This window comes from Carassius carassius, chromosome 26 (genome assembly GCF_963082965.1).
Source record: "Carassius carassius chromosome 26, fCarCar2.1, whole genome shotgun sequence".
NCBI classification, from domain to species: domain Eukaryota; kingdom Metazoa; phylum Chordata; class Actinopteri; order Cypriniformes; family Cyprinidae; genus Carassius; species Carassius carassius.
In genome coordinates this window covers 7,124,834-7,187,019 of record NC_081780.1, presented here as the reverse complement: position 1 = coordinate 7,187,019, position 62,186 = coordinate 7,124,834, and the positions used below count along the sequence as shown (strand labels likewise).

At 40.3% G+C, this 62,186-nt stretch overlaps 2 protein-coding genes and 1 long non-coding RNA gene across 3 annotated transcripts; 2 read left to right on the top strand and 1 right to left on the bottom strand.

Annotated features, from left to right (window-relative positions):
- Positions 1-2,948: 2,948 nt before the first annotated feature.
- LOC132105385 (EF-hand calcium-binding domain-containing protein 4B-like) lies at positions 2,949-4,338 on the bottom strand. The gene is made up of 5 exons (XM_059510470.1): positions 4,248-4,338; positions 3,765-4,141; positions 3,399-3,510; positions 3,101-3,288; positions 2,949-2,993 (listed from the first exon to the last, which is right to left on the bottom strand). The coding sequence occupies exons 2-5, from the start codon at positions 4,044-4,046 to the stop codon at positions 2,949-2,951; spliced, it is 627 nt and encodes a 208-aa protein (XP_059366453.1). The 5' UTR covers positions 4,047-4,141; positions 4,248-4,338.
- A 12,083-nt stretch (positions 4,339-16,421) lies between these two features.
- Positions 16,422-53,614, top strand: LOC132105384 (scavenger receptor cysteine-rich type 1 protein M130-like). The gene is made up of 6 exons (XM_059510468.1): positions 16,422-16,587; positions 16,790-17,104; positions 47,760-47,764; positions 52,906-53,171; positions 53,362-53,366; positions 53,559-53,614. The coding sequence occupies exons 1-6, from the start codon at positions 16,518-16,520 to the stop codon at positions 53,612-53,614; spliced, it is 717 nt and encodes a 238-aa protein (XP_059366451.1). The 5' UTR covers positions 16,422-16,517.
- LOC132105664 (uncharacterized) lies at positions 21,489-23,916 on the top strand. Its single transcript, XR_009423974.1, has 3 exons — positions 21,489-21,741; positions 22,154-22,274; positions 23,543-23,916. It is a non-coding gene; the product is annotated as an uncharacterized LOC132105664 (long non-coding RNA).
- Positions 53,615-62,186: the final 8,572 nt, after the last annotated feature.

Sequence of the window (62,186 nt, the reverse complement as noted above, 5' to 3'; positions counted from 1 at the left end):
AACATATGATTTATGATACCCCCGAGCCAAGACAATATCTGATTGGTCAAGACAACATTTGAGGTGTGTAAACAACAGTTTAAATACTTAGGACACTATAAAATCTTGCTTTAGCTTTTTGCTTTTTAGCTTTTGCTATCAGTCATGCCAGCGTTTAGTATGCTTTTAGTTTGCTTTTAGCTTTTAGCTTGTAGCTTTGCTTCCTAGCTTTTGCTTCTAGCCATGCTTTTAGTAATCACTTTTCTTTGAGCGCGGTTCCAGCGTGCTTCGGCCTGCACGCCTGCTGCTACTTAGCCACGATGAGAAGAAACACCACCTAGTCTCGTCAAACTTTACTTCTGTTCTTTATCGTTTGAGAGTTTAGTGTTCTGAGTTAAGTTTTGTAACGCCGTGTCTCAGAGTCTGACCCGTTCAACCGACAACTTCAACCAGCCCACACAACTCCGCGTCTTCAGCCAACGCCCAACCATGGGCTTCCCAAGACATCACTTTAGCGACTACTGAACTTCCAGCCAATCAGCGACATCGGGAAACCCCCTTTCAATGACAACTTTACACAGGAGACGCAAGTAGTACCTCCAGACATTTGTACTGGTGTCTCTAATATAATTTTGACCTCATTGAGGAACTCAATGCGAGGGTTAATTAAGTGATTGATGGCTGTTCATGTCTTTGCAATTTCACGTATTGCTGTAAACTTGGGATTCCACATTTTCATTCTCTTAAACTCATTCTTCCCTAACTTTCTATCTTCCTGCAACTTGTATGAATGTGTGAGTGCGTACATTTATGTGTTAGATTAGTTTATCTGTCTTAGATTTATCTAATAAATCCTTATTCATATTGAAAAGAGAAGTATCTTGTGTTTTGTGCTTACAAGTTAATGTCTTAAACTGCCGATCTTGTTACTGTGCTAATTTATAGTGTTTTCACTATACTTTGGATATTAATATCCAGTGCAGATTTGATGTTAAACGGCTCGTTCAGTGAATCGCAGAGCGTCTCAGTGATCAGCCGTGAAACAGTGATTCTGTTCAAATTCCCTTTAAAATCTTAAATGATTCCCTTTGAGCTAAATTGACCTGTTTCCCTTACAACACAAATGAGTCGTTTACATAATATTACACCCTAAATTCAGTATTTACATACAAAAACACTGGCTTAGACATTTACATCCAGTTAGTTAATAATTAAAGGATATTCTTATATAACACTTAAGTCCTGATAATTAACGTTAGCTCAAACGTGAGTGCGTCACACTCGAGAGCAAATTTATATTCCATAATATTTTATTCCTGTATTTGCCAACACATTACCTGGCGATGACTTGAAAACCCCACATAAATTGCTGTAATCATTAATTAAATCATGTATTTACGTTGATTTTATTTGGCTTATAAAATGCTACTACTATGAATCAGCGCGAGAGCGCCCTTCTGCTTCGAGTATGAATGAAACATTCACTGCACGAGAGTTTAGAGCTTTACTGTTTACGTTGATTTGGATAGGAATAAAACGTCATGCATAGACTGTCTTGTCTCTTTGCATTTAACTCCGTGTAATCCGTATGGCCGTAAGCAGTCAATGTACAACAAAGGTTTGTGAATTTCACAAACGGTTTTATTCAGGACTGTAGTTTTGTGCTGTTGTTAAAACAGCCAACCACACACCACGCTCTTCCCGGCATCACTGGACAGCATATGTACTAAAAAACTAAATAAAAATAACTTTTCGTACAGCTAACATCTGCTACAGCCACCTACGGGACCAACTGGCTACTTCTGCTGCTTCCTTTGCAGCAAGGCACGCAGTAATGGCGGCGCTGCTTTACTTCCGTGTTTCGCCGGATTTGTGTATTACCAGGTATTACCAGGCTAGTTTTCCTTATTCATGTTGTATTGTTTTCTGTGAAAACTTACACCGCTATCTGCATTAAAGGGACAGTTCACCAAATTTTTTTACATTTTATGACTTATAAGTCTGCGATCCGCCATAAAGCAAGAAGAAAAAGAAGTCTCACGTGACTGGCCGCCTGCTGCTGAGAACATGCACAGAAGAGTTCTAACAGTTCAGGCATTGCAGTGCATCAGAAATATAAAATTATTTAAATACTGTTCAGTTTCTTGCACAGACCGATCTCTTTGTGTCTTTACAAATCACTGTATCGTCACAAGCAGCAGGGTTTCATTTGGTTTTACGTATGTTTTTTTATTGTATGTTTTAGCTGTGATTCCCATCCACTTACATTATAAGACTGATAGACTACAACAGTTTGAGCCAAAAATCTTGGTTTGTGTTATACTGAAGAAACAGAGACACCTACATCTTGGATGCCCTGGGGGTAAGTAGATAAACATAAAATTTTCACTTTTGGGTAAACTAACCCTTTGACAAATAATGTGACCATGACAAAAGTCCTTTTTTAATGGCAAAAACCTGGGTCGCTGTCGTGGAACACTTAACTGTTTCCCTTTGCTAAGGGAAGTGTTTAAGGGATTATCTGCAAAACCCTTAAGTGCTTTATGCAATGGGCACTGAACAGAAATTGCTGATTCTTTGCATATCTTTAACCAAAACATATTGCAAATCACATCATTCTGACCTAGATTTAATCAAAATATGCTTTATTCCCCCCAGAAAAGTATGTAAAATAATGTTAACTCTTAATCTTAGTGGTCATTGGATATGGATAGAACACACAGCATTCTATAGAGAATTACATTAAACCCCTTAGCAGAAATTATCCACAAGTAACATTGTGTAAATTAAGAAAACAAAGCAGATTATTGGTTCTTAAACATGGGTGACTTTAGATGGTACTGTTCTCTCTATTTATTCTCAGTCACCTTCTGAGTGCGCTCTCCATCTCCTTCCTCTCTTGTCGTGCCTCTTTGATTTGATACGTGACACAGGCCAAGAACTCTTCAAAGTTGGACAAGAGGTAAGGCTCATCTTTCCTGAGCTGAGCCCACAGGTCGCGAACCTAATTTGGGCTGAAATAGAGAGGAAACTTTTACTTGTAACAATATAAAGCGTAAATGTAAAGCATTTTTTTTTTTTTGCAATGCAATGTGCAGAGCAAACTGTAAAACAACAGTACTAACTCTTCAAATACATTGCCAGCACCCAAGCTCTCCATCAACATGCTGAAATGTCTCTCTTCGTCATTCTTGTTCTCTGACATCTGTTCATTCCCGGAACTCTGATCAAGAGCTTCTGGAACTATTTGAGACGATGTAGACATTAGTTCCTCTGACATAGAGACTCTCCGTCCATGAAGAAAGTCACCTGGGGAACAGTTACAGAAACTGTTTCATTTGCTGTGCTATAAATATTGCACCAAATAACACATCATTTTTGAAGAGCTCCTTTTGTCTGGAAGGAGATGATAGACTTACTAAATCCAGAAGAAAACTCTTCTAGCGTCAGGTATCCGTTATTGTCAAGATCTAGTGAGTCAAAGACATTCTCCAGTTCCTCAGTAGTGAGGGGCAATTTTTTGTGGAGCCTCTAATAAATAGATTCAAAAATGACATCAACAATTTTCTGCTACTAGATATTATACCAGCCTATTATAGAAGGGTAAAAAATGCAAGATATGCACCCTAAATATTTTGAACCAAAACTTTGATGGCCATAGAATGGCAAAAAAATATAAAAACATAATTTGAATAGACAGAGCTGTTTGGTTATACTAAAGCCACAACAGATAAAATAAAAAATAAAAAAACAAGTGGTGTCCCTTTTAAGGACCCCTTCTTTACCGTCATATCCGTACGTGTGATGAAGCCCATTTCCTCACTGTCACAGATCTGGAAAAAGTCCTCTATTTTGTCCAACATAGCAATGTGTCCCCCTCCTGCCTCCTTATTCAAACTTTTGCTTGACTTTTCCTGATTCTCATCCTGCTTTGAGCCACTGCTTATGACCTGTGTAGATCTATCCTGTCCAGTCTCTGACATGATTCCGGTATAACTTGCCTCGACTGTCTTTAAGAGGTCAGGATGCAGTGCAGTCAAGAGACGTGACTCAAACGGGCTGGACATCAAAGACAGATCCAGTGCAAAGATTTTCCTGATTAACTGAGGAGATGTTATGCATGCATTGTTGTCTTGAACTGAATCTCTGCTGTGGGTCCCAGCTGGAAGTGCAAGAAAAAGTCATGTCAACAATCCTCTTTAGGAGGAAGACTCCTCTTTAGGAGTCTTTAGGAATGTTAAGACTTTGAGAAGTGAAATGCAGATTACTGTTGTATATGTGCTTGTGTGCATGCAGCAGAACAGATTAACAAGCCTTGATTTTAAACTTCAGCTTCACTTTGGCTTTGAGTGAGAACTGTAAAAAATTAAACATTTAATGTTTAATTTAACACTCAAATACTTTATCACTTTAATAAAATTATAAAAGTTGCTAAATATAAAATGATGTACGGCAATGTATGGAAGGTGATATGATAAGAAAAAACTCTGTAATCTTGACATGCGTATACAGTTAGTTATATTTAGTTCAATTTAATCAAGTTCATTTAGATCATGAAAACTGATCAGTGCACCTCTACAAAGCCACTGCTGATGTCATCAGTGTGCAGACCTGACACTTTTTTGCTTTGATGTTCAACAGAAGTTGAACTTGCTAAGGTTTGGACATATGAGGCTATCAAGTATTTTATATTTATATTAAAGCATACACCAATCAATACACAATAAAATGCTTAATAGCTACATAAAGCTTCAAACTAAAATTACATGCATACAAAGTTTTTATAGAGAGCAATAAGTAAAATTACAGTTCTTACCTGATCAATAAAACAAGTATTTTTTACTCTTCCATGTATATGCCTACAATAATGTTAGTAGTAGGCTAATCAGGCACGTGCACAGGTAGGGCTCAACCTGTGCAGAGCACATGCCCTTTTTGCCCTTACACTCCGAAGTGCCCTTTTTTTGGTGTTTTTTTTTTTTTTTACATATTTTTTTTTATAATAGGCTACTATTTAAAAACCATTAATTCGAAATACTACCAAATAAAGCAAAAAAAAAAAGTCCGGCTCTTCAATCTTCCCCCGCCCATCGAGTGCTTGAAGTGCGTCAGAAACAGAGCGCGCGCGATCAGTTGTTGGTAATTTGTTGTGTAGCGTGCCCGACGCCGCATCCAATGTAGACAGCACTGCTGCTTTTGTTAACACACAGCTCGTAGAAACGGGCCTGGCAGCTCGCGCCAGTTCTAGACACGGTGAAAGTTTCCTGATTGTGACGGAAGGCCGAAATTACATGACACATTATAAATGAGCATAGTCTGCGATAGATACAGTGCCAAAAAGAAGAGAAGAGGATAAAGACAGAGGTAAGGAGATGTAGTGAAAGAACAATTTATTGCATAGGAGTAAGATACTATGATTTCATGGCAGTTATTTTTACCTTAAACTTAATGTTAGCAGTTGTTCTGAGTTCTGAGTCCCCAGACTGTGATTTTGTACAATCATGTCAGTTTTAAGATGCATTTTTTATTATCACTTTTTTATCAATGTATTACTCTACAGTTGTGCAGTTTTGGGGGGATACAGTACAGGCCAAAAGTTTGGAAACATTACTATTTTTAATGTTTTTGAAAGAAGTTTCTTCTGCTCATCAAGCCTGCATTTATTTGATCAAAAATACAGAAAAAAATGTAATATTGTGATATATTATTACAATTTAAAATAATTTGTTTTCAATTTATTATACTTTAAATTATCATTTATTTCTGTGATGCAAAGCTGAATTTTCAGTAGGGCTGCAACTAACGATTATTTTGATAATCGATTAATCTGTCGATTATTTTTACGATTAATCGGTTTATGTACTTATATTTTAGTTTTTTCCATTTCCCCCCCAAAGTAAATTATTAATAAAGGGTCTTTATAATTCAGCATAGATTTTTAAGAGATTTTAATAATTTTGCATTGTCATATCCTCATCACAAATATACCTGGAGTTGTTTTATTATGTGTTAGTAATCCTTTGTCGAACTCTTCTGCAATCAGAACACTGACCCATACTCTAGCAAATTTCACAAGGAGATTTCAAATAATGTTTTCACCATGGCAGTCCTTAGAGCTCCTAAAGTAGTTTAACATCCCGAACAAAGCTTATTAAGGAATCTTTCAGAACATATTTTCACGAAGAATAAGGATAAAACAGAATAAGATTGCAGTGTGTTGTATTTTATTATTTACTGGGAAACAGCTTTATAGCTTATGCTGTGAAATTGTAAACAATCCTTCGAATAAAGTGCCAATGGCATGAAACCTGAATGGAACTCACAATTTAAAGTAAAATCCATCAGAAGGTTGTCCAGAAAAAACGGACACACAAAAAACCTGCTGTGTGAAAAAGAGCAGTGAATACTTAGAAAAAAAAGTGCATTTCAAATATCTTTAAACATTTACCTCTCTCATTCAGTCATAATTAGGCTGCACGACTGAATTATGAACTGGTAAACGACAAACTGATCACAGAACATGTTTGTAAAGCTTTAAATGTTAACTGTTAAAAAGCAATGTTATCAGCTTTTACGACTAAACATTTGCAAACAACATTGTACTGGAGAATCTGCACAAATAAAAGGCTTAGGGGCCGTTCACATATCGCGCCTAAAAACGCGTGGAAAACGCTAGGCGCACCGCTTTCTCCTTCTTTCCAAAACGCTCGGGCAGAAGCGCCCCTGAGGCGTCTGCCTTTGCTAAGCAACCATGACGCGCTCTCTCCTAGAAGACGCGGAAATTTCAGCAAAGGATAAATGGATTTGCAGTTCAAAAAATCGATTGCAGTAGCTCTGCTACTAAATTTATTTCAAAATGGGAATCCATATACAACTATGATCAGCTGTTCCTTTCATCTTGACTGAGCTTTTAACGTTGTTACGGGAAAGTATGAAGCTGATTATTTAGTTCTTGTCACATGACCCGCGGTGCGCTTGCTGCATTCTGAAAAGTTGAAATGTTTTTAACTCGATGCGGTGCGCACGCGCCTGGAAAAACGGGTGCGTCGCGACCGCGTCGCTTCCATTCTGAGCGCGCATACTGCGCGCCTGCATTGGAAATAACGAACATGAGCGCGCAAAAGACGCGATATGTGAACGGTCCCTTAAACAGTTCAGTAGTGCAGAGTTTACAGGTTAATCTTCTTTTTTGAAGGCTCAAAATAAAGTACTCCCACATCCTGCTGAATGCTGCAGACGCAGTTCGGGAAGCACGTGACATAAAACGAGGCCAGCTATTGGCTATTCGCTACTTCTCCTGTTGTACTGGCTGAGTAAATCCTCCGGTGGCTCATTACTGCCACACTTTGGTCACCGCAGATTTGAAATATGCACGAAATAAGCCGCTTACGGCAAATAAATTATTTAGCAACGAATCGATGACTAAATTAGTTGACAACTATTTTAATAATCGATTTTAATCGATTAAATCGATTCGTTGTTTCAGCTCTAATTTTCAGTATCATTACTCCATTCTTCAGTGTCACATGTGACATCCGGTCTATCACATGATCCTTTAGAAATCATTCTAATATGATGATTTATTATGAGTGTTGGAAACAGTTCTGCTGTAATGTGTGTATATATATATATATATATATATATATATATATATATATATATATATATATATATATATATATATATATGCTAAATCATGAACACAATGACAGGGTGAAATGGGCTGTGATGCATGGGGTGCCAGGTAAAATCTTGCCTAGGGCAGCAAATTGGTCAGGGCCGGCCCTGGCCGCACAGTACACAACAGCTGAGCTGAACAAAGTTTTGTGAAGGGTAAATAAATATCTTGTTGTTTGAATAAGTATTACTAAACACTATGTCTATAAAGGCTCATATTTTATTTATTTGATGTCTGACTGACTCACTGACTGAGACATGTGGGAAGTCGCCTGAGAAAGAGGGCTAGCATTTGCCATCTAGTCATAGCCAATACATAGCCAACACTTAAATAGCCTGTGCATACAGTAGCATTTCATATTTTATAAAATGCGATTTTGGCCAAATGCATTTTACCACAGGAAAAACTGAGCGCTCCATCCCCTTACGAAAGGAAAATATATTTACCAATATATTTCTTAAAATATATTGTGATATATTGTAATATATTTTTTTCCCTTTTTATTTTCTAATATGTTATATATTTGAATACATTTAATAATATATTGATGATACATATATTATATAATAGCCTATATTGCAAAATATACAAATGATTGCCGCTTTCAATATATTGCAATATATTGGAAAAAATAAATATATTTAAGAATATATGCCTAATATATTACATGATATTTTCCAATATACTGCAATATATTTTTGTTTCATAAAGGTCTATATAGCTACAAAAACTAGTTTGTAACCTGTAGATGAAAATGTAATGTGATGCCGGCAGCGGCAGGCGCCGTCGCCGTTTTAATGACGGACAAAAAAAAAAAAAAATCACATTTGCACACATTCGCTGGTCAAAAACTATATATTGATAAGTAATAAAACAACATATAATTTGTTTTTACCATCGGAAAATCATAACAGTTGCGCCCCCACGCTGTTTCGTACTGGAACTTACACAAAGCGACGAGTGATCCTCGTCACCTAGATAACATATTTCTAAGAAATTTCCTCTTTGATTTATGATTGCTGATACACTTAATTTATTAACAATTAGGCTAATCATGTTATGGTATACTCTCCCCTCGTCCTCACATGTATAAAATGTAGTAAAACATGGTTTTTGGTCAGCACTGCCTGAAGATGATCTGGTTAAATTTTCGTGCAAATCGGACAAACGTACAAAACCTACAAAAATAGGTTTTTCAAAAAATTCAAAATGGCGGCCATGTTTTTATGACGGAAAATGACGTCATAGGGTGTAATCGAATCGTCATGAGCTCAGGAATCAGAGGGAAAAAGAATTGTTGATTGGCCTTACAGTTCAAAAGTTATTAGCAAAAATAAAAGTGAAACTTTGGACAGTTGGTGGCGCTAGAGGGAATGACTTAGACACACCAAAATTGGTGTATTTAAAGTGTAACTAAACCCCTGCTCAGAGCCTGACTCCACCCACTGACAATATTTAAAAAATGCTGAAAAGTGGACAGATCACAGCGGAGATAGAGGGGGATGAACCGAGGGCGGGGCTGAGCGAGTGCGGCGTGAACCTGAGACCCGCAGTGACGGATTGATTGACAGCTGCTGTCAGAGACGCTAAAATGGAGAGTGACTGTAATGACGCAAGTAGCTTTGCAACAGAGCGATCATTTGAAGTAGAGGACTTTTCTCCCCCACTTTCACCTGAAGTGGAGGATGTCGAGGTGTCTGTTCATATCAGTTCGAGCCGCTGGCTCAAACTGCAGTCTTAACTCCCGCACCGCGTCGCTTTTCAGCGCGAGCTGTGTGGAGAAGCCCATTTCCACCTCCATTGCGTTGGAGAAGCAATCCCGTGTAAAATGCAGTTTGCACACTCGAGCTCTAGGCGGGAACTTGCGGTCTTCCAGGCCAAATGCATGCAACCACTGGCGCTTAAGTCTGCTGGAAAACTATGCAGTGCTGTCGCAACTAGCAACACACTTCCGTACCATCCTGACCACTGTACTAAATACAGATAAATCTACGCTAACTTGAAGATCTAAATAACTATATAATTGCTATGCTAAATAGATGCTATAATAGTATATCCTGGTCGTTAACAATACTCGCAATTCCAGCTCCTGACTCATTAACAGTGATTTTGATGGTTTTATACTGCCAAGGGCGTGGTAGCTCATACCAAGGGGCGTGGTGAGCTGGAAACTGCTTACGTCACCTGCCACCGCTTATAATTCCTTACATTTATATAGCACTTTTCTAGGCACTCAAATCGCTCTACTCAGGAACGTGCACACATAGACATGAAAGGGGGCTTGAGCACCTGCCCTTTTTATTCCTGGAGAGAAAGTGCCCTTTTTTCTGGGATGCTTTTTTTTTATTTTTGAAAAATAATATATATTTCTGTTTGCACACAGCTTCCCTGTCAAACAAATATATTTATTTAAATATAGTATCTAAATATCAGGTCAGGAGTTCTGGAGCGCTCCCTCTCCCCCGATTGTTAAACCCGTTTGTATTGCTTCCGCTAAAGAAAATAGTCCGCTCCGTCTCTACGGTTAGAATCCTGTGAGTCCATAGCAACGCTCTGTTTTTCATGGCAACGGTCTGTTATACTCCGCACAGCGGTCTGTTGGTTATAACAGACCGCATTCTACATTGGAATTCAACCAAGCCATGTAATAAAATAAGTTAATAAAATAAGCATATATCACCACCAGGTGATATGCTTTAGTTATTTTGTTTATCCTATTAACCTGCATTTCCCTGTCAATTAGATGCAAATGTGCGCAATTTAACTAGTTGACGCCTAATTTGCATACAGAACGTCCCCAGTTATTGACTTACATCAAGAGTCTTTCCCCCTGAAATTTAGAAATCTAAATTGGTGAATTTAGAAGAAATCTACAGATGCAAACAGATGGAGGATACACTCTAAAAAATGTAAATCTGAGTAACTGCATCTGGTACTTTAATAAATAAAACTGAGTAGAAATAAGTTAACATTAAACTTTAAAAATAAAAATATTTATAAATTAACTATTTAAGTAATTTAACTTTTTTTATTTCCTCGAAACCTTTATAAAATAGTATTCCATACCACCACAAATACATACATGACATTGGCTTTTATTGAATTTTTACTCAATTATTTTGGTAAGTTTAATTTTAAAGTGTTATGTATTCTGATAACACCAAAATAATTAAAATTATTTATAATATATATTATTTATTATATATATATACTTTTTTGTTAAAAAAAAAAAAAAAAAAAACCTAATTATGAGAAGTGCCCTTTATTTCACTTGAACCCCTGCCCCTCAAAATGTCTGTGCACGTCCCTGGCTCTACTGTACATAGTCAGGGGGTATCTCCTTATCCACCACCAGTGTGCAGCATCCAACTGGAAATGCCACATCTTTCACTCAGGTTCCTCTCTGGATCTTCATGATGGTCTGGTGCGGTTGTCTGGAGAGAGACAGTGTGAGGGGGAGCTGGAAGTTTTCATCCATCAGGTCTGGAGGAGAGTTCTGCTGGACTCCTGGAGTCTCACTGAATCCTCTGTGGTCCGCAGACAGCTGGGCTGTGGCTCTGTGTTGAACTTCTATGGCATCTCTTCATCCAGTCCTGAACACAGTCATGAGTGTGTGACGGGCTTCCAGTGCTCTGGGAGTGAAGCTCATCTGGGGAACTGCAACTCTCCACAAACTCTCAACTGCAGCTCCACACAACAGCTGTACATCACCTGCCTTGGTGAGAACAACAACATTTGGGAAGATTCTTCAGTTGTTTGTGATCAATAATGTTGTTTTTCTGTCTCTGAATATCAGGTCGTGGGTCCATCAGGCTGGTGGGTTCTGGGGGAGACTGTGCAGGGAGGCTGGAGGTTTTTCACAGCGGCTCATGGGGGACAGTGTGTGATGACTCCTGGGATATTAAAGATGCCCATGTGGTGTGCAGACAGCTGCAGTGTGGAGTGGCCCTCAGTAACCAGCAGGTACCAGCCTGGTTATGTCCTGGTTCTGGACACATATGGCTGGATGAGGTGGAGTGTGAGGGGAATGAGACGTCCCTGTGGAGCTGCTCTTCTTCAGGCTGGGGAAAACATGCTGATGATTTTTTTTTTTTCATTAAAAGTAATATAACATATTATTTTCACATGCTCATAATGCCCCCTTTTCCCCCCAATTTTGGTATTTTAAAAATTATATATATATATATATATATATATATATATTTATTTATTTATTATTATTATTATTATTATTATTATTATTATTATTATTTCTATCTGGAATGTGACATGATCATGATTTCTATCAGAATGTGACATGACCTCTTAACTGAGGGCTGTGAAGGGAATGTGGAGGTCTTCTACAATGGATCCTTGGGTAATGTGTGTTACAGCAAGATGGACAGAGATACAGTGAGTCTGATCTGTCAAGAGCTGAACTGTGGAAGATCTGGTAATTTGTCTGATTCTACATCAAGACTGAAATAAGCTTCTAACTGGCTGGATAAAGTAAAATGTCGACCACATGATTCCACTTTATGGCAGCGTCCATCTTCACTATGGGGACAGAACTATTGTGATGAAGATGAAGTTGCCAAAATTACTTTCTCAGGTGAGATAGTTACTCTTGTATCTGCTCCGTCTATTCTTCTTCTTCTTCTTTTTCTTCTTCTCCCAAATGAATCGCATTTTAGAGGGCTTGAACATGCTCTAAAGGCCTTTGCGATGTTAAATTGCGAAGATCTTGAGTTTTCGTTGAAGGGCGTGTCCTGGCGAATTTCGATGATTCGCCATGAAAAATGAAGTTGCTATAACTCAGACATACAATGTCCAATCTGCCCCAAACTTCACATATTTGATAAAACTCCGGACCTGAACAGATTGACATGCCCATATTCAGTTATAGTCATAGCACATATTGGCAACAGGAAGTGACATATTTTACACTGCGACGAACTACTCCTAGAAATTTTATGACATCAGTGTCTTTTTTGTGGTCAGTCTAATCTAAAGGCCTGTGCGATGTTAAGTTGTGAAGATCTTGAGTTTTTGTTAAGGCATGTCCATGGCGCCGTGACGAAGTTCGATGTCTGGCCATGGGAATAAAAGATGTTATAACTCAGGCATAAAATGTCCGATCTTCCCCAATCTTCACATGTTTGATAAGAGTCCTGGCCTGAACACATCTGAAGGCCAATATTCCAGTTTGGACACACCTTCTCATTCAAAGAGTTTTCTTTATTTTCATGACTATGAAAATTGTAGAGTCACACTGAAGGCATCAAGGGCTATTTGACCAAGAAGGAGAGTGATGGGGTGCTGCGCCAGATGACCTGGCCTCCACAGTCACCGGACCTGAACCCAATCGAGATGGTTTAGGGGTGAGCTGGACCGCAGACAGAAGGCAAAAAGGCCAACAAGTGCTAAGCATCTCTCGGGGAACTCCTTCAAGACTTTTGGAAGACCATTTCAGGTGACTACCTCTTGGAGCTCATCAAGAGAATGCCAAGAGTGTGCAAAGCAGTAATCAAAGCAAAAGGTGGCTACTTTGAAGAACCTAGAATATGACATTTTCAGTTGTTTCACACTTTTTTGTTATGTATATAATTCCATATATAATTCCACATGTGTTAATTCATAGTTTTGATGCCTTCATTGTGAATCTACAATTTTCATAGTCATGAAAATAAAGAAAACTCTTTGAATGAGAAGGTGTGTCCAAACTTTTGGTCTGTTCTGTATATGGAATATACTTTGATATATTCCACTTATATTTATGACTTTAAATGCATATTTCTCACTGTTCACGTTTTTACTAAAGCCACTCGCTGCCGGTGAGCCCGGGTGCGAGGGCCCGTTCATCGCTGCTTGCAGCTTTAATTTAATTTTGTTCTCGGTATTTCCTTAAATGCCACTTTTATGTGGTACATGTAAGTAAACAATTTTTTTCTGCAAAACTAAACAGAGCAGGTGAGAAGAGTCTTGATTATATAATGTTTTATTTCAGTGGAGGAGAATGATGAGTCTCATCTGACATGTTCAGCATCTCCTCACCAGAGACAAGTTCAAGTAAGTTTCCTGATAATACACTAGCTGATGTTTCTTTAAGTTTGTATCTGACTCATATATATTATTATCTGTGCATAACATTATTTGCATTTCATAAATTTGCAATTAAAATTCTATCTTCAGTTTTAAAGTTTATTTTTGTTGTAAATTATGTGCTGAAGCTGGTCAGTGCTGGTTGATGTGTGTGTTTTAGATCATGTTCCTCTCAGACTGAGTGGAGGTAAGGGCCGGTGCTCTGGGAGGCTGGAGGTGTATCATAACGCTGTGTGGGGCTCAGTCTGTGATGATCAGTGGGACATCAGCGATGCTCAGGTGGTCTGCAGGCAGCTGGGTTGTGAAGCAGCACCGAGGGCTGATTGGAATTCAGTCTTTGGTGCTGGTGAAAGTGTTGTGTGGATGAACAGAGTCGAGTGCAGAGGGAATGAGTTTCATCTGTGGGACTGTCCTCTCTCCCTGAAAAACACTGACTGCTTGTTACGTTCGTGACCCAGTAAAACACAGGGAGAGAGAGATCCAAGAGCAGGTATGTTTATTAGGGTAATCTAAAACGTAATCCAAACAAGCTGAGGTAAAAACCAGAAATAAACCAAATAAACAAACACGGAAGGGACAGGAAATGAACAGGAACTCTGAAGGCAAGGAACTCGGGAGACGAGAAGACTGGGTATGGCAGGAAGCGTAAAGACACGTAAGGCAAGGACTCCATACAGACAATAGGAAAAGACTGGTAAATATAGGGAGGCTAATGACTATTAAATGAAGGCACCTGGTGCAATTAACAGGAGTGCAATTACTGTGATGAAGGGACAAGGCTAGTGAGAATTGTAGTGCCTACTGTGAGGTGCCTAAGGGTAAGTGAGCCCACTAGTGGACACCCAGGGAAACAAAGATCAGGCAGCGTGACACTGCTCCCACAAGAAGCTAGTTACACTCATCTGTGTAGGTCTGGCAACATTTTGGGATCTCAATTCAAATAATATTTGTGTATAAATTAATCATTTGCATTATTGTTAATGTGTTTTTGTCTGCTTTGCCAGATTTGTCAGTGTCCACTACTCCTGCCACAACATCAGCTTCTCCTCCAGTTTCTCCTGCAGTGCGCTCAACATCAGTCTCTCCTCCACAAACTCTCTCCGTCCCCCCAGTGCTTGTGATTGTTCTGGGAGTTGTGTTCTTACTGCTCTCAGTGCCACTGCTTATACTGATTCAGCAGAACAGAGTGATGAGGAGAGGTAGGAGAGATCCAGAGACTGTCATATGTAAAGTTTATTGAGATATAATTTTGTATTATTTTATTTAGACAACAATAATGTATGATGACAAACTTCCTGATTTATAGATTTATTTTATTTCTTTAATTTTTACATGGTGTCTATTTTTTCATGTTTTATTTCCACCCTCATGCTCTCATTTAAAGTGTTCTAAATCTGAAATATAAATAACGTAATTTTTTTTATGAGAGATGTTTAGCGATTGTTGCTAGCTGACTGTTGCTGGCCCAAATTTGACTTTTAATTAAATCTTGTAATGATGCCTAATTGTATTTTGGCATTTTTAAACGCATAATGCATTTGTAAAATGTTTCATTTTGAAACCCTCTTAAATTCTTTGTGTGTTTGTAAGTATATTGAACAGAAACAATATTATAGGTGTATTTTAGGTGTAGATGACACATCTGAGAACTGATGATGCCACGCTTAAAGAACAAATCACTGATACTAGCAGGTGTTTTCATAGATTTATTATCCTTCTAAACGGAGTGTATTACAATTGTATTCCATTACTTCTATTCACTGCTACAAGACAAATCACTTATGTACAGTAAGTGTGGCAAGCATTGTATTTGGACTTTTTTCTCAGTATAGGTTTAAAATGCATTTAGTCTCAAGTAGACTGAACTTTGACTAAACATTCAAAAGTCACATTGTAAAGTATTCTGGACAAGAACCACTAAGAGACAGTCTGACTGACATGTAAACCAAACACAGTTAGTTTTGTTTTCTGTGTAATGTTTAGTGGAGAGATTTCTTTGAAATTTTATTTAGGTTATGTGATGTCATATTAAATTATTAAAACCAGATTTTTTTTTCTCATGCAAAAATACACAGAGATTAAATTATTTTTGCTTTGTTACAATACAAGGTGGTTAAGCAGAAATGTACAGATGCACACTGACTCTCTCTGCTGGTCACAAGGTGAAGAACTTGATCATCATTGAATGCAATTATGATTTTTGCGGGCCACCTAAATAAAATAATTATGGAATTAAATAAATTTTACATTGATTACAGGAATTATTTTGACAGATGTTAAGGTTTCACTAAATTTTCATCATGGTCTATTAAGCCTTATACAAAGGTAAGCCTTTATTTACTCAAAATAAAGCCATTTTATAATTTTACACAGTAGAGTTTATGATATATGTATACACTAATTTGGGACATTTTCAGTTTGTTTTCATTGCTTTTATCTCGTCTTAGCAGGTGTTTGACTTTGATGCTGTAAATAAACTGGAGAGTTTCCTGTCTCCTGTAAATCAGAAGTGTGTGTGTGTGTGCCTTCCCTCACTGAGGTCTTGATGTGTGTGGAGGAGGAGTTCATCAGCACTGACAGTTTTGGTATATATGGAGAAAATCAAAAACGTATCCTCTGATTTGTCACTGCAGTTGTTTGATGATTTCCTCTTTTGTGTCTAATAAGGTAATAGTGAGTGTGATTGGAGGGTGTTGGGCCTCTTTTTCTCGTATTAAGAGGATGCCTGTACTTCTGTATCACCAGAGCGGAGAAGTTTGTTCTGGGTGTTGAGTTAATCATGCTGAGGATGATGGGAAGATGCCTGATGTTCATTTTACTGTCTGCAGTTGTAATACTCATCACAGCTGGTAAGTACACAAATTAGAAACAACAACACAGAGAGGGATGAAGAAATTTTACTTTTTGGAATTGGTTAGAATATTGTGGGATTTTTTTTAATTATTTGCTTGAAGATGATGGATTACAATGTAGCGTTTCAGATAACGATATTATAATTTATTAATTCACAATATGCCTCTCTTTCTCTCTCTCATTTGTTTCAAATATTAGACCGTGTGAATGTGAGGTTGGTTGGTGGTCACAGTCACTGTGCTGGTACAGTGGAGGTTCTTCACAGAGGTCAGTGGGGAACAGTGTGTGATATTTTCTGGGATATGGCTGATACTGCAGTGGTGTGTAGAGAGCTGGACTGTGGAGAACCTGTAGATGCTCTGGGTAATGCACACTTTGGACAAGGATCAGGACCAATCTGGATGTTTTCTGTCAGATGTGTTGGTTCAGAATCCACACTGAAGGACTGTGGATCAGCAGGATGGGACCAAAGTAACTGTAATCATGATAAAGATGCTGGAGTCATCTGCTCAGGTAACATTTGCACAATTGTGGCTAAATCCAAGTTTTGCTGTTCATGTTGTACCTAAATTATGAACGGGCAAAGTACTCAGTGCCTGAGTTTACAACATTTTACACTAATGCGCACAATGTGGACAAAGATAAGAAACATATGGTAAAAAAAACTTCCAGTTCCCAGAAAACAAAATTACATCACAAATTTTAAATGTGTGATAGATTGTGTATATGTGAACACACAAGTATGTTCATTTTTTGTATTTTTTTTTTTTGCATTTCATAATTTCATCTTTAAAACATTAATATCCTATTTTTGTGTAAACACATTTATGCCACATTTGTGCATCATTAACAGTTATGCACATATTCAAGGTATATGGTACACTGTAAAAAAAAAAAAAACTGTTATTTTACGGAATTTTACTGTTTTATTTTACAGTTTTTTTTCACGTAATTTTGAAATAGTTTAAAATTGTAAAATTACAGAAATAGACTGGAAATTAACATATCCTATGTAAAATCACATGAAAAACATGTCAATGTGCATAACGCCCCAAAAATATTTTTGAAGATTTATTTCACATAACACACCTAAAACAGTGCGCTATATGTGTTTATGTGCAGTGTGTGTGTGTGTGTATATGTATGTATGTGTGTATATATATATATATATATATATATATATATATATATATATATATATATATATATATATATATATATATATATATATATATATATGTATGTGTGTGTATGTATATATATATATATATATATATATATATATATATATATGTGTGTGTATGTATATATATATGTATATGTGTGTGTGGCATTAATAATTGGCATTAATAATATAATGCCATATTTTTTAATAGATTAAAAATATAAATAACAACTGTACAAAAGTTCACGTTCATTATTATTATTATTTTTATTATTATTATTGATATAAAATGTATATGTAGCCTACTTTGCATGTTTGCATAAAAGAGCAGGTGAATCAGTTTTTGAACCGGTTTGTTGAAACATCCTTCCCGAAAGAATCAATTCAACTGATATCTTCATCTTCTTCCGCTTGTCAAAATAGTTCTGCTCAGTTTGCTGTTTTATTACGCATTTATTCTCATAGTACCGTTTTATAATGTGATATAATACTATAATAATATGCTGATATTTAAATGACAAAAAAGAACATTTCAAATATTCGAACTGAAGGAATTCCCGCCCTAGCGCAAGGATACATTCTCCTCCAAGCACGCAGTGGGGCTGCTGCGCGCGCAGAACGAATCACTCGACCTTCAGTTTCACGGTCAATCTTCGATTTGAGGCAAAAATAAGGAGGTAAAGTTCATGTTTTTTCTAATTCTGGTCATTACTATATGTTATTTCTACTACATTTGAGTTCCAGCATTTAGAATTTTTACCTTTTTGAATCGTTAAACCAGTGTTTCAAACTTCGGCGCTGACCATGGAGGTGGAGGACCAGGGGTGCCACTTAAAAATAAAATGAATAATCAATTTATCAATTTAATAATTCAAACATAAAAATGTATATAAATAAATCACTTTTAAATGGACAAATTAATAGACATTTTTAAAGTTGTTTATTTTATTCATGTTTTAAAATGTATTTTAATAATACCATAAAACAATAAATTAAAAAAAACATTTTAAATGTATGAATAAATAGACACATTTAAACTGTTTATTTAATTCATGTTTTTAAACGTGGATTAATTAAACAATAAAAAGTACATTAATAAATAATTTAAATGCACAAGTTAAATTGCTTTTTTTTTTTAAAGCATTTGGCAAACCTTTTCTCTCTCTATTTGCCAGATGCTTTTCTTTGCCGTTTTGCCAAATGCTTTTCTTTATCCATTTGTCAATCGAGTTTAAAAATGCCATTGGACAGTACACTATGGAAGGCATTTTCTGCCAAATTTAAATAAATAAATGAAATGATTAAAATTAAAACCAGATTAACCATTTCATTACAGAAAACTTGGTAACATACCTGTCAAATTGAAAAATAAAATGCAATTGGTGATTTCACATTTCATTTTCAATACAGTCTCGAGGCAAGACTGCCAATATTAAAATGAAAAGCCAAACGTGAAAAAGAAACTACACATACAGTTTTTACAAAGCTTATTATTTAACGCTCACGCAATAATAGTGACACAATTCAAATTTAAATGTAAATTTTACTTGTCATTTTAATTCCTCATTTATTTCTCTGTTTTCATTTTCGTTTTCATTTTCAAAGACAACCTACATGCAAATTATATGTTAATGAGTGGGTGTGGCTTATTCTAGTAACGGCGCTAGAGACAGTCGTCGAAGTCTCGTGTGCATGAGTTGAATGGTGGTTGAAACAATGTGTGAAACGACATTAAAATGTGAATATATTGTAATCGAGACATGGCGAATCTGTTAGTGAGCCTTTGCGGGAAGCTGCTGCAGCATTAGAACGTGGAAGACACAACCAGCCTGACCAGCATGCGTCAAACCCTCGACCCACTGCAGTTCCTCGGCCTGAGCCTCCACGGGACTCCCCGGAAAATCTGCTGTCTGCTGAGTTTGTGACGGCTGCAAAATGTCCAAGTGTATCCAAGATAGATTCAACTCGTAGCAAAATGAAATCATTATCATCCGAAATGTTTGCTAGCTGCTTTAATTCTGCTGCTATACTGGCCATAATCTCCATTATAGCTCCTCCACGTAACAACGTATTTGAGCCACACCCACTCATTAACATATAATTTGCATGCAGGTTGTCTTTGAAAATGAAAACGAAAATGAAAACAGTGAAATAAAAGAGGAATTAAAATGACAAGTAAAATTTACATTTCAATTTGAATTGTGTCACTATTATTGCGTGAGCGTTAATAAAGAGCTTTGTAAAAACTGTATGTGTAGTTTCTTTTTCACGTTTGGCTTTTCATTTTAATATTGGCAGTCTTGCCTCGAGACTGTATTGAAAATGAAATGTGAAATTTCCAATTGCATTTTATTTTTCAATTTGACAGGTATGTCACAGTGAAAATGAAATCATTTAATTTCATTCTCAATTTTGTCACATATTTTGCGTACAGTTTTCTGTAATGAAATCGTTAATCTGGTTTTAATTTTAATCATTTCATTTATTTATTTAAATTTGGCAGAAAATGGCTTCCATAGTACACACGTGGGAGCAACCAATCAACTGTCGCTTCAATTTGTGTTTCAAACTTCGGCGCTGACCAGTGCCGTTAGTCGTTAAGTGTGACTAACTTCTAACGTTATTTTGTCCCTGAGGGAAAAACAGGCTGACTTTAAGGAAAGTCGTTAGCTGGTTGTCTACGATACTGTTATTAAATATTATTATAATTTGTGGTTTAAGAACTCATGAATTTAACAGTTAGCACAGGTAAGTTAACGTTAAGTTCGAATATGTAGATATGTTGTCAACTTTACCGAACTTGATGCATAATGCAGTGTTTTTAATCGCTTTTGATATACATAATCGTAGGCGTCGTCTAAAAGCTAAAAAAAAAATCATATTTTTCGAGGCGAGATTGGATGAAAATTCTGAATTTAGAAAAATATTTATTAGGACCAGTGCTTAAAGGGTCATGAAACCCCCCATTTCAGCACAGGTTAGTTTTCACCACGGTTTTAAAAAATGCTAAAAAAGTGGGCGTGGTGTGCAGCGGAACGGGGGAGGGGGAAGAAAGAGGGGAGACAGACAGCACACAAAGCTTTGCGTTCAGAAAGTTTCATTTCGCTCCCATCGAGCTAAAATCAAAAATAAATGCACAGCCATTTGCACTCTGCATCGAAAACATATTACACATTCAGTCATTTAGCAGACGCTTTTACTCAAAGCGACTCACAAGTAAGACATATATATTATTCTGTGGCATTTATATAAGCCTTCTGACAGGCTGTGTCACGGAGCTATAAAAACGGTTACACTCACCAAGTGAATGAATCGCGTTCGTGCCGAACTCTTATTACAAAGAAAAAACAAACACTCTTCTGCAATCCATGAATGTTTCTCTGTTAATGTGTGCGATGTCATTTCACAGTCTGATGAGTCTTTCATAGCAAATGAACACATGCTGTTGTGAATAATTAAGCGAAGCGTCTTCTCATAGGATAAACACGCAATCTCATGAATAATTGAATAGACACCGATGCGTCATCAATGTACTATAGTCCATTGCCACGTCAAAAATCGTGACGTCAAAACAATGTAGATTCTAAATCCGGAAGATGAAAATGGAGCAAAAAAGCTTTAAATAAACCAATTGACCAGTTAAAATTGTGAATGAAAAAAACAATGTCTGCAGTGTGTCATCTGAGAATTCATATAATCTTGTAATCTACGCCTAGGGAAAAAGTTTCACAACTTCTGTTTCATGACAGTTTAAATCACCCTTCTATAATTAAAGACTGTTATTGAAGCTTATAGGGATTATTGATAGACTCACTGATGGGGTGAACAGGTGACACAGATAAGGTTCAGAACTATAGATATAATACATTTATCAATATATTTCTTTGTATTTTTGTAGATTTCCTAAAATTTCACATTTACATGCTTTTTTTTCTCCTTACAGATAAGTTCTGTGAGCGGCTAAAACCAAGGTCAACATGAAAGGGTGAGTTGCCCAATGCAAAGATGTTCACAGATTACACTTGTAATAGTTATGGTGTTTCTTTGAAAACTCACAATTCACAACATCAAGGGCTACACAGAAATGAGGCACACTACCTATTAGCTTGTTGCTAGCAGCTTGCACTTAAGGTTCAGTAATTACGATGCATTTAAAAGTCATGTTTACCGTAATCATCAGCAGTTTTCTTCTGTGTCACAGGCAGGGACCTTTTCATGTCAATTTACTAGCTGTCAGAAAAATAATTGTGTGTGGTATGTTTGAATATATTTAAAGGAAAGCAATTTAATATTTGCAGTAAGTTTATCACAGTGTAACTGATCTCTTCTTTTTCTTATGCATGACAACAGGAAGTTCCCCCTTTGACTGCAGAGAACTTTGTTTTCTGTTGACCAAGTCATAGTTAACGGCCACATCACCATCTTCTACGACGCTCTGAAGCTGATGTTTGCTTCATACTACTGCTTGAACATTTCATACCCAGGAAACCAAGGAGAAACGCAAGAGATTGTGCAAAGGTAAAAACACACACCCATAAACTCACACTCACACATGTGTCCTCACACACAGTCACTCACTTTTTCAACACACACTGACTTACGCATCTTTACATACTCACTCTAACACACACACTCACACACATAGTCACACACGCACCCACACACTCATACACAGTCACACATGCATACTCACACACACAGACACTCACATACATGCAGTCACACACACATCCTCACACTCACATAGACAGACTCACAAAAGCATCCTCAAACTCACACACTATCACATACACATTCTCTCACATGCATTCTCACACACACACTCAGTCACACATGCATCCTCACACTCTCACATATACACACTGTCACACACACACATCCTCAAACTCACATACACATACTCAGAAATGCATCCTGACACACACACACACACATACACACACACACCTTCACACACACAGTTACACACTTTCACATACTCTTACAAATGCATCCTTACACTCACACACTCTCACATACACATTCTCACACATGCATCCTCACACACACACACACACACACACATTCTAATACAAACATCCACATACCCTAACATAGACAGTTACACGTGCATCCACACACACACACACACACACACACACACACACACACACACACACTCACACGCATCTTCACACACACAGTTACACACTTTCACATACTCTTACAAATGCATCCTTACACTCACACACTCTCACATACACATTCTCTCTCTCACACACACACTCTCACATAGACAGTCACACATGCATCCTCACACACACTAACACACTCTCACGCGCATCATCACACACGCTTCTAAGGCTGCATGATTAATCACATGCGTTTTTCAGGCGTGTCTCGTCAGTAAAGCCGGTCCTGTGATTAGTAGTAAATATCCATCACCTGTTTTTAAATCGAGCAACATTTAATACACAGAGCTGTAGTTCACTGACAAGCTACACAATATCCTGTTCATAATCGAATGCGATTCATTTGCAAACGCATCTGACAACCGCATGTGATTAATTGTGCAGCCCTACATGCATCCTCACACTCTCATCCTCACACAACACACTCTCTTACATTGTCACAACCTTCTCAGTCTGCCTCACAAACAACAACCTCTCACATACTTCTTTATAGCAAACATCCACCAGAAGCATGCCCTTTACAAGTTCTTATTGTTCTGCTTTTATTTTAAATATATTCACAGCATATGTTACAGTCCATGTTTTGTTACTAAGGATTTTTTTTTCATTCAACAGATGCCTTTTTAAGATGAACCCCGAGAAGGGACCGGAAGTGGATAAGACCACATCGAGAAAGAAATCGTCAGTCAGTCCAAAGGTTCTTATACTGATTAACAAGATTGCGGACTATGAAAGGATGGAGTAAAACTTTGAGTGTCAGATCTTCCTACATTGCCTGACAGAAATTCTTGACAGTGTCACAGACTTAAAATACTTGCTGATTATTTGCTTTCATGGTTGAATTATTTTTTTTCATGCATCATCTGTTGTCAAGATTAATTAATCTGTTCACAGGTGGTTCAGTTTTAAGGACAATTTAATTATTAATTTTTATTTGTTTACCAAACTGCTATATTGTTGCAGTTTTGAAAAATTATTTTATTGTGTGTTGTTGCAGTTATGAACAAACTGAATTGGTATGTTGTTGCAGTTGTGATCTACAGTAATTTAAACCTTTGGGCTTATTTTTTAGAATATTGATTGCAGTTATGATCGTTTGTAATAATATTTTCTATACTATTGCAGTTATGGACAAATTATTGGAATATTGTTGCAGTTGTGCTATAATCTTTATACTGGTATGTTGAAGTTTTGAACAAAGAATATTAGTAAATTTCAGTCCTGAACAAACTATTGGTATATTCTTGCAGCTAGGTCAATAAATTATTAAAACACATTTTCACACTCATGGCTGATTATTTGAAGTGTTCAAACTTTGATAATTTAATGTTTGTTTTTTTTCTCAACTTTCCACAATATTTATGTAAAACATCTTATTAAACATTAAAAGCTGAAGAAAATACAGAATCTCATGTAAAATTACAGCAAAAAAATTTATTTTTGAATTGCGGAAAATTACCGTTACTTAATGTGCCCGTTATTTAACGGTATTTTTTTTTTTACAGTGTAGTTGAGATGTGGCTTCTGTTTTGTTTTGAGAAATAGTTACATTTATACAAAGCAAGCTTCACATGTTAACACTCCTGGTTAAATGTGCACATGTGAAATGATATTTAAACATGGATATATGTTTGGTTAGTTAATTAAGCCTACAGTGGGTTTGCTTTTCTTATCAGTTTGTCAAAAGTTTACATCTCCCTTTCAGAACCTGCAAAATGTTAATTATTTTATCAAAATAAAAGGAATACAAAATGCATGTTATTGTTTATTTATTACTTACCTGAATAAGATATTTCGCATAAAATGTTTACATATCGTCCACAAAAGAAAATAATAGTTGAATTTATAAAAATGACCCCGTTCAAAAGTTTACATTCACTTGATTCTTAATACTGTGTTGTTCCCTGAATGATCCACAGCCGTGTTTTTTTTGTTTAGTGATAGTTCACGAGTTCCTTGTTTTTCCTAGGTTATAGAGTGGGGGAACTATGATGTCACTTTGGCTGATCAGCTGTTACCATCACACTGGTTGCCTCGACAAAAACCAATAGAATTTTACAAAATAATAATTTTGAAGCCTATAAAGCGCCAGAACTTAAAAGCTAAACTTATTTTAGGCTATTAACGAACTATAGGCTAGCACCAAAGTCACTTGCTTTCAATGTCAACACCATGCTCCCGATCCTTTTAAAATAATTTTTAACATGTTCAGTGAAAAGGATTTACTCTGTATATTGATTTTTTTTTTATCCACGCTATAACATTTTCATATAAACTGGAATAAATACAAAACTAGAGCCAAACTAAAGCTGAAATAATACGTTAGTATTAAACAGTATAGTTAATAAATGAAATCATCATAACTAAAGGACATATGAAATCATGTAGCCTATTTCTGTGCATTTCGAAATAAGGCGGATTAAAAGTAATAATAATAATATAATTAATAATATTTTGATTAAAAACATTTCTCAACGTGCTTCAATAAAATTCTAGTGCATTTAATCTATAAAATAACAGCAAAGTGAGCGAGATTTTGAATATGGTAATATTAAAATTCGGAATAAAGTAACATATTTAAGCTATGATTTTTCTTGTGGTGGTGGTGGTCCGTGTATTTGGTCTGTGTACTTTTTCGTTCATTCGTGTCATTCGACTCTCTTCATACTATCATAATTTCCAGAATTTGTAAATTCAGTTCATAATTCCAAAGTATAACATATAATTTGGATTTAAGAATTACAGTAGACTAATTATGGTGAAAACTTAATTAAAGATTTATTTTTTATTAATAATTACTATAGTATTTTATTATAAATATTATTATAAATATATTTATGTGGGGTTGGGTTTTTCCCCATGAAACCGCTCAAGCTCAGCCTCCTTTTACCCCTCCACTTTTTCTTTTCCCCATCAATGGCCAGCAGCCCCAGTTGCAGGCGCCCAAGTTGGGAATCTTCATCCAGCAACACAAGCATTCTGGCATTCCTTCCTCACTTCCATCTTCTTCTTCCTCTTCTTACGGATTTCCCCAAGCTCCAGGCGTTAATCCATGCGTGAGGATGCCTCCGCAAACGGTTACAGCCCCTCCCTCATTTCCTTCTTTTTCCTTCTATCCATATACCTACGGGCCTACCCTAGATCCAGGGGATAATCTGTGCATGAGGATGCCTCCGCAAACGGTTATGGCCCCTCCTCCTCTTCCTTCCAACTCTTCTTCCCAAACTAAACCGCAGTATACTCTATTCACAGCGAACCTTCTACATACTCCACCGAATGCCGCCGCTATGGATCCACCCCCCGTGCCCAGTTCCATCAGATCGCAGATTCTCGTAGGTGCGGATGTTCATCTCTCCTCTCTCCTATCTCTGCTCCCTCCTGCTGATTCCTACCGACAAATAGATTGCGGAAATTTCTCAGTGACTTTAAAAAATGTAACTCCCAATCCATCCCGCCCCCTTTCTTTTTCCGAATTCAAGATTCCATTTGGCCGTTACACGGAATTAGTTTGCTCCCCTTTTCCCTATAGACGGCGCAAACTCAATGATTATTTGGCAATAGTCACGGAGCTCGCGCTGTTTTATGGCGCAACCCATTTCTACACGTACCACAAGTTATTCTCAGCCAAGTGCACGGTATGTGTCGCTCAGTCTGATCTTCACAGCCTTTCCTCTGAACTTTCACATCACCCAGACGCAAATTTAACCAATTTTTTTTTTGTCTGGCCTCAAACAGGGATTTAATCCTGGCACTACATGCTCAATCTCACAGAACATTATTTGCAATAATCTTCAATCTGCACTTGCGGAGCCAGATACAGTAGATAAATTAATCAAAAAAGAAGTAGAGTCAGGTTTCATGATCGGGCCATTTGATGCCCCTTCACAGAATTTCGAATCAGCCCTATCGGAGTGGCTACCAGAAATTTTCAGGAAAAAAGCAATTGATTATCGATCTCTCAGCCCCACATAATTCCCCATTTTCCAGCAGAAATAGCCTCATACCCCTTGAAGAATAGTCTCTGCAATACCATGACATATATCAAGCGTTCAACATGATAAAAAAATGTAGGCCGCGGTGCACAGCTGGCTAAAGTAGACATCACTTCTGCTTTCAAAGTGATGCCTATCCACTCAGATTCATGGGATACGCTGGTGCAGGAAGTTTTATTTCTCAGTACACCTTGTATATTTCGGATGCAAAAGTAGCCCATAAAATTTTCGATATGTTACCAGAAGCAATCTGCTGGATCCTTTCTAATAACCATTCAATTCCACACCTAATCCACCTGCTCGACAACTTTCTTATCGTAATCCCCATTGTGCACGAGAAATCTTTGGGACCAACCCATTTCATTGAATTCTTAGGCATTAACCTGGATTCAGTCAAATTCCAGTCTTCTCTGCCAAAGGAAAACTCAATCAATAGTGGCTTCTTTCTTGGCAGAGTGCCAAAGTTGTTCAAAGTGCCATATCCTTTCCTTGCTCGGTCATCTTAACTTCACAATGCGCATAATCCCGCAAGGCCGCCCCTTCCGCACCTCTCATCTACTCGCACTTCTATCTTCCGTGCATGCCTAAAATGATCAAATTATAATAAACCAGGCATGTTGTAATGAACTCAGTTTATGGATCACCTTCCTTAAACAATGGAATGGTTTAACCTTTTTTTACAGCGATCTGGTTTCTCTTCCCGATGACATCCAACTGTTTGGCCCCATCCGTCTGTTTCGGGGGATTTTATCAAGGGTGTTGGTTCGCATCTCCATGGCCCCATCAGATGCTCGAGTTTCCCCAATCCTCTGTGCTGTTTGAACTCTACCCTTTAGTCGTCGAGGCCTTTCTATGGGGAACAAATTGGACGTCAAGCAGTATTTTAGTATACTGCGATAACGAAGCAACCGTGCATTGCATTAATAAAGGCCATTCCCATTCCCTCGCTCTCATGCCACTACTAAGATGTCTAATCTGGATTTCAGCATGCGATCCAGCGATTCAACATTCCCGGATCCAAAAATCAACTTGCTGATTCTCTTTCTTGTTTCATGTTTCAGAAATTCAGAACGCTGGCTCCGGAGGCAGACACATCACCAACCCCAGTACCTCCCTATTCGCAAATCATATTCCCATAACCCATCCCCTCAAACCCCTCCTTACCGCATCCATTGACTCTATCCTACAAGCAGTATCTCAGTTTCAGAACTATCCATTCTTATCTAACAACGTGGAGATGTTTCAAAACTTTTCACCTCTCCTATTACCTGCCATTTCCCGATTTTTCTCTCCTCACAATTACTTCATTTATTTCCTTCCTCAGTTCCGTGAAGAACCTCCAAGCAGGGTCTATTAAAGGTTACTTAAGTGGTGCTAAATTTTTTCACAAACTAATCCACGGCTTCCCCTTATCTGAAATAAATAATTCTCAAACTTCTCTTCTAATCAAAGGAATTCAGCAAACTCACCCATCAAACCCGGATTCCAGACAACCCATAACTCTGGACTTACAAACTGCATCCAAAATCTCCGCACAGGGTACCATTCAATCCATACCGCTCGTACCCTAGATGCCATGTTCCTATTGGCTTTTTTCGGTTTTCTGAGATGCTCAGAAATTGCAATAACCTCTAAATTCAACCCCAAACTCCACACGACAATCTCTGTTTTGTTCATACTTGATAACGAAACTATCACTTACTCCATTAAACAAAGTAAGATGGACCAAGAAAGGAAAGGCCACTACATATACATTTTCAATCTCCCATCTCCAATTCAACTTTATCAGGCTCTCTTTTCTTATATCCAATTCAGGAATGCCTAATCTTAATCCGCGCTGGATCCTCTCTTTGTCGATGACTCTAACCATCCCGTTATACGTTTTTGATTCCAAAAATGCTTAAAGCTGATCCTTACACAATCAGGCTTTCCCGCGGAAAATTTTTCAAGCAACTCATTCCGAATCGGCGCAGCGACGACAGCAGCTTAAAAGGGCCTCTCTCAGAATCAGATACAGGCTCTCGGTCATTGGCCATCAGAAGCTTTTAAAAGTTACATCAGGTACAATCAAAACTACATAAAAGGCAGCCCATGTAGCCCTGATCAGCTAAAAAAAATTGTTCGTTTAATCGATTAATCAGAGGCTCTCCTCCCCAATGAAAAATAAAAGTGACATCAGGCTGCCCATGTAGCCCTGATCATCTATTTTAAAAAACAACAACTTTTTGTATGTTTAATCGATTAATCAGAGGCTCTCCTCCCCAATGCAGGCAGTCACCGCTCCTTTGGTCAAAGTAAAGGCCTTTCAGCCGTCGTCACATATTTCCTCACCTATTCAGCATCGTACAGGGCTCTCCCTTCGCAGGGCTGTGGCTCCCTTCGTTCGCAGTGTGAGCCTTCTGTCTGGTGTTGAGTTTCGCTGCGTGCTCAATGGTGGACGGGGCTCTCCCTCCCGGGGCAGCAGAGATGCAGGCCCCCTCCGGTCATCGTGACAGCCCTCCATCTGATGCATCAAATCACGCCTCGTATCCAGTCACAAGGGGGACTCTCCCTTCCAGTGCAGCAGAGCCGCAGCTCCCTTCCGACGCAGCGAGAGTCCATCCATCAGTCGCGTTCCCTTGCTTACTCCGCATCGGACAGGGCTCCCGTCCCGGTGAAGCAGACCCATAGGCTCCCTTTTGTCACAGGGTCACTCTTCAGTCTGTTGTTCTGAGTATGATGCAAACTCGGCGGTGGACGGGGGATCTCCCTCCCGGTGCAGCAGAACCATTGGCTCCCTTCGGTCACAGTGGGAGCCCTCCATCCGATGCATCAAATCATGCCTCATATCTAGTCGCAAGGGGGACTCTCCCTTCCAGTGCAGCAGAGCCGCAGCTCCCTTCGGACACAGTGAGAGTCCCTCCATCAGTCGTGTCTTCTTGCTTACTCTGCATCGGACGGGGCTCCCCTACCGGTGCTGCAGACCCTTCGGTCGCATGGTGAATCCCCCATCTGAGTTATGTTGCATGCTCAATGGCGGACAGGGATCTCCCTCCCGGTGAAATAGAGCCACTGGCTCCCTTCGGTCACAGTAGGAGCCCTCCATCCGAAGCATCAAACCACACCTCGAATCTTCTTGCCTATTCTGCATCTGACGGGGCTCTCCCTTCTGGTGCAGCAGACCCACGGCTCCCTTTGGTCGCAGGGTGAACCCCCCATCTGAGTTATGTTGCATGCTCAATGGTGGTCAGGGATCTCCCTCAAGGTGTAGTAGAACCGCTGGCTCCCTTCGGTCGCAGTGATAGCCCTCCATCAGACGCATGAAACCATGCCTCGCATTTAGTCGCAAGGGGAAATCTCCCTACCAGTGCAGCATAGCCACAGCTCCCTTCGGACGCAGCAAGAGTCCCTCCTTCAGTTGTGTTCCATTTAGCGTCAAACAGGGCTCTCCCCTCCGATGTAGCAGAGCCGCGGCTCCCTTCGGTTGCAGTGTGAACATTCTTTAATGTTTAATGTCATTATGTTGAAAAGATTCTGTAGAGACACACCTCAGGGAAAATAATTTGAAACGGAGGTTTGTCAAACTAATAAAAAGTTCAGTCAAATGATTATTAATTTTCTTTTACGAGAATTAGCATGAACTTACGGAGGAGTCTTAAATGAATAGGTATATACAGCCAAACAAGCGAAATGTGAATTGTGTCATCTGCTGTCTGAACAAGATGACTAAATTAGTGGAGTAATAATGATATCATTTAAAAACTTTCACAGTTGTTTACAAAACAGATTTCCGAATTATACATGAGTAGTTATTAGTCTGCACCAACTGCTAATATTTGATTGATGACTTTGACCTTTGCCCCTCCCCCACATGACCTTGACAGTTCGACCTTGACATTGTGACCTTGGCCCCTCCCCCAACCGACCTTGACCTTTTGACATTGACCCCTCCCCCAACTGACCTTGACCTTTTGACCTTTTTAAGGTCACAGGTGTTTTACGACATGTGATATTACATCTGCTTGTAATAGATCATGTTTATACGTCTTCACCCATGAAATGAAACCATCCGTGAATAATTGGCAGCTGTGACCCATCATCTATTTTGAAATATATCATTTCATAAGGGATTATCCTAATGACAAGGGTTACGGTCACCTGTTTAAAAATATACACCGGACCTCCGGTGTGCGACAGCTTCTTTATAATGTATCATGCTAAGCTGTTGTTGATTTGTGATATATCATGAAATAAGATGTCGTCTGTTTATAACAGTCACCTGTTTGTAATTCTGATGCCGGACCTCCAGAATGTGATGCGACATCTGTTTAAATTGGACTGAAGGGTAGACATGCTCTTAACCGGTGTCACGCTAGCGCAGAGGTTTTGCTCATCCTACACAGCTGTGAGAAAGAGATATTGGATTAAGGACAATTTGAAAAATGAGTAAAAGAATATCAGTTTTAGGAGATGAAAATTCATGTTTAATTATTGTTATGGACATTGACAGTATAGTAAACAAACCCGCACGTCTCTGCCATTCATTCATTCACACAGAGACGTGCAGAACATGCAGGATTCACTTTTCAACCAACTTTTGCGGCTTTACATTTACAGGTACTGGTCAATATGGAGATTTGATTTGATTAATTTGACTTTGATAGACTCTGTGACTGTCCATATTAAAATGTAAGTTTCATTTTCATGACTGGATTTTGAGATTCCATCCGCGTTTTCTGCTTCGCGAAAATCATAGCGCTGTATGCGTCAAGAAATGGGCTGACCGGGTCCTCGGTACCACCGCTACTTAAAGAAACCTGGTACCTTCACATTTCCAGTTTTTCAATTTCCATTGCATCATTTGTTTATTAAGGTTGAGCTTAGACCAAGAGCAGAGAAAGACACCCACTTCAGCTCAACTTTAAATTACTTTAAGCCAAGTCAGTTTTTTTCATACCACCCTCAGAAGAAGACAAAATTCCTGACAGTACAGAGAGTGTTTAAACACAAAAATGGCACAGACAGAAAATGGCTTACATACTGTGAACAATTAAAGTCTTGTGACACTCATGCCAGGCGTTATTGTTGTTGTTGTTGAGTTTCCGCACGCCGATTGCTTTGGGCCGGGGCTAGTCAAAGTCAAGGGCCGTTTTTTAGTCCCAGTCCATCCCTGGGTGTGGACCATAAATCAATCACTTGTGACGGGTAGTCCCCCATATTTTCTTATGTACTTTTTTGTGTAGCATTTTTGTGCCATCTAGTGGTCTAGATGAAAATAATATCAAAGGTGCCCTTTGACCCCGGGGGTGCCTTTTAGCCCCAATGTGCCCTAATTTTTCCTATACCCTTTACACAAAGAAAGAAGCTCAAAGAGTGGTTCAAATAAATATTATAAATATAATTTGAAACAGGATGGGACAGACAATGGTTCTACACATGGTCGTTGCTAGCAGGGCAAAATGTGGTGACATTTCTAGGGGCCCCAGGCCTGAAGGGTCACGTGGAACGTGTTTTCAAGGGAGCCCACTGCAACAACCTGCATTGGGCCCTAGTTCCCCCGAAAGATTTGGAGTCTTTCATATTTACAGATCCCAATAGTAATAGTAGTTTGACTTGGAGTGGATCGCCTATATAGTAGAAAGAGAAAATTATACCTTTCTAAAGAATCAAACAACTCTTTCTCTGTGTATTAAATAAATTCAGTGCACATACAGACTGAAGTAGTTCAAATCTTTGGTACTTTTAATTGTGATGAGTTTGGCTCACATTTAACAAAAACCCCACCAATTCACTGTCTCAACAAATTAGAATACTTCATAAGACTAATAAAAAAAATGTTGGCCTTCTGGAAAGTATGTTCATTTACTGTACATGTACTCAGTACTTTGTAGGGGCTCTGTAGCAAAGTTCGTGGGATGGAAGGAAGAGGACAAAGGGGTCGGCTGGACTGCTGACAGGTTTAATATAAACAAAAAGAACTAAAAAGTTACAAACACCCAAACGGTGACTCTTATTCTGACACATCAGCACTAGTTTCGTTTTGTTTCACTCCTTCCGGTTTCCGCTTCCGGCTTGAGTCAGCAGTCAGTCTCTCTCTCGATGGCTTCCGACTCTCCTGGCGTTTTATACTCTCTCCACGCCAATTACTAGAACAAGAAACAGGTGATGATAATTATTGCCCAAACCACTCACTTACCGCTCGTCTCCTGATTCTCTCTCCCGCTGCAGACTTCGCTAGACCACGCCCCCCCTGCCACATACCCCCACCGCCCGACTCAGGCCGGGGAGCCATCCGGCCTGCAGCCCCCCCCCTCCCATTTCTGGAGAGGAAGTCGGCCACCGCCATCTGAACACCCGGCCTGTGGATCACCTTGAACTTAAAAGGCTGAAGAGCTAGATACCAACGAGTGATCCGTGCGTTGGTATCCTTCATGCGGTGGAGCCACTGCAGCGGAGCGTGGTCCGAACAGAGGGTGAACTTCCGTCCCAGGAGATAATAGCGGAGGGTGAGGACGGCCCATCTGATGGCAAGGCACTCTTTCTCGATGGTGCTGTACTTAGCCTCTCTCTTCGAGAGCTTCCGGCTAATGTACAGCACCAGCCGTTCCCCCCCCCTCTATCTCGTGGGACAGGACTGCCCCCAGCCCCCTGTCCGACGCGTCTGTCTGCAACAGAAAAGGGAGAGAAAAATCAGGAGAGTGTAACAACGGCCCGCCACACAGAGCAGCCTTGACCTGAGTAAAGGCCTGCTGACATGGCTCCGTCCACTGGACCGTATCTGGCACCTCCTTTTTAGTAAGGTCAGTCAAAGGGCTGGTGAGGTCCGAATAATTAGGAATACACCTTCTATAATATCCCGCCAGCCCCAAGAACTGCCTTACCTCCTTTTTGGCCTTGGGACGTGGGCAGGTCGCAATAGCGGCTGTCTTATCAATTTGGGGACGCACCTGCCCATGCCCCAAGTGGAAGCCCAGATACCTTACTTCCACACGCCCAATTGCACACTTCTTTGGGTTGGCCGTGAGCCCTGCTCCCCTCAGCGACCTAAGGACAGCCCTCAGATGCTGCATATGCCGCTGCCAATCATTACTAAATATAATGATATCATCCAGGTAGGCAGCCGCATACGCAGCATGGGCCGCAGAATCCTATCCATGAGGCGCTGAAAGGTAGCTGGGGCCCCGAACAAGCCAAACGGAAGGGTAACAAATTGGTGTAATCCAAACGGAGTTGTGAAAGCTGTCTTTTCTCTGGACAATGGAGACAAGGGGATCTGCCAATAGCCCTTTAAGTCCAATGTCGAATAAAAGCGAGCCGTGCCTAGCCGATCAAGCAACTCGTCAACCCGCGGCATTGGATACGAGTCGAATTTCGACACAGCATTCACCTTGCGGTAATCTACACAGAACCGGACTGAGCCGTCCGTTTTCGGAACTAAAACTATCGGGCTCGCCCAATTACTATTAGATCCTTCTATTACCCCCATGTCAAGCATAGCGCCTAATTCAGCCTGAACTACTTTTTTCTTGTGCTCAGGTAAACGATACGGCCGGCTGCGAACTACCATGCCCGGCTCGGTCTCGATATGGTGCTGAATCAGGTTAGTACGGCCCGGTAGGGGCAAGAAGACGTCGGCAAACTCTGCCTGCAATTTCGTTAAATCAGTGAGTTGGGACGGCAAGAGGTGATCTCCACCTGGAGCCAGGGCGAGGGATTGTGGTTTGATATTCGCCTCTGGCCCGAGATCATCCTCTCCTCCAATCACCGTTGCCAACATCACTGATTCCGCCTCATTCCATTTTTTAAGGAGATTGAGGTGGTAGATCTGACGAGACCCGTTCCTATCGGACCATATTACCTCATAATCGAGATCTCCGACCTGTCGTGCGACCTCAAACGGTCCCTGCCACTTAGCCATTAATTTGGAGCTCGACGTTGGGAGTAATACAAGTACTTTCTCTCCCGGTGCAAATTTGCGTAACCTAGTTCCCCTGTTATACAGCTGGCTCTGGCGGTCCTGGGCTTGTAACAAATTCTCCCTTGATAGCCGTCCCAATGTGTGGAGTTTTGTTCTCAAGTCCAGCACATACTGAATTTCGTTTTTGCCCCGAGATGGTCCCTCCTCCCAAGTTTCTCTCAGTACGTCGAGCACCCCCCGGGGCTGGTGTCCATAGAGAAGCTCGAAGGGGGAAAACCCCGTGGAGGCTTGTGGGACCTCTCGCACAGCGAATAACAAGGGCTCTGGCCACCTATCCCAATTTTTGGCGTCTTCGTGAACGAACTTACGGATCATGGATTTAAGTGTGCGATTAAATCGTTCGACCAGGCCGTCGGTTTGTGGGTGAAAGACGCTAGTTCGAATTGACTTAATGCCCAACAATCCGTACAGTTCGCGTAGCGTACGTAACATAAACGCTGTGCCCTGATCGGTGAGGATTTCTTTTGGAACCCCCACCCGGGAGATAAGACGAAACAGGGCATCCGCAACACTTTTAGCGGAAATGTTGCGGAGGGCCACCGCTTCAGGATATCGTGTTGCATAATCAACTATGACTAATGCAAAGCGATGTCCTCGTTCCGATCGCTCTAATGGCCCGATGAGGTCCATACCAATTCTCTCGAAGGGGACCTGCATTAAGGGAAGAGGGCGCAAAGGCGCTCTTGGGGCGGCCGGTGGGTTTACCAACTGACATTCCGGACAGGACGCGCACCACCTGCGCACGTTGTCATGAATGCCCCGGCCAAAAGAAACGGGCCATGAGGCGATTTAGTGTTGCTGCCTGTCCCAAATGGCCCGCCATAGGATTAGAATGAGCCGCATGGAAAAACATTTCCCTGCGGCCCTTTGGAATTAACAATTGGGTTGTATTCAATTTTGTCCGAGCGTCTTGGGTCACTCGATACAACCGTTTTTTTAAAATGGCAAAATACAGATAGGAGAGTGGGAGGGCAGGTTGGAGAGACTGGCCATCGATGGCGCGGACCTGTTGAAACGCAGTGTTGGGAAGGTTACTTTGGAAATGTAATAGGTTACAGATTACAAGTTACCCTGTTTAAAATGTAATAGTAGTGTAACTTTTTCAATTACTTTATTAAAGTAATGTAACTAATTACTTTTGAGTACTTTTTGATTACTTTTCTAAATTTGTGAAAATGAAAGAATAATAAATAAAAGCATATACATAAACTTAAATACAGTTATCTAATAAGCATGTGACGTATTCTGTGTAATAAACTCCTAAACATTGGTGTTTTTGCTGTCTCTTTGTATATGATGATAGTTTTCTCAAAATAAGTAAAATGCACATGAAGTGACACAGAGCAGTTCTAGAAATTATGTTTATGTGCTCGTGTACTCCTATATTGAGGCGGCAGAGGTTGAAAACACTGCGAGCTTCAGTAGGCCTATGTGTAGTAAATGAAACCATGTCTTTGGAAATAAAAACCATGGAAAAAAATTCAGACTGGAAAATTCAAACTCATACAAACAAATTCATGGACCAAACTATTTTTTATTTTATCTATTTCGTCTATAATCGTTTATCTAACGATTTTTATCTATTTTAAATCTTTAATTTGGGGACATGCAAAATAATTAAAAGTTCTCTCCTGAACTGCACCTTCACTTCCATTTTTCTCTTCAGTTTCTTTATTTTGCCCTGTTATGCATCTCTCTCGTGACTTTAATACTCAAGATTGAACACAACTATACTTTACAATACAATACTCTACAATACTACAATATCTTTATAGAAAAATCCTAATTCTGTACACGAGTCATATTTTTCCCTTACAAAAATTAACCATGATTTTATTAGCCTATATAAAAGTAAAATAACCTTGTTTAATTTTTTTTTTTTTTTTTTTTTTTTTGCAAATGGATTTGTATTTATTTTTAAATAAATGCATTTGTAAAATAATTTAAAATTTTTGGTTATCACAGTTAAACAATAGTAACCATTTTCTCTGGATTTATAGATAAATATTAAAATGTTAATTTTCGTAAGGGTTGTTTTGTTGTCTGTCGTAGCTCCCCCTAAACCTATAAAAAAATCTGATTGTTTTTCAGCTAAATTACTACTGTAACATTACAACAGATAATAATGATGTCCTTTATATAGTATTTTGAGTGATGACTGATGGGCAACGTGCTGCTGCTTGATTAAATAAATAAAAAAAACAAAGACAAAAAAGCATCTTTACAGATGAAACTGACCTGAAACCCTGAACAGGAGTTCTGCTTCTCTGCTCCAGCAGTCCTCTCTCTCTCTCTCTCTCTCTCTCTCTCTCTCTCTCTCTCTCTCTCTCTTCTCTCTCTCTCTCTCTCTCTCTCTCTCTCTCTCTCTCTCTCTCTCTCTCTCGCATTGATTACTCTGAGTCTGATCCAAACCGTTTGGCGGAGGCGCGGAGAGCGCGCGAGTCATGACTAACAATTCATGACTTATTAGATATTTTATTATCAAATGGCGGATTCGCAAATGATCGTTTTAGTACATTCGGCAGGCAATTATACAATAATGATATTAAATAGTGGGGCAAAATCGGCTGCCAGGCCACCGGGAATTGTCCCGGTTCTCCCGGTGTCCAGTCCACGCCTGATTTCCACAGACACGCAGAATGTGCAAGTCATATATTGCATTTTTGTGGCTTAATATTCACAGACACTAGTCAATGTCATGTTTTGATTCAAGTGTACTGACCTACTTTTGATTTAGTCATCCAAAATGTGGCATATTCCGTCCGCGTTAGGCATTCCGTTTTTATGACTGGATTCTATGAACCAGACTGTATTTCCGCATCCCAGAAATTATTAGAGCGGTATGTCTCAGAATAGTCAGTGCAATTTGGGAAATAAATCAGTTAAATCTGTATGTGGATGCGTGTAAACATTCAAATGTAATCCCCTTTGTAATCGTTAAAAATTTCATAAGTAACTGTAATTTAATTACTCATTTTTTCGTAGTAACTGTAACTAATTACAGTTACAATAATTTTGTAATTAAATTACGTAACGCCGTTACATGTAACTAGTTACTCCCCAACACTGTTGAAACGCATGTTTTAGGGTCTCATCCTGAGACTGCTCCAGAGGAAAGTCATCACGCTCCGAGAGAATCAGTCTCCCGATTTCGTTCGGTTCCCCTGAAGCAGAACCCAGCGGTCCTGGCTCAGTTTCCCCCACCTGTACCCGCGTGGTCTCCTTCCGCGCCTTATTTCCCCAAGAGGCATCCGCACATAACGACCTCAATAAAACCGTAAACGCGGGCCAATTCGTTCCCAAGATTATCAGGCTTTGATGGATTGAGGTTTGGTTACATCCTGAATCCACCAAGGCCGGATATGTACCCCCCTTGATACTCACTGGTATTTGGTACTCGCCAGCCTGACCGGGGGTGGGACACGAGGAGGGCCGGGTGGACGGGACCTAGGAAGAGGGACAGGGCGAGAGAGAGACCATGTTGTCCTCCGCCAGGTGGATGGCCGAGTCCAGCGACGTGGGGTGGTGGCACTGGACCCACTTGGCCGTTTTTTTGGGAAGCCGAGCGATGAACTGCTCCAGCACCACCAGGTCGACGACATGCTCCACGTCGCTTCCCTCGGCTAGTAGCCACTTGCGGCAGGAGTCCCGGAGCTGTTGGGCCATCGTGAAGGGTCGACCGGCTTCGCCCAAGTCCAGGTACCGGAACCGCTGGCGGTGTTGTTCGGGCGACCGGCCGACCTGCTGGATGACGGCCCTCTTTAGGTCGTTGAAGACCAGGAGGTTCGCCACCGGAAGTTGTTGGGCGGCCACCTGGGCCTCTCCAGAGAGCAGGGGAATGAGGCCACTGCTCTCGGAGCCACCCGCAGGCCTCCGCTGACTTTTCAAAAAGCTCCAGGAAGGCCTCCGGATCGTCCTGGGGCCCCATCTTGTGCAGCGGTAGGTGCATGGGTGCGGCGGGCGGCCCGGCGGCCTCGGCGCGAACCTCCCGATCAATCCAGCTCCGGAACCTCTCGCGGTCCTCCTGCTGGGCCTGGACAATGGCCTGAAAACGCCTCTCCTGGTCCGTCCTTAGGTCCAGCAGGGCCTGGTGTTGTTCGCGGTGAAGAACCGCGAGGGAGGCGATGATATCCGCAAGCGGCGTGGCGGCCGGACTTTGCATGGCGGCGGCGACAGTCCTACTTCCTCCCGGGTTTCGGCACCAGTGTAGCAAAGTTCGTGGGATGGAAGGAAGAGGACAAAGGGGTCGGCTGGACTGCTGACAGGTTTAATATAAACAAAAAGAACTAAAAAGTTACAAACACCCAAGTGGTGACTCTTATTCTGACACATCAACACTAGTTTCGTTTCGTTTCACTCCTTCCGGTTTCCGCTTCCGGCTTGAGTCAGCAGTCCGTCTCTCTCTCGCTTGCTTCCGACTCTCCTGGCGTTTTATACTCACTCCACGCCAATTACTAGAACAAGAAACAGGTGATGATAATTATTGCCCAAACCACTCACTTACCGCTCGTCTCCTGATTCTCTCTCCCGCTGCAGACTTCGCTAGACCCCCCCCCTGCCACAGGCTCTTTTTGCTTTGATTACTGTCTCATTTCGGTTCGGCATGGAGGTGATCAGTTTGTGGCACTGCTGAGGTGGTATGGAAGCCCAGGTTTCTTTGACAGTGGCTTTCAGCTCATCTGCATTTTTTGGTTTCTTGTTTCTCATTTTCCTCTTGACAATAGCCCATAGATTCTCTGTGGAGTTTAGGTCTGGTGAGTTTGCAGGCCAGTCAAGCACACCAACACCATGGTCATTTAACCAACTTTTGGTGCTTTTGGCAGTGTGGGCAGGTGCCAATATAACGGGATCATGTCCAATTTAACGCACCCTCTGAAGCAGCTGAGAAACAGCGCCGCGAAATGGGCAGAAAATACATTAGGCGGTTCATTAAGCACTGTGTAAAGTGCCAAGTTTAAAGCTTCATAAAAAAATAATTCCACAGTAAAAACTGGTTAAAATTTGGATTTTGTTAGGGTAGTAGCTCTAGTCTAACAGGACAATGTCCAATTTAATGCACCCTCTGAGGTTGCCGAGAAACAGCGCCGCAAATTGTGCAGAAAATGCAATAGGCGGATTGTGCATTGTGTAATGTGTCAAGTTCAAAAATTCATACAAAAATAATTCTACAGTAAAAACTGCTTAAAATGTGGATTTCATTAGAGTAGTAGCACTTCTATAATGGGATCATGTCCAATTTAACGCACCCTCTGAGGCGGCTGAGAAACAGCACCGCGAAATCTACAATATGGGGAGAAAATACATTAGGCAGCTCATTGTGCACTGTAAAGTGCCAAGTTTAAAGCTTCAAAAAAAATTAATTCCATAGTAAAAACTGCTTAAACTTTGGATTTTGTTAGGGTAGTAGCTTTAGTCTAACGGGATAATGTCCAATTTAACGCACCCTCTGAGGTTGCCGAGAAACAGCGCCGCGAAAATTGTGCAGAAAGTGCAATAGTCGGATTGTACATTGTGTAAAGTGCCAAGTTTAAAAATTAATTAAAAAAAATCTACAGTAAAAACTGCTGAAAATTTGTATTTCGTTAAGAGTAATAGCTCTTCTATAATGGGATCATGTCCAATTTAACGCACCCTCTGAGGCGGCTGAGAAACAGCGCCGTGAAATGGGCAGAAAATACTTTAGGCGGTTCATTGTGCACTGTGTAAACTGCCAAGTTTAAAGCTTCATAAAAAAATAATTCCACAGTAAAAACTGGTTAAAATTTGGATTTTGATAGGGTAGTAGCTCTAGTCTAACGGGATAATGTCCAATCTAACGCACCCTCTGAGGTTGCCGAGAAAGAGCGCCGCGAATTGTGCAGAAAATGCAATAGACGGATTGTACATTGTGTAATGTGTCAAGTTCAAAAATTCATACAAAAATAATTCTACAGTAAAAACTGCTTAAAATTTGGATTTCGTTACAGTAATAGCTCTACTATAACGGGATAATGTCCAATTTAACGCACCCTCTGAGGCGGCTGAGAAACAGCGCCGCGAATTGTGCAGATAATGCAAAAGGCGGATTGTACATTGTGTAAAGTGCTAAGTTAAAAAAATTCATACAAAAATAATTCTACAGTAAAAACTGCTTAAAATTTGTATTTAGTTAGAGTAATAGCTCTTCTATAATGGGATAATGTCCAATTTAACGCACCCTCTGAGGCGGCTGAGAAACAGCGCCGCGAAATGGGCAGAAAATACTTTAGGCGGTTCATTGTGCACTGTGTAAACTGCCAAGTTTAAAGCTTCATAAAAAAAAATTCCACAGTAAAAACTGGTTAAAATTTGGATTTTGTTAGGGTAGTAGCTCTAGTCCAACGGGATAATGTCCAATTTAACGCACCCTCTGAGGTTGCCGAGAAACAGCGCCGCGAATTGTGCAGAAAATGCAATAGGCGGATTGTACATTGTGTAATGTGTCAAGTAAAAGAATTAATACAAAAATAATTCTACAGTAAAAACTGCTGAAAATGTGGATTTCGTTAGAGTAGTAGCACTACTATAATGGGATAATGTCCAATCTAACGCACCCTCTGAGGTTGCCGAGAAACAGCGCCGCGAATTGTGCAGAAAATGCAATAGGCGGATTGTACATTGTGTAATGTGTCAAGTAAAAGAATTAATACAAAAATAATTCTACAGTAAAAACTGCTGAAAATGTGAATTTCGTTAGAGTAGTAGCACTACTATAATGGGATAATGTCCAATCTAACGCACCCTCTGAGGTTGCCGAGAAACAGCGCCGCGAATTGTGCAGAAAATGCAATAGGCGAATTATTGTACATTGTATAAAGTGGCAAGTTAAAAAAATTATACAAAAATAATTCTACAGTAAAAACTGCTTAAAATTTGGATTTCGTTAGAGTAGTAGCTCTACTTACTTCACAATGCTACAGTAAAAATGTCTAAATTTGTTTATGGTGACAGTCAAGCACAATGGGTAAGGCCCCAGTGCAACTTTTAACGCACCCTCAAAGGCAGCTGAGATATCCCCCAATGGGTAATGGGTAATTTTGGCCTATTTTATGGGTTCACAATTTCAAAATTCTTCAGTATAAATATCTGAAATTGTGTATGATTATATTCAAGCTGCAGGATAAAGCATCAGTGAAACACCCCCAAATGGGCCAACAATGTGATAACTCTTCTGTATTGTCAGATTGGGCCTGTTACTTTAAAATGTACAGTAAGAATTCAATGGCTCAAGTCAATTCAATTTAATTCATACATTTATTTGTATAACACTTTTCACAATACATATTTTAAAGCAGCTTTACAGAAAATGCAGATTTCTGTTACAAAACCACAGTAGGATTTTATGAAATATCAGAAAGTACAGTTATTAGAACAAATGCGTATTTACAAACGCATGCATTTTAAGCAACAATTAATGTGCAGTATAAAGCAATGATAAAATGATCATTTATTTATAATCATCCATGTTTGATGTTCTGGAGTCCTTGCAGGAAAGGTTTTATCTCTTCAAATGTGTCTGAAGTCTTCATAAGGGGCTGGATCCAAGCTGGAGCATAAGCTCTGGTTACTTTGTTACATTTGCTACACTTTGCCTAATTAAAAAAAAAAAAAAAAAAAAAAAAAAAAAGTATTCAATAGGCCTATATTTATTTTTAAATACATTCAAATTATGTTATTTGCAATAATTAAAGATTGATGTATAGGCCTCATTATATTTTTTTACAGTCATTTTATGTTATTATTATTTGTTATCTACCTTTCAAAATAGTGTATTATTCTTTTCTGAAAATAGATAGGCCTACAATATAACCAGGGTCCCTAAAAAGTGTAAATAAGAGAAAAATGTGTATTGAAAATTACACTCCATTTTCGCTGATATATCAGTGTTATTTGCATTATATATATATATATATATATATATATATATATATATATATATATATATATATATATTCTTTTATTCTGAAAATAGACACAAAAGTAACACAATTCCGTTAAAAAACGCGAAAAAGAGAAAAACCGCACGGTCCCCAAGTTGAGCGTCAATAAGAAGCCAGCAAACGCGGAAGTTCGCGTCATTTAAGGTGGAACGGATAGCGTCAATAAGAAGCTGCGAATAAGAAGCTGGATTCAGCCTCGTCCAGGTATCACAGGCTCAATCTGTCTGGGACCTACATAATATTTGTGATTTTGCTGTAAACATGTTTTATAATGCATAACTAACAGGAGAGCTCCATTAAGTAAACGACTCAATAGTGGATTTACATAAACCATATATACTTCTTGAAGACTATTACTAAAATGTCTATTTATCTTCTGACTGGATAATGTTTGCTAAGTATTGTAGATGAGCACATCTAACAGACATGAAACAGGTGTCTGAGTGATGTGGGTGTGATATTGTGTAGAATTCACTTTTGTCAACACTGCTATAGATGAGTGTAAGTCATGTAAACAAACAAATCTACATAAAGTAACTAAACATAAGTTATCTATTGTATCTGTCCATTTGCAATATTGATAATTTAAGGAACATTTGTGTTGGATAACAAGTGAGTTACATCAGTTTTTAACTCAACATGTAAATGCAGTATATCACAGATACATGACAGAGGAGACTGACTCTTGTCTGGATGTTACAGGGACAGATGAGACACGTGTGTTTATCTGCTGCAGAGACACTGATGAAGGAATGATGCCATCAAAGGATTTGTGTAAGTACACTACAAAAATAAATGAAACATTTTAAATCTTAAGTTGTATTTTATTTTAATTAATGTAATTTTAAACAACTATTACACCTTCTTTCTTATTCTTGATTTCTGTGCATTTGCTGCGGATCTTTTGTGGTGGAGCAGGACATGCAAGGAAAGGTGAAAAAGAGGGAAAACCTGAAACAAAAGAATAATGTAATGACTTTTTGTATTGTGTATGTGTATTTTTGTAGGGCATGAAAAATGACTGGTGTGTGCACTGAGGATGGAGAAGACCACAGCATCATCCTGGAAATGATCGAGAGTCACAGATGAGACGTTCCATCACTCCAGCTCTTACTGTCTCATCAGGACCAGATGCTGCTGTGGTCTCTTCCTAATCGGTGGCCCCAGAGCAGTGAGAGCATCAAGAGAAAGACCACAAGACACTGAGGATGTGATTTTGGTAAAGTTTGTTCAGCTGGTTAATGTTTAAACAATGAAGGCTGACTTTCAGAAGCTTCAAAAGCATCATCACAAAATGTGATGGAGCTTTTATCTGAAGTGATTGACAGTGCTCTTATTACAGGGGCCTACAATCCTCTGATCAACCTGGAGAAGAGAGCCTTGCTCAAGGACACACTGGTGTTCCTGTGGCTCAAGTGGTAGAGCATTGCGTTAGCAGTGCAAGTTTGTGGGTTCGAATACCAGGGAACACATGTTAGGTAAAAACTGTTAGTCTGAATGCACTGTAAGTCACACAGCAGTCAGATTGTCCTGCACGTGTTCTCCTGCTCTCGCTTCAAGGTTGTGTGGTTCAGAGAGCCATCATCAAGGTCTTCTTCATCCTGTTGCTCAACGACATCCCCGTTGAGAAGAGTGAGACTGTGAAGCACAGCAGCAGAACTGTATCAGCTGTGTTCAGATGGCAGGAGGATGTTGGGTTCACCATCTGTAAATACATGATTGTTAGAACAATAAGTTTGAATGAAGCTTTGTATCATGTGTTGTTGACTTGTACATGTATGCATTTATTGTGATGCTAACTTTTATACATTATTTTAATCATTTAGACATGTTTTTTGTTGTCAGTAAATAACATATAAATATTTTATCCATACATGTATTAATTGCTTGACTGAAAATGGATGTATTCACATCGACTGCATTTATTTAACTAGTATATAGTCATGTATAGCTATGTCACAAAAGAAAATACATTTGGCTTCTTTTACTAAAATGTCATTTTAAGAAAAAAAAATATATAATTATGTGTTGGCATTTATCGTTATTATTGCATGGTAAGTGTTGGGGTGGGCAATAGATGCAATTCATCATGGGGTAATGTTAATTTTCGAGTAGTAATACTTACATTTTTAGAGTGTCAAATCAACAGTCTTCTCCAAAGGTGAGATCTTCGAGCAGCTGAACGAAGTACCCTTTGTGCAGATAATTGCAGAGTCGCTGTGAGGTGTTTGTGCACCTGACCCACTTTTTTTATTATTATTGCCAAATTATTTCATAAAAGAACATAGTAAGACGGTTGTATCTAACAATAAACAATCATAATGCCATAAAACAGTAAATTAAAAAAATCATGTTTTCATCATAGTATGAGATACTATACAAGAAAAACATTTTTCACGTAAAAAAATTAAATCAACAGTATTGGCTATACTACAAACACAAAATAAAAAGGCAGCCGTTTCTGCAACATGTTCTTCATTATCAAGATAATTACAAATACATTAATTAAACCTGTCACTTATGTCTTTTACGTTTTTGTGCTTGTTTTAACTTTGTAGGTAACATGATCAACATAGCGGATTATGATATACAATTAGCATTCATACTTCATACATATACGCATTTAGGCTGTAGAGTATATATTCTTTTAGCGCTCGTTAAGTTAGTACTTATTGAAATTAAGTGCCTAATTAAAGGGTATGCTGTTTCGAACGGATCCCGACAAAGTCTCGTTTTGACATCTCGCGTGGTTCTGTGTGATTTGAACAACTTCAATTTACGCCTCCTACTTCAAGTTATGCCCACTTCAAGTTACGCCCCCGTCTTGCAGTCTGCAGACAGACCCTTCTCATTTCAGCAGCTTTCGGTCCATAATGGCGGCCGCGCCTCCGCAGCGCCATCTACAGACTGTTCCCTTTCATAGGTCACTTCGATGCTGCGGTGACGTCACCACGTATGGGAACACCTTCGGTGTGACGAATGTCTGAAGCCCTATACCATCCCGCGAATCCTATTGGCCAAATAGCGCGTGGCACCGCCCATGCATGCGTACGCATATATATACCTGGTGCCGCGCGCCATTTACCTCAGATTTCATTCCTTCAGTACGAAGCGAATCTTCTGTGCCCTATCGTCTCGCGTTCACAGCGATCATCTACGAGCAGTATACTCTTCTCCGCGGACGCGATGAGTTTCAAAAAGTGCAAGGACCCATGTACTAGGTACATCGTAAAGGGGGACACTCATGACAGGTGCGTAGTTTGCCTAGGCTTACACCACGCACAGGAGGCGCTTAGCGGCCTTTCTTCATGCCCCCATTGCGATGGCCTGCGGCTCAGAGTGCTGCGCTCTAGGGTAGATGTATTCTCCGATGTCGCCGTGTCTAACCCCCGCCATATCACGTCTGCGACTGCCGAGGCACCGCACGAGGTGATAGCTTGGGGTGACACGTGTGACATGGAGCTTGAGGACAGCTCAGCGCTGGATTATTCTCCACATCGCTCGCTCTCCCCTACCCTAATACACAGAAAATCTTTTATTGAGCCTGTCGTCTTTTCCTGTGAGGACTTACGGCCCACACCGGAGGCATGTAACGCCATCTCCTTCGGTTGTGACCGCCATGATGACGACGTTTTATCCACTGCGGCCTCGGGGTCTGAGGACTTCGCGGCCGACACGAGCCCTCTCCCTCCTAGTGGACAGGAGAGGCGTGTTTCCCAACCTTCTTCGAAGCTGGACGACCGTTTCTTAACTAGTCGGACACCTGCGCAGCCCTGGAGGCCTTTACCCCTTTTCCCGGATCTCCACCAGGAGGTTTCGAGGTCCTGGAAAAAGCCGTTTTCGGCGCGGATCACGAACACTGCGGCTGCGGATTTCGCCACCATTTCTGATATGGCGGGCCATGGCTATGCAGCGATGGCGCCGGTGGAAGAGACTCTCGCCGAGCACCTTGCGCCTAATTCGGCTGCGGCGTGGAAGTCTCGCCTCCTCCTTCCCTCGAAGGCGTGTCGAGTCACGTCCAGTTTAGAGGGGTATTTGTTACCCCTCCATCCTAGAACATTCCTGCATCTCACTCAATCCTATTCCATTATCATTTATAGCACAATTGTTTATACACTTATTTATTTGCCAATTTGTAAATCTCCTGTAAATTTTTTTTTTTTTTTTTTTTTTTTTTTTTTTGTCTGTGTGTTGTTGTCTCTGTTTACTGGAAGCTTATGTCACTAAAACAAATTCCTTGTATGCGCAAGCATACTTGGCAATAAAGCTCTTTCTGATTCTGATTCTGATTCTGAAATCCTACATGGCCGCTGGCCAAGCGGCTGCTTCGCTCCTTTCTATGGCGGTCCTTCAGGCCTACCAAGCGGAGCTGTTAAAAGGATTGGATGAAGGGGAGGGTATTACATCTGAGGCGGTTAAGGAAATACGGCGAGCAACTGATTTGGCGCTTCGCGCTACCAAACATACTGCTCGAGCAGTGGGCCGTTCCATGGCTGGTTTAATCACGGTTGAGCGCCACCTTTGGCTTAATCTCACCGACATAAAGGAGAAGGATAAATCTTTTCTCATGGACGCCCCTGTGTCCAAGGACGGTTTGTTTGGAGAGGCTGTCACTTCAGTGGTGGAGAAATTCAGAGCCGCGAAACAGCAATCAGCCGCTTTCCGCCAGCTGATTCCCCGCAGACCCAGAGAGGTTGAACGCCGACAGGCGCCCGTGCGTTCTTGCTCAACCTCCTCTCACCGCCAGCGAGTAGCCTCTCGGGAGGAGCCTTCACCTATGGTGCCCCCTCGCAAGGATTGGGGCCCTAGGGTTGTTACACCAGCTCAACAACGCCAACGAAAAAGGTTGAACCTGAGTTCGACGGCCAATGCCTCTCGTTCTCGGGCACCAAACAGCAGCTCCTGATCTTTTTGCTGCCTGCCAGGGACTGTGTCCTCAGCTAGAGAGCGCTGTTGGACCGCTTTCGCGCATTCAACACTCTCATTGCAGTCTCCACGCTCAAACCCTGACTGTTTCAAACAGCAAACAGCGCTTCGAACAGCATTGGAGCGAACTGTAACACCAAACGCTCCCTCAGACACTCTGCACGATCCAGTTTTCAGAACTCGAGGGGCGCTTCAAAGGGTCTTTCTCGAACGGCCCGTCATGACGGCTCGCACAGCCGCCGCTATTTCGCTAGCGGCAGAGCCCGATGCTCAATCTGTTGGCCTAATTCCTGCCGTGAACACGTTTCAGGATTACGCACAACGGGATGCAACGACTATTATGCATATACTTCCCCTGTGCACAAACACCGTGAGTTTTTCGTGCCCGGACATTTCTATGTGTGCGACAGCGTTGCAGGAAACGGACATTTTGAGACTGCTAATATTGTTTCGGGCCGCGTGGGAACGCTTGCCCGGCATTTCTCAATGGGTGTTACGCACAATTTGTCACGGATACACCATTCAGTTTCGGAAAGGCCCACCCCCTTTCCATGGAATTCTCTACACGGTGGTGAAACCGATGGATATAGCGGTGCTGAGACAGGAGATGTCAGCTCTACTGAGCAAAGGGGCTATAGAGGAAGTACACCCCTCTCAGATGGAGTCAGGGTTTTACAGCCGTTATTTTGTGGTACCAAAAAAAGACGGCGGATTACGACCCATTCTGGATTTACGTCGTCTGAATCTTGCACTCAGGCCGAGCAAATTCAAGATGTTGACGGTAAAGTCTATTTTGTCTCAGATTCAGCCAAACGACTGGTTTGTCACGATCGATCTGAAGGATGCATACTTTCATATTCAGATCGTCAAGAGACACCGAAAGTTCCTCAGATTCGCTTTAGAGGGCAAAGCGTATCAGTACCGTGTGTTGGTCCCCTCTCAACGGATTATCTTTCTGGGGATAGAATTGGACTCTCGCGCGATGACAGCAAAGCTTTCTCTCACGCACGCTCAGTCGATTGCGTCATGCGTTCAGCACTTCAGAGCGGGTCACACAGTGACAGTGAGACTGTGCCTCAGACTGTTAGGTCTAATGGCGGCGGCGCTTCCCGTAATTCATCTGGGTTTGCTTCTCATGCGCCCGTTTCAGTGGTGACGAAACGACGGAATATTTCACCCCGTTGTCTTCCACATCGAACGATCTCGGTGACACGGAGGTGTGTGATGTCGTTAAAACGATGGACGTCAGCCGAATTTCTCCTCACCGGGGTTCGGCTGGAGATTTGTGCTTCCCGAGAGACTGTAACGACAGATGCGTCTTTGACCGGTTGGGGAGCTGTTTGTCATGGGCGCCCAGTCCACGGAGTGTGGACAGCGGCTCAACGCAGCTGGCACATAAACAAAATGGAATTACTGGCGGTCTTTCTGGCTCTCCAGCATTTTTCGAGTCTACTGATCGGCCGTCATGTGCTTCTCAGAACGGACAACACTGCGGTCGTGTCTTACCTGAACCATCAGGTAGGATTGCGTTCTCGCCCCCTGTGCAGGCTGGCGAGACGTATTCTTCTTTGGTCTCACGACAGATTTCTGTCGATCCGGGCTGTTCACATCCCCGGACGACTGAACTTCGGAGCGGATTTTCTATCCAGACAGGCTCTGGAGCAGGGGGAATGGAGATTACACCCCCAAACGGTGAATCACCTATGGCGGATTTTCGGGGAAGCGGAAGTGGATTTATTCGCGTCGAGCACGACTACGCATTGCCCGCTATGGTTCTCCCTATGCCCTCCATCACCCCTGGGTCTGGATTCGCTAGCTCACAGCTGGCCCAGGACCAGTTTGTATGCGTTCCCCCCGATTCGTCTGATCCCAGCGGTATTATGCAGAATACGGCGGGACAGAGTGGGACAGCTGCTGCTGGTGGCTCCACGATGGCACACACAGCCGTGGTTTGCGGATCTCATCAATCTGCTAGCGGGCTCTCCGTGGGAGATTCCCCTCAGAAGGGATTTATTATCGCAAGCACAGGGACGGATCTGGCATCAGAGGCCAGATCTGTTGAATCTGTGGGCGTGGCCTCTGAGCGGAGTGAGTTGATATGTCCCGGTCTTTCTGCTGAAACCACCGAGACTATACTAAACTCTAGAGCAGTTTCTACGAGACGCTTTTATGCTTTCAAGTGGAGACTGTTTACGACATGGTGCGAAACTCATAATATGGACCCAGTTGTCAGGGCATCCGTTTGAGCCCCTGGAAACTGTATCGGATAAGATCCTGACTCTGAAGACACTTCTTCTCATGGCTTTATCCTCCCTCAAGAGAGTTGGGGATTTACAGGCTCTCTCTGTCTCACCTTCGTGCATGGAGTTTTCACCGGGCTCTGTGAAAGTGTTGTTGCGACCTAGGCCTAATTATGTTCCTAAGGTCACGTCTAATCCCTTTCGTTTTCAGCAGGTGGTCCTGGAGGCTTTTTCCCCTGCTGTGGCAGAGTCTGGGGATCTAAGTCTTTGCCCTGTGAGAGCGTTAAAGACTTATGTGGATCGTACTGCCCCAATGGCGTGAGTCTGACCAGCTGTTTGTCTGTTTTGGACATAAGAATAAAGGCCATGCAGTTACGAAACAGCGCATGTCCCACTGGCTGGTGGAGGCTATATCCTTGGCCTATGAGGCGCGCGGGCTCGCTTCGCCCTTAGGAGTAAAAGGTCATTCCACGAGAGCAGTGGCTTCTTCTCAAGCCTTTCTTAGTGGATCCTCTATGGGTGATATTTGTGCTGCGCCAGGCTGGTCCTCACCGAGCACTTTTTATCAGGTCTTACAGTCTGGATGTGAGGATGGCTCCTGGCTCCCGGGTTCTCTCCGCTTGAGCAGATGCTTCCTTGGATCCAAGCTATCAGGTACATCAGGCGTTATGGTATAGCGTTCCCATACGTGGTGACGTCACCGCAGCATCGAAGTGACCTATGAAAGGGAACATCTCGGTTACGTATGTAACCTTGGTTCCCTGAATAGGGAACGAGATGCTGCGGTTCTGGCCGTGCCATACCTTGATAGCTTTCTTCTTCTTCTTCATTCATGAAATCTGAGATAAATGGCGCGCGGCACCAGGTATATATATGCGTACGCATGCATACGCCAATAGGATTGGCGGGATGGTATAGGGCTTCAGACATTCGTCACACCGAAGGTGTTCCCATACGTGGTGACGTCACCGCAGCATCTCGTTCCCTATTCAGGGAACCAAGGTTACATACGTAACCGAGATGTTACCCATAACACAACAGTTTCGCCTCTTGGGCTTCTATACTCTTTGCTCTGGTTGTGCAGGAATACCTTTTTCCTCATCAGCGCTCACACTTTATTGAGATATATGGAGAAAATCAAAATGCTAAATGTTCTCATATATGAGATGTTGGAGTTATCTGCTCTGGTGAGAGGATTTAATAATAAAAAAATGAATAGATGTATTACCCTGCAATCAGTGTTGCAAAATTTGCAATTTTGTTACAAAAAAAAAGAAGTAATGTGTCATTTATAATACAAGGCAAAACACCTGTGAAAAAAATACATATTAACACTATACATTGTGACCTTTTTTTTTACAGACTTTTAGAGTGTAGCATATTAACTAGATACCAAAATACACTGCTTAAAACTATTTATGTTCAGAATGTGCATAAGTCGGTCAGGCTCTTCATCCACCGTGCACTCCCTCGCTCAAACACTAATTTCCTGCACCTGTACACCTTCCAATCATCCAATCACCAGCACCTGTTCAGCATCAACCAATCAGCTCACCTCCACATAAATACACACTCCTCAGTCACCCTCACTGTTGGATCTCGTGACTATCAGCGGATCAGTTCTCGTCCAAATCACTAGTATTGACTCCTTCAGGATTAATCTCTTGTGCTTACCTTCTCTCCAGCAATCCTCCATTTCCTTCCAGTGCCTCCAGCTATCCACCGTTCCTCCGATACCACCATTACTCACCATCACCGAAGTTTGTGCTCACAACCGGAAACTCTGGTCACCCCCATCTGGCAAGAATACATCCTGTTTGAAAGTTCTCTCATCCTCCATCCACCTGCTACTCTCCCTCTGTCAACTGCCGGTTTCAATAAATCCTGTATACCTCTCAACCACCGCCTTCAGTCCATCTGTTACAACTAGTAAATGAAAAAAATAAAATACAGTTGTTAAATGTTACTATTCAATAATTCAATGTTTTATATAAAACATAAAAATGTGTTGTTTACAGTATATTACCTTTACTTTCACAAATAATATATTCTATCAACAAATCTAAATGAACATATTTCAAATCTGATTTCTCACTGAGAGGCCAGTCAATGAGTAAGTTACACAGTTTTGTGTCATGTATGTAACAATGTCATCACACAGTGACACCACAATGTCATTTGGCCATTTTAGCAATTAATCAGCCTGCCTTTAGCAACTTCTTTTGGAAAATTTGTTGGAAACACTGCTTTCAGTGCTTTAAGTGGGCAAGTACGCACCGGTAATCCGTACCGCCACTTCCAAATATAGCTCTTGAGCGTACCGCCACCTCTCTGTGCGCCCAGAACGTGCTTTTAGCATACCGGTACGCTCATTTGGACATCTGTTTTAATAGAGGTTTTAATCTTTTGCCTGCAATGCCGCTTTTCAAAGCCCCCTTCACAATGCAAGCTTCCTAATTCGTCCCACAGAGACTACATTACCCATAAAAACCCTTGAGCTTTACAAGTGATAAGCACATGCGTCGCTTTTGCATCTGTCAGTAACAACTCAATGTGGCCAGAGAGGGTGTGTGAAACGCACACTCGGCTCGGTAAAAATTCAAATACAGTGAACAACACTTAATATGCTCTCGTGGCTTCAGACTCTGAGTACTAAAACAACAGGGTCAAAATCAGTTGCTCTGAGTTGAAGTAGTGCGTGTCGAGCTGAAGGAGAAGATGGAGAACTGTCTGATGCTGATGTTTCTGTGTTATATGGTAAAACTCATCACCTCTGGTAGGTACATACTCAGAGTCAAGAGGTAATCTATTCTTTAAAATGTGCTGAAATAATTTACATGTAGTGTCACACTTTACTAGATACTATGTTTGGTATGTTCACTGATTGTCTTTCTCTCATGTGTAGACTGTGAGTGTGAGCCTGGTAGATGGCAGTAATTCCTGTGCTGGTCGAGTGGAGGTTTATTATAGAGGTCGATGGGGAACAGTGTGTGATGATCACTGGGATATTGCTGATGCTGCAGTGGTGTGTAGAGAGCTGGACTGTGGGATGGCTGTAAACGCAACAAGTTATGCTGACTTTGTACAAGGATCAGGACCAATTTCAATGGCTCTTGTAGGATGTAGTAGATCAGAGACTGCACTGAAACTGAACTGCTGGTCAGACAGCCGGTATGCACTGTACTGTAATCATAATCAAGACGCTGGTGTCATCTGTTCAGGTTAGCTTCTCCAAACCTCAGTCTGTTATCTCATCACTCTCTTTCATAATTCTCTCAAGGGGTAACAGGTGGGATGCACAGCATTTTTTTATGGCCATTTTCATGTTTACATGATAATCAGACATTCGCTCTGTGTAAAGTTCAGGTATGATGTCATGAGTGTCAGTGAAGATGTGAGAAACCTGTTGAGTAAGTTACGATAACACTTTTGTTCTCATTATTTTAACATCTTTATTTAGATTTAATATATTTTTTTTTATTTTCCAGTTGTTTAGACTTCAAATATTTATTCAGTTACAGTTTTTGACCTGATTTAAGATTTTGTTTTTAATAACAGATTTTGATGATGTGGAGGAGGAGTCAAACAAAGAAGGGGTTCATTTGGCTCAATGATGTCATCCACTGCTTCGAATTCAACAAATCTGAACAAATGCTGAGTTGTTGATATATAGATATTGTTACTAATATCTAAAATTTCAGGTTTTTATATTTTTCCCCCTTTTTGTGTTAAATCTATTATGACTTTGTGGATTTTGTTGGATTTTTTGGCCTTTTTAATAGTAATAAAAAAAATTCAGACAAGTTTTTGAAGGTCAATAAGACATTACATGATCCCTGAAGTCAAATATATGATCTTACATTATAAAGCACAAACACAGTGACAATCAAAGCATCCTAAATATAAACACAATGACCATCAGTGATGTAACAGCCCTCAGCTTCACCACAGAAAGTACTGAGTTCATGAGCGGATTATGCTGAAAAAATGCTTGCATTTATTTTGGATGCAATAAGTAACTTTCACAATAGAAAGAAAATAATTAACTATCAATTAAAATCAACTGTATCAACTATTATTATCTTATGTGATCAGGCGTGTTATAAACCAATAAATACATTATGCATATTGCTTGTCTGCTGGGCTTTTATATTTTAAACTTTTAAACTATTTTTATATTATACATTTTACTGTAGATGTACTGTGTTATATATGTGTAATTCAATGACCAGTAACATGTTTAAAATATTTATTCTACCATATCATATAACAATATATAATGACTTAACAGTGCTTAACAGAAAATTAACATCCCAGTGCAGCTCATGTCATATCTATCAATATAAAACAAGCACAGTTGTCTGTTGTGTGACGTAATGCAGCTCAATTTATAAGAGACAAAAGAGACATGCCACTTCCTCTATCCTCAATACAAGGAAAGATTGTAAAAATCTTCACACTTTTTGTCAAAACATAAATAAATATAAATAAATACATCAAATAACAAAAGGACATAAAAAATCTATTAAAAAGTCAGTAATTCCTACTAAAATGTTACAATTATCTCTGAAAACATTGTTCTCAGCAAAAGGGAATGGTATTCCAAATTATTTTATTAATTTACTCCAGATTGCACTTTTATCTGCCTCCATTTGTTGGATTTTAAATAAGTTCATCGTACAACTTAAATACTGCAATAACTAAAATTTGAAGGTGGATAGTTAACCTTGAAACTTTAAAGCAAACATTACAAATATTACTGTACTAAATATCACTCAACAAACACTAATTATAACAATCAGTACAAAAGTAATATTTAGATCCCCCCCCAATGAAATAAGTTTAAATTATTCAGAAATAATTGTTCAGCTGTCATCAAGAAGTAGAAAATACATGAAGCTTGAAGTCCTTGCCTTCCAGCTGTTTGCGCGCGCATGCGTGTGTGTGTGCAAGAGTGTTTCAAATTTCAAATACAAAGAAGTAACGGCTCAAAGAAGTAAAGTCTCCAAAATGAATACATAGATGTATTATTTGTACACTATTTCCTACACTGTAACATTTAACTGTATGTTTTTTTTTAAATGTTTGTTTTAACCATTAATTTAATAGCGGCGATGCTAACGAGTCGAAAAAAATATTTAAGATATTTTTGTGGTTCAAAATGGAGAATTCAAAGACAAGGTCACAGACAATAATTTTTAATTAGATTTACTTATGATGTTTACGTTTATTCATTGTAACTCTCTTCTTTAACTTTTCTAAATGATTGTTGTCATTTACATTTGTTAAATAGTTACACATCCATGTTACATGTAGCGTTAAACTATTAGCCTATTTTTCGAGTCATTTACACAAAACTGGTTTTGATAATTTTCTGTCCTCAGAACATCCAGTATGAGTCCTCTTAAAATCTCAAAGGGTTTACACAGCAGCACTATGTAAGTATTTAATTATTTGTTTATTTGACATTGGCCAAGCTGAAACACTTTTTCAGTTATTTCAATCCAAAATTCTATATGACTGTATAAACTGTTACACTGAACTGAATTAAACAATTTGAAAAAAGTAACCTTGTTCTTTTCTATTCAGCAGATAATAAAGAAATGTGTTCTGCACATGTTTTATTGCTATGGCTCTGTAGTGGGTACCTGTGAGGCAGTGGACAGCTGCTGATGTCTGATGCCGACAGCTCTGGACCTACCCCATCTTTTCAAGGTGTGTAAATAAGTGAACAATTGCAGAGACACACCAGAAACCCTTCTAAAACATTCAATTATTTAAAGTTTATTAACAGTTCTTTTTTTTCTTTCTTTTTTTAATTGTTTTCTGAGAAATCCTTACATTATATTATCTATAATAAACGAGACACGCATTTCGTGTGCTCAAAGTGAGAAGTTGTCCCTTGCAAATTACTGCAATTTCCAAAGATGTCATTTTACAAAAGATTTCTATTTCATATAAATGCTGTTCTTCTGAACTTTCTATTCATCAAAGAAACCTGAAAAAAAATCTACTCCACTGTTTTCAACATTATCATTATTTGTGTGTGTTTTTTTTTAGCAGCAAATCAGAATATCAGAATAATTTCTGAAGGATCGTGTGAATGGAGTAATGATGCTAAAAATTCAGCTTTGAAATCTCAATAAATTACATTTTGAAATATATTCAAATAGAAATCAGTTATTTTAAATAGGCTAGTACAAATATTTACATTTACAAAACATTAACAAGCTTACTGTTCAAAAACTTTTGATTGGTAGTGTATAGGCAACTTAAATTTTTCTATAATTTCAAGCTTTGAATTGGCTTAGAAATCTATAACTTCTGGACAAGAACAAATAATAAAAAAATTGTTAGAATAGTTTCTATACTGTAACAGCACTGCATTGTTCATATAACTTTATTTATCACCTGCTGGAGATGACTTGAAAACCCATATTGTCGTAATCGTATGTTTAATGTGTTCGTGTTTCCAAAAGTGTCCGTTTTTCTGTGAAAATAATTGTTTTCATACAGCAATAGCTGCACCTTTGTGCTTTGTCATATTAGGAGTTTCCTGGTATGAATTTCTGCGCGAGAGCACCCTCCAGGTTCGAGTATGAATGAAACACACACTGCAGTAGTTTTTAGCGCCTTGATATTAAACTCGCCTTCTGGGTCCTAATAAAACACCAGATCATGCGCAGACTGTCCTGTCTCTTTGAGTTTAAATCTATATTTATTCACACCAGCTCTTGAAAACCTCTATGCAAACACACTTGACCAAAAAAGTGCGGGGGACGAATTTCCGTTATATTAAAAGTGGGGGGGACACGTAATCTACGCCCCTGATTGCTTAATTAGTCCACAACCATTAATCAATGCACTAATATTACAAAAAAAAAATCCTGTGGTGTTCCTCATTTTTAAGATAATAATAAATAAAATAAAAACCTGTGCTAAATGAATAAATGTAAATATTTTGTTATTTAATTTGATGTAAATCACTCTTTTTTCAATAAACAGCCTACACATAATCTCAGAACAGCTGTGGTAATAACAGAAGACACATTTGATGAGAGCAGCACTTTCCTGATGGTGAGGAGCTACTTGCTGATGAACCAGCAGACATGAGTTCATCTTACTATGAGTATGTTCTGTTCAGCATTATACAGAACAGCAATTAAAAGTACACTAAAGCACACTATTTTTCTGCTGTATCTGTTGGCCATCCAGGAGGAGATCATGGACCATTGTCACAAGACTGATTATGTGTTTCAGCGGCCATCAGCCTCGTAAATCCTCACAGTTTTTGTATATTTTGATTTTACAAAAAATTATGTGGATTTATAACACTATACTTTGTATTATCACATTTGTATCAAATTACAAAAAAAAAAAAGAGGTAATGCTAATGCAAGGGTGTTTCTAATAAGCGGCTATGGGAGGAATGCTACATTTGACATCGTTCTCTCTTCTGACTGCTGTTATCAGTCTCTGTCAGTATTTTTCTTTGATTGAAAGCTGTGAAGATGCTATTGTAGAGTCTTTTGCTATTTGAGTAAATGAGAATGCAAAAATATATTTATGATACTCTCCCATTCACTGCTCTGAAAGTTTACTCAACTATGACAACTTTCGCTGCTGAGAAACTGGTTTATTATGCTAAATACAGCAAGAGTTGAAGTTACTGTAGCAGATGGTTATATCTTAAACTCTGAGGTGGAACATCAAGACACGCAAACAGCTCTGTTATTGAACATCCATTTATTCTTCTTCTTCCCAATCCCCCTGTATATCCTTTTCTGTGCCCTCTAGTGTTCTGTAAGTTACACTACATCCCCCCCTTTTAGTCTCAACATCTCATATTATCATTATTCTACATACTTATATCCCCATGGTTATATATTCTCTTTTTTTTCCAGGGAACAAACATCTCAATAACATAACATTGAACTTTCTTTCTTAAGCTGGAAGCCAGGGTAGACTACCTGGGCATTCCTGACTCTGCTGAAGGGGTTATTCTGCCCTTTTCTTGACAGCTGGTCTACCTATGCTAATTCCTCTTATAAGTCCATTCTTTCTGGTGGACGGGAAATCCTACCTGACCTGGTCACTGTAACGTTGACACCTTGCTGAGTTGGTTCTGGAAGAACAGTAAGATGAGATCGATTTCTTCTCAGTGTTCCCATCTCTGTTTCTACCTGATACGATCTTGGTGTTGCTGCTTCGCCCCGGACCGTTCCAGTGGTCTTCGATGTCCTGATCCACACTTTCTGTCCAGGTATGATGACTGGTAGATTTTTCGCTCTGTGTCTAGATCTGAATGTTTCCTGTTGTTTCTCTTTTAAAATCCTATCTTTTCTTCTGAACACTTTCAGGTCAGGCCATCTTGGGGTGAGAGATTTAGGTGGAACTGGGACTGTTGACCTTATTCTTCTCCCCATCAAGAGTTCTGCAGGTGAGATCCCATGAGCTAATGGAGTCGATCTGTAGGCCAAAAGAGCTCTCTGAGGGTCTTGGTTCTTTCTCAGCATTTGTTTTACTGTGCGCACCGCTCGCTCTGCCTCTCCATTGCTCTGGGGGTAACGTGGACTGCTTGTGACATGTTCGAAGTCATAGTCTTGGGAAAACTCTGCAAACTCACATGACGCAAACTGTGGACCGTTATCTGTCACAAGTGTTTCAGGGATTCCAAACCTGGCAAAGATGACCTTCAGCCTCTCTACTGTTGTCGCTGTTATGAGTTTTGGCAAGTTTGCAACCTCAATGTATCTGGAGAAATAGTCAACCACCACCAGATAATGTCCTCCTTCCCATTGGAAGATATCAGTTGCGACTCGTTGCCAGGGTCTCGCTGGTAAAGGTGTTGGCATCAATTGCTCTGTTTTCTGCTGGGAATGCTGACAGCAGATGTCACATCTCTCCACTAACTCTCTTACATCTCTTATAACACCTGGCCACCATATAGATTGCTGTGCCCTTGCAATGCACTTCGTCATTCTTTGATGACCTTGATGAAGTCTTTCGAGCATCTCTCTCTGCACCGTTTGCCACGTGGATATCTGCCCTATGAGACCAGTATGGCACAAGTTGTTCTGACACCGTTTTCTGATGGTCTGGTCATCCTTTTTTTGTATACTGTCTTAGTTGTTGGCAGGTTAGATCCTCAGTCTGTATTTCCTGAATCTGTTTCAGTTTTGTTTTTGTTGCAGGGATTTGTTGAACTATGAAATCCACAAAAACTCTACACTCATCCTCCAATGTTTCGTTTTCTGTTGATTTTTCAGGTCCCGATGGCGCTCGTGACAACGCATCTGCCGTGACCAGTTGTTTTCCTGGAACGTACATGATGTTGTACTTGTATCTGAGCAGCCTCAGTTTGAACCAAAGAATTCTTGGAGGTAAATCATCAATTGGTCTGTTGCCCAACAGTGATATTAGGGGTTTGTGGTCGGTATGCACTGTAAATTCCAATCCAAGCAAATATGCACTGAGTCGCTCACATGCCCATGTTGTCGCAAGAGCTTCTTTTTCAATTTGTGCATATCGTGTCTCTGTGGGGGTTAGACTCCTTGAGATATATACAACAGGCCTCCACTCACCATTTTTTTGTTTCTGCATGAGCACACCGCCTAGACCATAAGATGAAGCGTCGGCTGAAACTACAGTCTCGCTGTTTGGACTATACTGTGCCAGTATAGCTGGTGAGCTAAGTTCTTTCTTTACTTTTGCAAAAGCTTCCTTCTGCTGTGCATCCAATGTCCAGGTGTTGTCATTTCTTAACAGGTCTCTCAGTGGCTTTGTGAGAGTCGGGAGATGAGGTGAAAACTTCCCGACGTAGTTAACCATTCCCATGAAACGTCTCACACCTTCCACATTCTCTGGCTCAGGCATGTTGAGGATGGCTTTAATCTTGTCCTCGTCTGCTTCGATCCCTTGAGTGCTTATGATATGGCCTAGGAACTTCACTCTATCGACAGCAAAGACACACTTATCATTCAGTGTTAGTCCAGCTTTTTCAAACTTCTTCAGCACCTCACACAGTCTCTCATTGTGTTCTTCTCGTTCTTTTCCAAACACTAGGACATCGTCTGCATGACAAAGAGCTCCAGTCGTTCCTGCATTGATCTGAGAGATTCTGAGCTGGAAATGCTCCGGGGCCGAAGATATCCCAAAAGGAAGACGCCGAAAGCAGTATCTCCCAAAGGGTGTAATGAATGTTGTTAGAGGCTCAGAGTCTTCATGCAAGGGTATTTGCCAGAACCCAGATGTGGCATCCAATTTGGAGAACACAGCTGCTCCCTCTAGCTGTGCTAAAGTCTCATCCACAGCTGGCAGTATGTGTCTTTCTCTGCACACATTCTTGTTCAACCGTGTGAGATCGACACAAATCCTGATATTGCCATTCGGTTTTGGCACGACAACCATACCCGCGCACCAGGGAGTAGGCTCTTCGATTCGTCGAATGACTCCCATTTCTTCCATTCTGTGGAGTTCCAGTTTTACTTTCTCCACGAGCGGTAGCGGTACTCGTCGTGGGGCTGATAGAGCATACGGGACGGCTCCTTCCGACAGTTTGATATTGTAGCTGCCCTCTAATTTTCCGAGTCCCGAGAAAACTTTGGGGAACATTGCCTTGTACTGCTCTCCAGGTTTGTGTATGTTAGCTACCTGCTGCAGTAACTGTAAGCCTTGAATTGCAGGCAGTCCAAGCAGCGGCATCACTAGATCCGTTACAACATATATATCCTGCCAAATTCTCTTTTTGTCCTTCTGCAGGCATGCACTAAACGTACCCATCACTTTCAATGGAGTACTGTTAGGTCCCAGGATCTTCTTTTTGGAATCTTTGAGTTTCCCTTGCTTTTCAGCTGAATACAAAGATGCTGGAATAGCTGTGACTGCTGCACCTGTATCTATTTTAAAGGTGATTGGTTCTTTATTCACCAGTATTTTCTGTTGCCACATATTCTCTTGTTTTTGGGTCTGGATTGTTCCCAAGAATGCAGACTCATCATATGAACTGTCTACGATCACTTCGAGTCTTTGAACTGACCGGCATACTGTAGCAAAATGTCCTTTTTTCCTACATTTTCTGCATTCCGCTTCTCTAGCTGGACACAATTTCCATGGGTGTTGTGGACTTTTTCCGCATCTCTTGCAGGAATCCATCTGTTTTATTTTATGAGCTGCATTGTTAAAACTTTGCGATGTCATTTTTGCTTTAGATGTTCTCTTAGTTACGACTGCATCAACGTTAACTTCTTTTACTTCAGACTTTTCTCGTCTTATTATTGGCTGCTGACGTTTTATTTCCTCATTTTGTCTGACCTGAGTTATTGTTTTATCCAATGTCAAATTTGGATCTAGTTGCAGTCTCTCTGAGAGCTTTGCATCTCTTATGCCCACTACAGTGCGGTCTCTGATCATTTCCTCATGGAGATCGCCATATTTGCAGTGTTCCGCAAGCTTGAACACGTCCGTGATAAAACTCTCTGCTGATTCGCCAGCCTGTTGAAATCTGCTGTTGAATTTTGCTCTCTCATAAATAACATTGTGTCTGCCAATAAAGTGCTCACTTAAAGCCTTCTTGACTTCTTCATAACTCTTCTTCTCTTCTTCGTTTAGGGGTAATGTATTTAATATATCGTCACTTTTCTCCCCCATAATGTAAAGAAGAGAGTTTACCTGGTAGGCAGAGTTTTTTTCTGCAAGCCCCGACGCTACTCTGAATCGTTCAAAGTGGCGCATCCATTGTGGCCATGAACTGGGCTCGTCGAAGTTGAAACTTCCCGGAGGTGTCAGTGAAAATATCTGATCCATATTTTGACTGTTCACTACTCTTAATCACGAGTGCACTGCTCCGATGTTCGTTTTCTTTTCTTTTCTCTGGCCCGTTCTCAATTGCACTTGAGCACTGTTTCAATTATCTTTATTTCTAGCAGTTTGTGTGCAACATCGCTCTATTTTCTCACTTACTTCTTTGTTTCTTTCTTTTCAGGTTGTGAGAAACCACTTCTGACACCATGTAGCAGATGGTTATATCTTAAACTCTGAGGTGGAACATCAAGGCACGCAAACAGCTCTGTTATTGAACATCCATTTATTCTTCTTCTTCCCAATCCCCCCGTATATCCTTTTCTGCACAGGAGTGCCCTCTAGTGTTCTGTCGGTTACACTACAGTTACGTTGCTACTTAGACCT

Bases quoted from the DNA above. Each gene is read 5' to 3' on its own strand.
- LOC132105385 (XM_059510470.1), bottom strand. From the start codon at position 4,046: ATGTCCAGCCCGTTTGAGTCACGTCTCTTGACTGCACTGCATCCTGAC. The intron at 3,511-3,764 runs GTAAAGAAGGGG...TCTATTTATTAG, and splicing joins TCACACGTACGGATATGACG to AGGCTCCACAAAAAATTGCC. The intron at 2,994-3,100 runs GTACTGTTGTTT...TCTCTATTTCAG, and splicing joins GCAATGTATTTGAAGAGTTA to CCCAAATTAGGTTCGCGACC.
- LOC132105384 (XM_059510468.1), top strand. From the start codon at position 16,518: ATGCTGAGGATGATGGGAAGATGCCTGATGTTCATTTTACTGTCTGCA. The intron at 16,588-16,789 runs GTAAGTACACAA...TTCAAATATTAG, and splicing joins TGTAATACTCATCACAGCTG to ACCGTGTGAATGTGAGGTTG.